This window comes from Macaca mulatta, chromosome 13 (assembly GCF_049350105.2).
Source record: "Macaca mulatta isolate MMU2019108-1 chromosome 13, T2T-MMU8v2.0, whole genome shotgun sequence".
In the NCBI taxonomy this organism is placed as follows: Eukaryota; Metazoa; Chordata; class Mammalia; order Primates; family Cercopithecidae; genus Macaca; species Macaca mulatta.
In genome coordinates, this window is record NC_133418.1 from 16,937,083 (window position 1) to 17,009,171 (window position 72,089).

The 72,089-nt window shown below is 49.4% G+C and overlaps 1 long non-coding RNA gene across 1 annotated transcript; it reads right to left on the reverse strand.

Moving 5' to 3' along the window:
- Window positions 1-8,028: 8,028 nt before the first annotated feature.
- LOC114676025 (uncharacterized) lies at window positions 8,029-43,919 on the reverse strand. Its single transcript, XR_013402619.1, has 4 exons — window positions 41,777-43,919; window positions 38,186-38,421; window positions 16,240-16,357; window positions 8,029-8,564 (listed from the first exon to the last, which is right to left on the reverse strand). It is a non-coding gene; the product is annotated as an uncharacterized LOC114676025 (long non-coding RNA).
- Window positions 43,920-72,089: the final 28,170 nt, after the last annotated feature.

Below are 72,089 nucleotides of genomic sequence, written 5' to 3' on the forward strand. Positions count from 1 at the left end.
ACAAAGATTCACCTCCTTCCGGCCAGAAGGGTGCATCTTTCCATCATGGGGTCTTCACGCTACCCGGCCCAGGATTTGCAGAGTGGGTGAGTCTAACGTTGATGATACTTTCTCAATATTCCCTTCACACCCTTCCAAAAACAAGAGTACTGCCAGCTTCTTACCGAGGTTGTAATGAGCAAAATATTTTTCTCTTATTTGTCACTTTTTAACGTAATACTAGTGAAGAATGTGACTCTACATGTACACTGTAAGCACCCACACCGTGAACATTCTGCTCTCCCGTGACTGTATTCACAGGTCACAAGGACAAAACTTCTCCATAGTAGCCAAAATTTATTTATTTATTTATTTATTTATTTATTTATTTATTTATTTCTGTTAACATGACTTCCACTCATCTGAAAGTCACAGAAGTGGCTTTTCCTTCATAAAAAGATCCAAAGGATCCACAAGCCAGGTTTAATAAACATGTTGGTCCAGGTAGGAAAATGACCCCTCAGTCTCCCTCCCCTCAAAGACCAGGGCAGCCAGGAAACTGCGCTCTCCAGTCAATGACAGCCGGCAGGATTCCCTAAGTAAGCAACCGGAAGATTCCCATCTCGCAGAGCGCGCCTTTCAAGACAAAGAACATACTACCCAACTGAGGACTGAGGCAGTAAAGAAACATGTTTTCGGCCGGGTGCGGCGGCTCACGCTTGTAATCCCAGCACTTTGGGAGGAGGAGGCAGGCGGATCACAAGGTCAGGCGATCGAGACCATCCCGGCTAACACGGTGAAACCCCCGTCTCTACCAAAAATGCAAAAAATTAGCCAGGCGTGGTAGCGGGCACCTGTAGTCCCAGCTACTCGGGAGGCTGAGGCAGAAGAGAGGAGTGAAGCTGAGAGGCAGAGTTTGCAGTGAGCCAAGATCACGCCACTGCACTCCAGCCTGGGCGACAGAGCGAGACTCCATCTCAAAAAAATAAAAAAATAAAAATAAATAAAATTTAAAATGTGTCCTCATGTTTTGGCCTTTGAGACAAAGCCTCTTATTTAATCGAGTTCTGACTGAATTTGACTCACAGTACTCTGGCAGATTCTTCATTCTCTGGTGAGATAGACGAATGTCGCAGGGTGAGGGCAATGCCAGCCCTTTCAGGGTCAACTTTTTGAGGAGTGATGTCTGGCAGAACACAATCCAACACCATAGTAGGATCCCCCACCCAACAACTTAGACTCTTTCTGGTACTTACTCTGTCTGCTTGTTTCCCTTTCTTGAATTCAGCTGGGGGAAAAAAAAAAAAACAAAAAAAATCAAAACCAGAAACGAACAGCCCATGTGTTTTTGTGTCTGAAAAGTTAATACATCCACATCCAACTTTCTAAATGAGACCACGGCAGGTATGATGGTCACCGAACAGTGGCCACTGTTGACAAAATACAAAGTCTTCTGCGAACATGAACGAGTTTCTAGCAATACAAAAGTCAAGGGAATTTACTCCACATATTAAAGCTGTCAAGGGTGCTCATCAAAAATGTACTTAGAGGTTTTCCTTTAAAGTTATTTTTGAAGATTTTTAAGTTGCAATACTTAAAAGCCTCTGGGAAAAGAAAGGATACAGGTATCTGGAAGATCTATACTAAATGATTTTCATGTCTTTTTTGATAAAGTTAAATAAGATCAGCCTTGAAGTAATGGGTTCCACTACTCTGAGGCTGTGGATGGAATCCACACCACGAGACAATTGAATAAACAGCAAGGCTGCACACACAGGACGCAGGCAGTGAGCCAGCCTGACTAGTCATGTTCTGGGTCAGTTCTACCCAGTTCTGCCCAGGCCCCACTGGAGATGAAAACCTGCCCTGTAGAAGCCTTCAATCCCCACCTTTCAAAATCTAATCCTCAACTGAGGCCCGAGTCCAAAAATCTACTGAAATCTTAGCCCGCGTTAGACCAGCTGTCCCCCAGCCTTTTTGGCACCAGGGATGGGTTTCATGGAAGACAATTTTTCTGGGGGCTGGTTTTGAATTGCAACTGTTCCACCTCAGGTCAGGTATTGGATCCTCATAAGGAGCACCTCCGAGATCCCTCACATACAGTTTACAATAGGGTCCCAGCGCCTAGGAGAACATGCGGCTTACAAGAGGGTCCCAGCGCCTAGGAGAACACGCGGCTTATGATAGGGCCCCAGCACCTAGGAAAACATGTGTCTTACGAACAGATATTATATCTAGGAGAACAGGTATGAAATGAATTGGTAAAGCCAAAATCCACCGGATCTACCACTTCAAAACAAACACCACTGTCCAATATTGATGTGAGCCAAAAACATGGAAGTCCTGAGGGCCCACACTGACCACAGCCAGACACCACTTCTACAAGAAGCAAGCACGCGCCTAGAGATCACCCGTGATGACCCAGGAGAGCAGTTTGAGCAGCGACAAGTGTGAAGGAGAGGCATATAGGCCAGGGTGCTGGTTGTGCCCGTCTTTGTGACCTCACTGAGATTGCTGACCTCTAGCCCTTGGTGTCTGTCCTATGGAGGAGGTAGCCCCCAAATCCCTGCTTCCCTTCAGCACTGACTGAGGTGGCCCTGAAGTCTCCCCAGGGCTGAGACTGCTTCTAAATCCTGTTAACTGCACATCCACATAAAAAACAAAAAACAAAATATCAAGTATGCAGACAGGAAAACAAAAATACGTGAATCCTCCCTTATTCAACAGGCATTTAAAAAGTATCAGGAAAATTGTGATAGGCTTTAAACCACCACCAGCTATCACGTCCTGTTGACATGTTTTAACTAATCAGGAACATCTTTACCAAGCACCTGTGTGTTCAGGAAATCAGTTGACAGGTCCCAAATAACCTCGGAGCCTGCGACCTGACCCCCACTCACGCACATCACCTCCCCAGAGGAACGAGCCCTGGACACCTTTCAAATGGTGAGGAACAGGAACAAGGGTAGCTTTCCCTCAACACCACAAAACAAGCTTGACCCCGAGGAGCCCGGAGAACAGCGACGTTTGTTTAGATGCTTTCCCACTGACCTTGTCAGAGGGAACGTTCCCACCCCACACCGCCCAGTGTTTTACTCTCCCTGGAATACCAGCAGCCATCAACTCTCAACAAGCTGGAAACAGAGGCCAAGCTGACAGGAGGCCTCTCTCCATTCCCTACTGAATTCGCTCAGGACACGGATGTTCCCAAACACACACGGCCCCGAGTATTCCACACCTGGAGAACATTCCAACAACAGACGCTGCAAAGACGTTCCCCTAAAGAGAAACTCAGTTTCTAACTTCCCTTAGGGAAAAATGTGAGATCCAGAACTTTCCAAAAAATCAAGTGTGGGATGAAGCCACTCACCTCTGGCACTTCCTAACCTTGCCTTCCCACAGGTGCTCAGGCATGGCCCCGTGACAGCCCTGTCCACCCAGGACGGCAGCAGGGCTCAGGCAGCCAGCACCTGGGCAGCTGGCGAAGCAACCCCAGGGTGAAAACGGCATCCCAGGCACCACTTCCCGGAGCCCCTCAGCAAGAAAAACAGAGGCGGGACAGAACTGGGGGCTGACTTGAGGCTGGGGAGCCACAGACCCACACAGCTCAATCATCAGACATGCTCTTCTGTGGACAGAGCCCAGGGTGAGGCCAGCACAGAGAGTCTCGTGCCGGCTCCATGAACCAGCGTCCTCCAGGGCTGCAAGTTTGTGATCACAGCTTCAGAATTTGGTTCCAGAATCTTCCGGAATCAAAGACACACCAAACTGTAAAGCTGCCAGGACAGCAGGGCCCAGGAGCAGGCTCAGGGGAGGACCACGTAGAAACCCCACACACAGCACACACATATGCATGCTTACTCCACACATGCCACCCCTTCACCCAATACTAGACGTGCAAACGCATGTATGCACTCCATACACACCCTCAAATACTCACCAAATATGATGCGTGTACACACTCCACACACACCCTCAAATACATACGACACACATGAACATGCTCACTCCACCCACACCTGCTAAATACACTCACCACACACGCACAAACGTGACACACCTGCACACTCATTCCACACATCACACCCCTCACCAAGTACACAGGTGCACACAACCCCAAGTCCAGAACCTGCAGACTCCACAAGCTTTGGTTTCCCCCACTGTTTCTCTCATCACATGAGATCCACACACAGGTGTCATTTACTGACATCTAACACCCGGGGAGGCCCTTAGACAGAACTGCGGTCACAAGTCGACTTCATTCAGGCATTCATCACCAGCCTCCTGAAGCCATCTCCTGTCCCTGTGGGGAGCGGGGGCCGAGACCAGAGACGACACTGGGCTTACAGATCCCCAGGCTGGAAACCCAGAGAAATCAAGAGGGCTCGGCCACGGCCCTGGAGGGAGATGGGCACTGAGTGCTCAGGTATGCGAAATATGAGTCCTCATTTCCATACAGTGTCACCTACGACAGCATCAGGTGAAAGCCAGTGGTTTGGCATTCCTGGGATAGACAGTCCTGGAATTACAAGGGAAGCTTTTTACTCCTCCCCTCTGAACACATGAGGTCCTTGGTCCCCTCATATCTAACACTGGGAATCCGAATCGGTGACTCCTTGTCCACCTGAGGACCACCCAAGAGGATCCACACACTTGCTACAACAGCAGCACTGCACCTGGTCTGCAGGGGAGCAAAGCAAATCACACCTTTATGACTAAAACTGGATTACCCCGACACTGGCAGCCTGCAGTGTGTATATCGTCAAGCTCCCACATCTGCGCCACCTGCAAGAGGAACACAAGCCCTTAGTCCCAGGTTCTCAGGACGACCTGTGAGGTGGATGCTGGTACCCTTCTCATCTCCCAGTGGAGAGGAGAGAAGGCCAGGGTCAGGGCTGGTGTATCAGGAGGGTCGGGGTTCAAACCCCATCTGCCTCACAAAGCAGCCCTTCCCGTTCAAGTGACTTCTATCATCAGCCTTAAAATGTACCACAGTTACCAGCAATTCTGAGTGCTGTTCCTTGGGACGTCAGAAGCAAACATTTTGTTAGAAAGATTTTGCCAAGTCTGCTTTCAAAATCCTGTGTTATGAAATGACTAATGAAAATTTGAGCTATGAAATAAAGCACATAGTTAAATGAATCCCAAAATGACTATCGCGAAGGAAGTTTTAATTTGAAGTGAAAAATATCCTCTAAATGACATCAGCCAGAATTATCATCAATCATTACTGATCCCATATGCTTCATGAATTATACAGCATCATCTCAGATATGAACTTAAAACCGTTAGCTGAATGCACATTTCACCGCAACCAAAGTTCTGCTATAATAAGTAGCACAGGCGTCTCTGGAGAGGATTTGAATTGAGACTACAAACAATGCGCATGATCGTGGTAAGAGGTTTCATGCTGGCTGTTCTCCAAGGTGCAACACAGAGAAACACCACTAACCTCAAAGAAACCTGCTGCTCTGTAATGAGATGAGAGATGAGAGATGATGTGGACGGACTACTGTAAATATTTGAAAAGGAGAAACAATGCAAGGAAAGAATCGTATCAGTTACCCTTCACATTCTTAGAAAAAAAGGTTTTTCTTTTGGGATGATTTAAAAAGAAAATGACATTTCTGGATTTTTTTTTTTTTTAACTTTTCTTTCTGAGACAGGGTCTTGGCTCTGTCGCCAAGAATGGAGTACAGCGGAGCAATCGCAGCTCACTGTAGCCTTAAGTGATCTTCCCACCTCAGCCTCCAGAGTAGCAGGGACCACAGGCACGCACCACCACACTCAGCTAATTTTTCTGTTATACAGATGGGGTCTTGCTATGTTGTCCAGGCTGATCTTCAACCCCTTCACCTCAAGTGATCCTCCTTCTTGACCTCCCAAAGATTTAGCCTAAGCGACCACTTCTTATCCGAAAACAGACATTAGAGCAAATGCATTTCTATAAGATTTTCTACCTCTTTTCACTGGGGAAAAAGGTAACTTGCCTCCAAGGGTTGGAGACAAAGACGTTACTGCAGACAAGAGTGCTGTGCATCCCAGGAACCACTACACCACGAGGCACGGCCGTGCACCCTGGATGCCGGAGTAGCACATGAGGCTAGCACAGGCCGACGCCGGCCCTCTCCAGAAGCAGGCCTATCCTTCCCTCCTCTCCTCAGCCCCCTCTCCCTTCAGGCCTCAGTGGCTGCTGACAGGGGAGAGGCCACAACTAGAGGAGGCTCTCAACTCCACCAGGGACAGGAGCCCCGGACGCTGGGGACTCAACTGCTGCCCTCCGTGCCCACCTCCTTCTGGTTCAGCCTTCTCAGGAGTCAGGCGTGGCCACTTTGACCCTCTTTCCCTTCTGTGGCTCCTACAAAAACCAGTCCAGCGAGCCCAGGCTGCCTCACACCCCAGGGACACCCGGCACAGGCCCCCTCCATGTCCTTATCCAAGCTCCTGGGGCCAGAAGGGTCTTGCAATATTTCGCTTTCCAGTTGAGCATCCCCAGCCTGAAATCCAAAGTGCTCTGAAGAGTATTTCCTTCGAGTGTCATGGGAAAGCTCGGAATGTTTCAGGTTTCAGAGCATTTTGGAGTAGGGACTCTCAGCCTTAATTTGAACCTCTTCAAGGAAGCCACAGACTGAAGCCCCCGATGTCCACCCTATACAATCCCAGCACACCCTCTGAAGTCCTCAGTAGCAGATTTTCTTTCTTCAAAAATAACCACAAGTCACAAACTCACACGCAATCACAGAAGGGGGTTGTGGACACCCGCACAGACGATGAAATTTAACTGTCACATTTTTACCTGGGTAATTTAAAGTCATTCCTCAAAACACACCTGTTTTACTAAGTTGCATTTTAAGGTGAACACACACAAATCATTCCAGGGAAACAAACGTCTCTTGGGGCTGCGTGTGGTTTCTTGACTCCCGTGAATAACTCAGCGTTCACCCTCACTTCTGGATAAGGGAGACGATGCAAAGAAATCTGTTAAAATAAAGACATGAAAACAAGTTTAAGAAGGGTTTGAAAGGGTCCTCCTGTCCCCCCGGAGGAGAGAGGAGGACGCCTGGAAAGCTCATGGGGGACAGGAGCACAGCCTCCTCGGTGTGCCATGGACGCCACCTCACCAAGCCTCGGAGAGGATGATGCCTGGAAGACTCACAGGGGTGGGAGCACCACCTCCCTCAGTGATTTCTACACTCAGCAGCTTCAGAAATTCCCGTAGCAGAACACATGAGAATTCAGACTGGAACACCCCAAAGAAAGGGGACGAGGGGTCAAAAAAAGCATTCGATCATTACCAAGGAGCGCGGGCATGAAGCCGCTTCAAAGACCGTGTGAGAAGTCACTCATAGGCGTTTCAGAAAATAAGGGTAGTGCGGGATTGCTCGATTAGCTCAAACAGGCTGCTGTCCCTCAGGACATGAAGTCCCTGAGATGAGCCTCTCACTGAGCGAAGTCACTCGCATCTCTGCCAGAGAAAGTACTACAAGCCGACACATAACGTCATGAAACCTGGGCTTCAGCCCGTCGACAACAGTGAGTCTGACACGGTATATCCCTCCAGATGGTTAAAGACCCCAGGGGTTCATCAGACAACCTCGAAGGGCTGTGTCTGTCCTTTTCCAAGTTCTGGATTTTTCCTAATGTACTATAAGTAGCATGTTCCAGTAGAGACGCAATTAACTGACTCTGGGTCCTCTTAATTTTGAAATTAGAAACACACTTGGCCAGGCACAGTGGCTCATGCCTGTGATCTCAGTACTTTGGGAGGCTGAGGCAGCTGGACTGCTTAAGTCCAGGAGTTCGAGTCCAGCCTGGGCAACATTGCAAAACTCCATCTCTACAAAAAATACAAAAATAAGTCAGGCATGGGGACACGTGGAACATGTGCCTGTGGGTCCTGGCTACCCAGGAGACTGAGGCAGGAGGATCGCTTGAGCCTGGGAGGTTGAGGCTGTAGTAAGCTGTGCTCACACCACTGCCTGGGCAACAAAAAGGGTTTTTTTGCCTGTCTCAAAAACATCAAAGAGATAAAGAATTATATACCTGACTAGGCCAAAATAAAAGAGGCCTTGTGGAACGACCTGAAACACAGCTGCAAATTCTGGCAGGGCCTCCCCTGGCTTGATTTGTGGTGAGTGTAGGACCACTCTGAAGGATAGCACCCCAGGCATCTTCCGATACTAGACCTTACAGTACAACTTCCCATCGCTGGACAGAACACTGGCCTTGGAGCCTGGGACACCCTGGGGCAGTGCCACCATCCTGAGGCCGCCACGGCACAAGGAGCCCCTACCATCATGAAGCCTGGGACGTCCATCAGAGCAGTGCCACCCACCTGAGGCCGCCATGCCAGAGGAGCCTGGACATCATGAAGCCTGGGACATCCTGGGGCAGTGCCACCAACCTGAGACTGCTGTGACACAAGAGAGCCCTGGTGCCACTGAGAGGCTACACAGCAGGTCCAGGCCCAGGCCAAGAGTGAAGAGGCTCCATATCCTTTCCATCCCTCTAGCTGAGTCCACAGACGTCTTGGAGCAGAAGTGCATCACCCTCAATGTCCACGGGTAAGTTTTTGGCCACAGAATCTGGAAGCATAAAAGATAGTTCTGGGCTGGTTGGTTGCCAGCTCGGACCTGTCCTCTTTCTACACAAAACCTGGCTCACACCAAGCAGCGTCTAAGTCCTGGAAGACCTGCTAAACACAAGTGCAGCTACAAAGCGGAGAAACTGGAGGGGGCCGGGCTGTGCTCCAGTGGCACCAGCGTTTCTCAGGAAGACGCCAGGGGTTACAGGGTCCAGGACAAAGGCTTCCTGGGATCCAGGACATGGAACAAGAACCCATTCCCTGGTCCTGTTGAATGTGAATCGTCTACGGGCCAATTCCCTCCCTCGGAGGACTGAGCACCGCCCCACAACACATACCAAGGTAATAACAAGCCCGTTACCAGCAAGAGGCTGGTGATGAAGACGTGAGGACCAGTTGAGCATGAGGGATCCTGACAGATCATCCCTGGCACCGAACAAGGGGCAGACAGCACCCCCTGTTCCTGACGCATCAGTCCTGGCACTGAGCGAGGGATGGAAGCACGGCCTGTGCCCCTGCAGATGCAGAGGGATGTGAGGGGGGCGCAGGCTGGGCTTGGAGGCTAACTCAACCACCTGCACTTGCACTTCCATTCCTCAAGGCGGGGAGGCGAGGCACAGGCAACATTAGGGCTCACCTTGCACCTGGGCTGCACTTTTTTCTGCTTATGACTTGTGCTCGCTTTACATGGACAGGCATAGCTATAATAACGGTTCCCTGATTATTTCGCTGCCTACATAAAGGGCTTTCAGAATTCACCTCCATCCTTAGGAAAGGAGGCCAACACCAGGCTGTCTCCCTTAAGATGCAATGTCTCATATGGGGAAAAAAAATCAAGAGAAATCAAATAAAGGCCATAAAATACATCAGTTTCAACATTAAAATTTAATAGTACGCTTTAAATTGAAGATGAGTTAAGTCACATTTCCAAACCTCTGAAAGCACGGTTACTGGGAGGGAGTGATTTGCAACACACAAAGGCAGCTCTGTAGAAGGGCCCAGGCTGGATGAGGGCTCAAATGTCAGTGCAAGGAGAAAGTCTGAACAAACTCTCTCCTGCCCTGCTGCTGTCCTCTTCCAAAACACACTGTTTATCTGTCAGTTTAGAACAAGGCCTAGGGAGGTGGGAGGCAGGCCTGGGAGGGTCACCTAGCAACGAAGCTCCTCACCCACACAACTGTACCAGGCTGAGCTGAGCAGCACACACAAACACGACTAATTCTCCCCAGAAGCAAGACGGAAGGCAGCACACTGCCACGCCAGGCGTCCTGCAGGTGAGAAGACTGAAGGGAGCCAGAGGTACCTTTAATCTTACTTGCGTGGTGGAAGGAGAGGAATAATGCCACTCACTTGAGTGTTGCACAATGCTTTCTAGCAGTGAGTGGCAGAAAACAAAAATTATAGATGCTTCCTCAGACAAATGTTTCTGAAGAACTGAACATAAATTATGTTCAGGAAATAGCATTATGAATGCCTCAAGTGCTTTTGTTTTTAATAATCCCAGAGTAATTCTATAAACCCGGGAATCAGTCTCACCCAACTCCAGGATCACGGCCCAGGTGACGTGGGCACACACATCCTGAATCTCTAATGCTCAACTAAAGTGGGGCGAGTGAAAATGATCCTGGGTATAATTTACACAGACACAGGAAGGTGGCTGAGCCCCAAACCCCTAAACCAGGAAGACCAGCGTCCTTCAGGGGCCTCACCTCTGTCCTTTCCCAGCCTCTGGGAACCACCACTCTGCTCTCTACTGACACAAACGCCCCTCCAAGGTACAACCATCTGACCTGGCTGGAATCCAAGTATCCAAGTGCAGGATTGTACGTCAGCCCCGTGAAGCCAGGATTACAGCCACTGAATGGCAGTTTTCCATCCCACGGCAACCGGCTTTGCTAGGGGCTTCCTCGGGGACCACTGACCTCACGCCACTACCCCTCAACTACTTCAACTAACGTGCATCATGGCAGAGGCCTCTCCAGGCAGACCAGCCCTGCCCGAGTCCTGCTTCATGGCAAACCCTCCAGGCAAACGTCCTTGGCCTCCTCCGGGAGGCTGTGTTCGGAAGGTGTCCTCATTTACTTCTGTGGCTCTCAGACATTTAACTGGAGCCCAACACACTTCTTCTGTTCACATAGTATTGAGTTAACAGATTTTTATGAGTCAATTTTCACTGGGAAAAACACCATTTCAGGAGCCCCAATGACCACAATGAAAATGTTTTTACCTCCCCTTACATGACATCGGCAACGCCAGGTCCAGGAAACGTTCTGGATCTCAGATAATGGCATATCCACTCATAGTAAGTCTTTGTCTTGTTTCACAAGGTATCAAATGCTGCCCAGAAGCAGGAAAAACCCCACAACGTGGCAAGGAAGGGCGACCAGCGTGAGTTCTAAGGCCAGACCACCCGGGTCTGCTGACAGCGTGGCGAGGGGCAGACAGTGCAGGGTCTAAGGCCAGACCACCCGGGTCCCGCTGACAGTGTGGCTTCAGGAGTTTCCTAAACCCTCTCCTCTCCAAGTTTCATGTCAGAAAAATGTGGTGATAACCGTGTCCACCTCGTGGGATGACGGGAACACACACAGTAACAGTGTCAGCAGGTGGCTTGCTGGGCACCTGGTGAGGCTACACTGCTGTAGGTTGCCCCACGTGAAATCCAATTCGTTTAAAAATATATATACATATATATACCCGAAACCTACAACCGTATAAAGCTCATTAATCCTAGTTATCCTCAAGGCATTGAGCTATCAATAATGAGCCATCCCCCTGCTGCTGACCTGCCTCAGCCCCACCCTCCGGAAACCCCGCATCCACACCAGCCACACAGGATGAGGCCAGGGAAGGAGCAGGACTGTGTCTTGGGAACTTAAACTCTGGAAGCTGAGTTAAATCAGTGTCGCTCAAATCTTGTCACCAACTATCTTGTTAAATTGGGAGATTCCATCTCTGGGGATCTTGAGGGAACCTGAGGCTCTGCATTGAGTGAGGTGAGCACTCATGCTGGAATGAGACGGCAGAGAAAGCAACAGAATCTGGGGTCGCAGCTGCCCGAGACTTGGGTCCCACGAGGAAAGTGGCATCAGGGCCCTCAGGACAGTGGCGGAGATCCCAGGAGGCAAGTCCCCGTGCAGAGACTCATGGACCTAAATTTGCTCCAGGGCCAGGAGGGGCTGTTGCGCTGACAGCCACGAGGCAGGCAGCCTTCGAGCTCCTCCAGCTGCCGTCCGGCAGGCAGGGAGGACAGTGCCCAGACCACCCCGGGGCTTCCCCAGCCTGCCAGGCTGGTACTCTTACTCCAGCCACTGACAAGAGTCCCCATGTTCCAAGCTAGGTTGGAACAGTGCCTCAGGCCTCGGGGCACATGCACCCCCCTGCAGGGCCACTCCTACCCAACACCTGGGGATGGCTATTCCCACACATCCCCAACTCACAGCAAAACTTCAAAATGAAAGTCGGAAGATACAGCCAGGAAACCAATGCTCAAGAAGTAACTCTAGGGTGACTCTTCCTACAGCTATTGCTACTGAACATCTTTAAAAACATTTCCAGGGTGACTTTCTAGAACTATTGTTGTTAAAAATCTTTCAAATTCTTCATTTCAAAATTAGCTTTTATTACACTGTCTTCCCTATTCTACCAAGACTCTAGAAAACAAAACCATTATAAATTCCAATTCTATCTTACAGGAAGTTAGAACACATGTTTCTTCAAAGGATTCTACATGTTTCCTTGGCGATATCCTTTTCATGCCCCATGCTACTGCCCACAATAGGAAATGCTTTTCCAACCCAACAAAACTCAACCCAACCCAATCCAACCCAACCCAAGGGCCCTGAGACAGGCCCCTAACGAATCGTCTACCAACTCCTGAGACAGGCTTGCCCTAATGAATCATCTGCAAACTCCATCTTCCATTAAAAACAGTACTGAAAATGAGCATATTACTGCTTTTTAAAAATTGCTGTAGAGCGGACAGTGTTCAGTTCTGTGAATTTCAGCACAAATATTCCCATAATCATCATCACACCAACAGAACAGTCCAACAGCCATCTGCCATCTCCATCACAGATGATGCAATCAGGTTTCCATTACCGGGTGTTTTTTTTTTTTTTTTTTTTTTTTTTTTTTTCTATTTTGAGATGGAGTTTCTGCTCTGTCGCCCAGGGTCGAGGGCAGTGGTGCGATCTCGGCTCACTGCAACCTCTGCCTCCCGGGTACAAGTGATTCTCCTGCCTCAGCCTCCCAAGTAGCTGGGATTACAGGTACCTGTCACCATGCCCGGCTAATTTTCATATTTTCAGTACAGACGGGGTTTCACCATGGTGACCAGGCTGGTCTCAAGCTCCTAACGTCAGGGGATCCACCTGCCTCCTCCTCTCAAAGTGCTGGAATTACAGGCGTAAGCCACCACGCCCAACCATTACTGGTGTAATTTCTAAGCCACTCTCTCACACCCACTCCCTTTTTTTTTTTTTTTTTTTTTTTTTTTTTTTAAGAACCAGCTTTATGGCTATATTTTTTCCAAGAGAATCAGTTACCCATTTGAAGTACAAATAAGACATCGTGTTTAAAAACCAAAAATGCCCATTTGCACAGAAGTCTCCAATTACCCAGTCGATTTGAGCCTTGAGAATAAGATCAAGCTGTTGGCTGAATACAACTTCCCTTTCCATCTGTCTGCCTGTGAGTTAGACACAAGGACAAAGCCACGAGCTAGGGACATAAAGGCAGGAACCAACAAGGCAGCCGAGACTCCAAATAAAACCTCGAAGGACCAACACAAATGCACCACACCCTGTACGCCCTCCTCTCCTTCCTTTTCCGAATTTCCAGAGGATGAAACAGGGACTTCCTCAGACGTCCCATGATGCAGGCGGCCAGAGGGGAAGGCGGCGGCAGCCTGAATGAGGTGATCGGGAAATCACATTCCACAAACAGAAATTTTCCATGTGCTTTACATCCTCTGTCTCTGAAGAACTATGCCAGGCTAACAGTGGCTAGAAAACCGCCTTCAAATGTCATTTCCCATTTCAAGCAAAGAAAACAGTGGTGGGGCATGAGGGAAAAACATAGCCATGTGTTCTCGAGTATTAAATAAGTTTTTTTTCTGTCATAAACATATAATTTTATATTCTCAGATTTCTGTATAATTGATATGCTTCCTAATTAGCAGACATAGTAATAAAAAGTGAATTCCAAGTGTAAGATCAGAGGACCCGTTCACATGGCTTCAGGTTCTGCTACTGTGTTTCAACTTAAGAAAATGGTTCTGTGCGTTTGTAACAAGGCCTGAGAGTCTGTGTGAGAGTCTGTGTGGCTGTAATCAGGGTTCGTGTTGGCTCCGTAGCAGAGGATGTTACACTGTTACATTATCTTCTACAAAATATCCTGAAAAAACGAAGGCTGAATAGACATACACACCCTCCCGAAATAATCCAAATGTCCACCGATATGAAAAACAGATGAATTACAGTTTCCATCATGGAATATTCCTCAGCAGTGAAAACAAACTATAGCCACAGGTGCCAACTAGGATAAAGAAAACATTTTAAACAAGTTTCAAGTGAACTGACTAGGCGGAATTCCTCGATTACAGGCGTCTGCTCCAAAATGGTCCTGTTCTGAATCCTGTGATGTAGAATGATAGTTAGCAACCCTGTTTCAGGGCATATCTAGAAAAAAGCAAAATAATGACTACACAATTTTTAATTCTTTGTAAATTATAACTATTACTATGAAAATTCTAAAAATGTGAAAATCTTCCCAACTGTTATTGGACAAGCTTCCAAATAAATACCCTGGCCTTGCTTGCCACACCCACAGATGTGCCAAAATAAATGAAAATATAGCCCAAGTTAGTAGAATCGAAACCTGAAGATGTACGAGCCGTCCCTGCCTCGCTATCTATACATCATGTAGAAATTTAAGAGCAGGTAGTGACACTGCAATGCAAGGCTCAAACCAACTGTGTATTTGGAAACTTCTATGCAAATTGGCATTTTCGGTTTTTAAACACGGTGTTATTTGTACTTCAAACAGGTAACTGTTTGGTTCCCTTGGAAAAAATATAGCCATAAACCTAGTCTAAAAAAAAAAAAAAATACTGGAGTGGGTATGAGAGAGAGTAGCTTAGAAATTTTAAAAGTATTGGCAGGGAGCAGTGGCTCATGCCTGTAATCCCAGCACTTTGAGAGGCAGGCCCCACGGGGCCTTTGAGGACACCGGTCTCCTCTGCTGCCTTCCTCCTGGACTGACCCCACGACATTCACTGGGTTTCCACCCCTGTCTCATTCAACATCCCAAGGGTGGTCTTCATCCTCATCTGGGGCTCAGCTCTGCCCCAATTTCCTAAATCTTTGCCTTCAGAGCCTGAAAATACCCACGCCCAGGGTCACCCTAAGTCCACATTTACCCCAGAGAGTCCCAATTTTATGTTTTACCAGCATCGCCTTAGTGATAATTTATCCTGTCAATTCCAACTGCCTTCACACCTCACCCCTGCTGTCTCCCAGCAGACCCCACTCAGATGCACATGCCCCAGACCCCACACCCAGGTCTGTGCATGCTGCCCTGCTCTGCCCTTGTGGGGACCACCTCTCTTTCTTGAGGAATCAGCTGGCGATCATCTCCTTGTGGAGGGCTGCCCTGACTTCCAACAATCTCCAGCAAAGGTAGAAGCCATCCTCGGTGCTTCCCCAAAACTCAGGCCAAGTATGAAGATGGCGCAGATGCTAGCTGTGCCTGGGATGCCATGGGCAGTGTCCCCAGATGCTCTACACATGGCCCGGGGCACCGCCTGAACACAACAAGTGCTGAAGAAATAAAACTGACGTGCGCTGACCTCTGATAGGGCCCCCTTCACCGTCCACATCTGTCTCCCCTCTGGACAGTAAAATCCACAAGACAGGGAGGGCTTGTCTCACTCATCTTCAAACTCCCAGGGTCACCCTGGTAGGTAAAGGGACTCAAATGTCTTCTGAAGGAAGCGACTGGTTAGCTGCCGAGTTAAAGGGCCTCTGAAATTCAGAGCTCTGCATAGGAGTCCAGCACACTTTATTATGAATGACCCCAACCACGGCAGAAGTGGCCGTGGAACCAGTGCTAACCAATTCAGGGTTTGTTCACTGTTTCTCAGTTCATTATCACAACTCATTCTCACAGAGCAGCCGCGCACAGATCCTCAGACGTCTACACAGAGTGGGCCGATGGCGCCGAGTCACGTCAACGTCCTGTTGCAGACTGGGAGACACCGGTCAGACACGGACCCAGGCAGAGCACAGATCTCGCGTTAAATTGGCTCCATGTAAACAGCACTCCCTGCCAGGCCCTTTCCTATCCGCACAGCTTCTACAAATTCAACTCTCGCACCTGACACCTAAGAATACTGCACACCCCCATGTGAACCCCCCATTTACCTCCCAAATGACCTGGCATGGCCGAGTACAAAAAATTTCAACATAAGGGAACTGGAGGGCATGTGCGGCTTTCTCGAGTCCCTCCTGCCTCCTAATGGGAGGGCCCAATGCTTCACACCCCGAGTGAAGGGCGGGTCCCTTCGGCCCCCCGGCTTTGACCTGGAGCTAATCAGCATTAACTAATTTCACTTTCCAGGACCAACTTCAAAGGCCTGCAAAGCCAGGGAAGCGAGAGGAGATGGAACACGCCCTCACCTCAGACCTGCTGCAAGCACGTACTTCTCAGATGCGTCCCAAGGTGCACAGCGTGTCCGTTGCCTGTTTCACATGCATCGACCTGCAGGTCTTCTATATGACATCAGCATCCTGGGCACTGGAAACAAGAGGAATAATGGCAAGTCCCCTCTGCAGCAAAGGTGAGGAAAAGGGACCCAACGCAATGGAACTGTCCTTTTTCTGACAGTCTCAAAACAGAAGGAAAATACTGTACAGACAACTTCCCCTCACGCAGGTTTATTTACCTGTGACTCAGAGGCCATGACAGACAACTTCAGGTTCTCACCGATTCCTATTTTCCCCATCCAGGAAGCCTTTGTTTTTAACATCGTACGAACTTGCCATTTTGTAGACCAAAAACAGCAAATATTGGCAGTTTCCTACAGTTCAACAGAATAAAATATGATCATGGCCTTTAGTGAAACCATGAAGAAAAGGTGGATATCTCAATATGTGTTTCCAGACTGGCTTTGTTCCTGAAGCACTAACTCTGTTCACTCAGGATTTTAGACACTGAAGAATAAACATCAATATCCCACCAAGAAAACCAAAAGGATGAAATAATTTTGCATCCACCTTGGAGCCTTTTTAGGACAAGGCAGGACACAAACTTTTAAAAAGCTGCAGTTGTCCCTCTGTATACACAGGGACATGGATTCCAGAACATTCCCCGAGTTTACCCAAATCTATGTATCCACAGGACCCGCGGCCACCCTATGGAACCGCATGTAGGAAACGTCGGCCCTCCACAAAGCCAGGTTTTTTCAGTAAGTGTTGGTTGGAGAATAATTACCATAAGTGATCCTTCGAAGCTCAAAACCTATGTTGTTCAGGGTCAGCTGCATTTACTACTTGTGTCATATCTGAGGCCTGAAAGCCATCATTCTCGATACCTTAACGTGATGGTTAACAAACTAACTGTTCTGATTAGAAAGAGGAAAAAGCTTATTTTTAAGCTGACAATGAGAGTGGATGTGCTACGGTGAACGGAGAACAGACCTAAGCAAGCACCAAGGCTGGGGTGACTGCCTGTGCTCAGACCCACCAGGGCGTGTTCCTCCATCTCCCTCTGCTGAAAGGGGTAACGGCTTCTCCCCCACCAGTAAAGGGCCTTTTTTAAATATTCACACGAGAAGTGCTATGAAAAGCTGAAAGGTCACAGATAACATTTTTAAAAATAAACATTAACGTAAGCATTTAACAAGCCCATTATGATTAAAAAAAAAAGGTATTAAGTTCTTGGGTGTGGTGGCTCATGGCCGTAATCCCAGCAGTTTGGGTGGCCGAGGTGGGTGCATCACCTGAGGTCAAGAGTTTAAGACCAACCTGGCCAACATGGTGAAACCCCATCTCTAACGAAAATATGAAAATTAGCCAGGCATGGTGGCAGACGCCTATAGCCCCAGTTACTTGGGAGGCTGAGGGAGGAGAATCACTTCAACCCGGGAGGGAGAGTTTGCAATCAGCCAAGATCATGTCATTGCACTTCAGCCTGGGCATTGAGTGTGAAACTCCATCCCAAAAAGAAAAAAAAAAAGTATAAAGTTTTCCTTCTAATGAACCTATCATTCAGCCACCGAGGTATACTATAGCTACTTATTCAACCATGAGATACACCACAGGAGATATAGGCGAACAGGACACAGTTCTTCTCTGAAAGAAGGCTGCACCCTCAACAGAAGGGAGGCACACCCTCCGAATGGAATCGGCATAGGGAACAGATGCTGCTGCAGGTGGAACTGGCTGCACAGAGCACCCGCTCAAGTGTCTGAGAAACAAGGAGCCGTTGATGCCATCACCTTCCATACCTGAGCTGGGGTAGTGGGGAGCCTGTCATCACCACCACCACCACCCGGACAAAGAGCCCCAGAACCACACAACGAGCTTACAAACTCACCGAGGCGATGACCGAGCAATGTGCGTGGAGTGATGCGAACACGCAGACGTCAGGGCCACGCGCAGCGTTGGTTTTGTGCATCAACCTGAGCGAGCCCGGGGTGCCCAGATGGCTGGTTCTGCATTATTTCTGTGTGAGATGCATGTTTGCCTCTGGACTGAGTGGACACCCATCCTCGCCGGTGTGGGGGACACCACCCCATCCACCCAGGGCCCGAGTAAAACAGCAAGGCGGGGAAAACTGGGTTCACTCCACCTATCTGGCTGATGGGCCAGTGACATTTGTCTTCTGCAGCCCATGCTCCTGGGTCTCAGCTCCTCAGACCCGGGTGGGATCTGCACCCTCCGCTTCTCAAGTCTTCAAGCCACACCCTCCCAGGACTCTAGCTTGCAGGCTGTGGGTCCTGGGGCTTCTTGGACTCCGTACCCCTGCAGCAGCCCTCCCGCTGGAGACACACGCACACCCGGCTGGCTGGCTCTCTGGAGAGCCCTGACCAGAAGCCGCCCCTAAAAGTGGTCTTCAGAGTTTCTTTCTAGCCCTAAGATCCTAGCGCCCCTCCTACAATTCTAGGCGGAAAGGTGAACGGAGACCAATGGACAGAGTTGTGTGCGAGGACACGCCAGGCAGCAGCACTGGGCAGGAGGGCACTAACGCTCACTAAACAAAAAATCAATGTTGCTTGCCACAAAAATGAGAATCGTCAAGATTTCTTCAAACAGAAATGAGTTTGTTTCATGATTTGCTCTTAATACATAAGAAAGCATAAAAGTAGGCCTATTAACAATTACGTAAATCTTTAGAGGCCCTTGAACTACTTCTGTCCCTTTGTGTTTTTATACAAAATAAGCCTGAGGTTAAAGAGAATATCATCACTGGCCACAGCTGGGGCCACGCGAGGACACAGCTTATACCCCCTGAGGTCCCTGGGTGCCCCGAGTCCTTCCCTTGCTATTTATGGAAATATGGGAGAAACCAGCAGGTCTGAGCATGGACCTGGCTGTGCTCCCAGGGGCCGAGGAAAGCACCCATCTGTCCAGTCTTCCCTCCACCCCGCGGTTCCCTCCTACCCAGCCACTTGGGCTGACGTGGCTCATGCACTCAGCAGCGCCATCATTAAACGTTTAGCTTCGCATCACGAGGGCCTCCTCTGACCACTCCTGAACCTACAGTCAGCACTAGTCTACAGGACACGCGTGGACAAGGTTGATGGATCATGGCCTCCAACGAAGAAGATGCCAGGCAAGGAGTCAGAGAGCCGGGGATGGAGCAATACTCACCCACGGAGGCGAAGGCCAAAGCGGCCACCACCGAGGACCTCCCTTCCTACCCTGAGGGCAGCTCACCCAGGGAAACGAAGGCCGACACCGCCCACCACTGAGGGCCTCAAGGGCTCTCCCCACCCTGAAGGCGGCTGCGGTCACATTTCTCATCGCACCAAGAGACCCGTGTATTGAGCACAAACCTTTTCAACCTTCAAATCAATAAGGAATCACAACACGGACATTCCCTCAATCCAAATGGCCGGCCCACAAAACAGACATGCAATCATACACATTTCCTGTGGGAAAATCAGTCAGTCCCTGGGGCCTTGCGCCAGGGGTGGGGGAGCAACATGAGGAGATGCCGCAGCCCCAGCCTGGCTCTTCCCTCTACAGCTCCTTTTCCCTTCTCTTCCCACCGCCCCTTCCCACCCTCTCCTAGCCTCAGAGGCTCCTTCCTCAAATTCTTTCCCCTTGATGAAGTCATTCATGCCCAAAATACAAGGCAAAGTCATGGGGGCTCAAGAGAAAATCCATACCGTGGCTCGCGTTTTAGATTCTCATAAGTTTGAGAATAACCAAGCAAGAATCTTTGGCATCTGAATGTGGTCTGAATGCATCTGAGCTCAATGTCCGGCACTGGCCCGGAGTGGATCATGGGTGTCTCGGACATCTTCGTAACTCTACACCAATTATTTTGAAACACCCTAGCAGAATAGAACCATGTGAATAGCTACTTCTCAGTTAAAATTAGGAAAAGACTCCAAAAGTTGCCCTCAAGGAACATCCTTCCCACAAGGAGTTTCTGCATCGGGCCCTTCAGGTACAGACAAGGCCCCCGGGCCCAACTTCCTCATCCCTGCATTATAAAGCAACAAAGACGGTGGGGAATAAAGCAAGTGAAGGAGTCAGTCCCGCACAAAACGGGCTCCAGAAGCCACAGCCACTCTCCCAGTGTGGGAGCCAAGTTCAGAGACCTGGAAACACCAGCATTCCCAGGGAGGAGGGCAGAACAAGTCATTTCCCCCTAGTTTAGGGAGACACCACCCCACGTCCTCCGGCCTTAATAGAAGAGAGACTTCACATAAATGATTTCAATGACTCCACCACACACAGAAAGTGGGCTAAGGGCTAACACACCCATTCAAATGCCTGGCAAAAACACATTAAATGAACACACAGATAAACAAGGTTCTCCTGTTATCCACGAAATATTCAGAAACAAATCCAGTAAGCAATCTCTTTGCAATCAAAAGACCAATTCAGAGGTGCAGATTAAAAAGAAACATACAACTGAACCATTAATACACACCAAGAACCACGTTCCAAGGAAGTGTTATCACATCACCACCTCCAAGCTGCAGGAAGAAGCACTGGCCATGGACCAGCTGTTCACTCGTGGGTCAGTGAACGAATGGCAGTGCTGTCCAGGACAACGATGAGATATTAACCTGAAAAGGGCAAAATGGCAGAGGCTGGAGGGACCTTCCAGGTAACCCGGCCCCTCAGTGGACAGAGGACCCCCGTAGGGCCACAGAGCCCAGAGCCCCAGTGTGTTCGGGGCAAGCACTCAACTGCAACCCTGATGATGCCCGAACGCCTTCTGCCCTTCTGCATCTCTGCCCCACTAACAGGGAATCCATAAATGCTAAGGAAATGTAATGCATTTCACAATACCTGTAGATTTTTAGCAAATTAAAGATAAACAGTGACAAACTTTGAGAATTAACCAAAATATAGTTCCAGTGAATGCCCAAACTCAAAGCTAGTCTCCAAGAGGTGATAAGCTGTGTGTGGTGGTTAACGCCTGTAGATCCCAGCAGTTGGGGAGGCTGAGGCAGGAGAATCACTTGAGCCTAGAAGGTTGAGGGTGCAGTGAGCTGTCATTGTACTACTGCACCCAACCTGAGAAACAGAGTGAGACTGTCAAAAACAAACAAACAAAAACAAATTAAAGGAGTTCAGATGAATTCACCCATACCCTTTAAATTTTCATTTGGGTACATGGGGTGATCGAGTTCCTTTTTCCCTTGCAATAAATGAATAATCTAATAATTAAATATAATCTAACAATTACATGGGAAAATTTAATTATTTTCCCATTTCATTATTTCCTATCTCAGGGAAAAAGTTAAAATTATTCCCTGTTTCAGGGAAAAAGCTAAAAATCATTTTAAACCTTCCTTCCACAAAACAGTATACTCAGTCATCTCTATCTGCTTGATCATGTGGAATTCAGCTTCACATGTCTACAATACAGTTTTTGTTAAACAGCGTTTATGTAGACAGGCAAGAGAAAGAAACATTTTGTCTATGTAGAAGCAGCAGAAGACACGTTTTAACAGAAAAGGGAGAAGATACCACCGTGTGAATCTGGAACTTCTGTCATCTTGTCCTCACACACAGAAAACACCCAAGCACGTGCCTAATGTCCAACAGGAGCACAGAAAGGACAGGGGTCCCTCCAGTTGTTTAATGACCAGCCCCCACATGTCACCGCCACATAACAAAATCCACACGGCAACTTCAGCACGTTTCATTCACGATTCCATGGAAATCAGGCTGAAGAACATACAGATGTTTTGCCCACATTTAAAAATCCAAGTGTGGGACTCATAGAAATAAAACACATTATGGGTTCACTTAACTTTTCCAAATTTTTACATGGAGAAACCTATAAAGTACTTGTCAGTTACATCCTTAAGTTTTTCAATAATTTTTATATGCAAAGGTCAGGCAAGACTTGTAAAGAGGTACACACATACGGCCCGGTGCGGTGGCTCACAACTATAATCCCAGCACTTTGGGAGGCCGAGGTGGGCAGATCACGAGGTCAGGAAACCGAGACCATCCTGGCTTACACGGTGAAACCCCGTCTCTACTAAAAATACAATTAGCCAGGCGTGGTGGCGGGTGCCTGTAGTCCCAGCTACTCGGGAGGCTGAGGCTGGAGAATGGCATGAACCCGGGAGGCAGAGCTTGCAGTGAGCTGAGATCGTACCACCGCACTCCAGCCTGGGTGACAGAGGGAAACTGTCTCAAAAAAAAAAAAAAAAAGGAGGTACACACACACATCCACATTCTTCTCTCAGGGAGACGGGCCCTTTTTTAAGATTCCACATGTAAATGTGGTTGTCACCCTGCCTTTGAGAGGATGGGCTGTGTTTTAAGGGTGAACACACTTTCCTCCATGCACCAAGGATGCACCATGGGGGACATTGCTGCCACCGCCTGCCCAGTCTCTGCTCAGGGTGGGGCAAAGGGAGCTCATTTGTCTCCCGTGTACACCATCAAAAAAAAAAAAAATGATTTTGCTGCTTCATACTAGTAAAGTGGGCAGATTCTACATGCCAACTCTTATTCAAAGGTCGCCTAACACTGACTCAGGAACTCTGGCCCTGATGTGCTTGGAGTTTTAATGCTAACAGTGTTAAAGACCACTCCCCCAGGAGCTCTGAACAAGTACTCCAGGTATACACTGAACAAGACCACACACTCTCTGACCGAAATCTAACTTCACAGACCCAAACTACAGAACCACAGAAGACACTGCTTCTGTCCAACTTTGTGTTCTGCCGTCGTTTGTGTCCATTATTTCCTACAAACCATCTCATTAGAATTTAGGGCACACAAAAGGCCGATACAACAGGGTTACTTTTCAAAGGTTTGGAGGTGAAGAACAGATACAATGCATTAACTTCCTATTGCTGCTGCAACAAATTACCACAAATGCAAACCTCCTCTCAGCCCTGGAAGTCAGGAGTCCCAGGGCTGAAGTCAAGGGGTCAGTAGGTTGTGTTCCTGCCTGGAGTCTCCCAACTCATAGAGGCCACCATGCAGCTTGGCTCACAGCCCAACACCCCTTCTCCCACTGCCCCGGCCTCAGCCCTGCACCCCTCAGGCCCCTGTCCCACCCTTGGCCCCATGCCTCTCTGGCCCCCACCCCACACCCGCCCTCAGCCCCACAGCCCTCTGGCCTCTATCTCATCCTCAGGTCTCCTCCTCTGAGATGGACGACTGGACCCTAGACGGAGGGATGAACATTCTGAACAGAATCAACGTAACTCAACATTTGAGTCGGAGAGGCCAAGCAGTAAGACTTTCAAAAAAGCAACCACAAAGTATGTACCGTGCCTGTAGTTCACAGCTGAGCGTGGCGTCATGAGTACGAGCGTGCGGCCACACACACCAGGCCCAAGTTTAAGATCAAATATAAGGAGCTTTCCACTGTGGTATTTAACTAGATCATATTACAAAATAGCCTCCTGATTGCAGTTTTTATCCAAAAAGTTCTCTGTAATTAAAGAAATTAATTTTTCCCTAAAAGACATTTCTCTATCTATCGTCCCATAAAAACTAAATGGGCATATTAAAGAAAAAAGAGAAATGTTTGATTTAGGGGTTTGCCTATGACTTGGATAAGCATGATTTTCTTCTGGCCAAGCAGGGAGCAGCTGGACCAGACTGGAGGGAAGGAAAAAAGGAATTTCCACTCTGACCTCAGTTGGGCACCAGAGTCTTTCCTATCAGAATGTGGGTGTGGTGCTTCCCACACACCAGCCTCTGACAAAACTCAGCCCAAGGGTGTGGGAAAAGGCCGTCTACTTCTGAAAAATCTATAAAGTCCAGACACATCAAAAGCCTCCGAAGACTGTAAAGCACCAAGGAGACCACTACACCCTTGGAGTTTACAGAAAATGGTCAATATCACACGTGTCTGAGGTCCAGGGTCAGCTCCCAGCTGCCGCGACGCCATAAACGCAGCCCTGGCTTCCCCTCTGACGCAGAGAGCTGGCCACTCCGCCGGCAGCACTCAGAGCTTAGAACATTCTAGATGAAAGCAACGTGTTCCTTTTAAATTGGGGAAGTGGGGCAGCACAACTGAAGCTCTACGACTATGTCTACTACTGGGTTTCGGGGTAGCATTAGGAAATCGTGGGAATCCAAATCTCAATTTCATACAGATTCACTGCAGGTTCCAGAATTTCCTGAAACATTCTTCCAATTTATCACTCAGGATTCCCTTGCCAAAGCTAATAAAGTCTAAATTCCTTACGGAAAAGCCACCATAAGCACCACCACAAATAAGATCAACTGACGCCCGCCCTTTGCACCAAACATATAAACTGTTACTCACACAAGACTGTGCTGGAGGCAGCTCTCAGCTGAAGCCGAATCTGTGAGACTTCATTATCCCATTTTGGATCGAGTATGAAGACTGTCAGCAAACCAGGGCCCCAGTGTGTAGCAGAGAACAGATCCTCTGACGCCTGCCTGAACATTTCCTTCCCACCTGTCTTGGATACTGAACACCCTCAGAGCTATTGAGTCACCCACATTTGCAGGTCATTTATCCAGCTACCAGGATAACATAATTATGCAATAAAAATGCCTTCTCAGGGCTTTGTCATACTCAACAAGGCAGCTCAGAAGGCTAGGTAAGCCCAACAAAGGGGGAAGCGTCCCTCAAATAGACAAAGACCAAGGAAAAACGTGCAGAGACCCTTTCAAGAGAGAGCAGAAACATAGCCCGCTGTAGCCTTTCAGGCCCTGCTGGCCGCAGCCCTGCGTTAGGTGGCACCATTTCCACAGATGCATCCTGCTGGGCCCATTTGAAAAGTCCCGCTGGTGAGAAACTCACCCCCACTTCCAGCTCCTGCAAGACCTGCTACAGCCCCACTCCACCCTGGGGGCCGACTGTGCAAGTTTTCCTGGCGAGACCCCTCAGAGCCTGCACAGCGTCTGAGACTGGGAAGCGCCAAGGATCCAGAAACGCACAAACCCGTTCTCCTCGTGCTGCTTTCTGGGTTCCAAGTTGTCTTCAGAATGAGTCCTGCATAAACCCCAGGCTGGGGAGCCAGCCACGGCCCAGCAGCACCCAGTTCATGTGCTCCACCCACCCCACAGAGGACCACGGAGGCCCCAGCACGCTCTGTCCGGGGCAAGACACCAGATACAGCCACAGTTCAGGGTTCTGCCACCCGCCCGGTTGCCCTAATTACCTACTGGGATCTGAATTCTCATTGGTTGGAAAGGTGATCCCACAGATCCGCTGCTCTAATTACCTGCTGTAATCTAAAATTGCATTGGTTGGAAAGGGGATCTCACTGCTCAAGCGCTCCCTGCTGCCTCCTTGCAAACAACATAAAAAATCCAAAACCCCTCTTAAAGAACGTTTACTATAACCTCAAAACAAGACCAATCCTGAGACCAGGGAAGATACACACACACATCTGACAGCTGGTGGGCGTCAGTGACTGACGCCACGGTTTCCATGTGGCGTGTGAAGTGGGCGGCCTGTCAAGGTGACTCAGGCTGGGGTCTGAATAGTGGTCTTCCAAGCAACTAGGCAACCAGGACGCACACCCCAAAACCCAAGTCCCCGCAGTCATGTACCTGGAAGAAATGCTGCGTGGCCATCGACACCAGTTGTGAACCAAGACCGATCTGTGTCCTGTGGTTCTCACAATGTCCGTACACGTCTGGGCCCAGCACAGGCACGCACGGCACCCTGCTCGCCTCCAGTGGGGCTCTCTCCTGCCAAGGGGGATGGCCCTGAAGTCCGTTGAGATTTCCAAAGCTCTACAAAGTCACCCTTCCTCCTGCTTGTTCAGAAGGCCTAAAGCCCTGAAGACACCAATGAGCGCCCTAGCCTCTTAAGGCAGCTCAAACACCTAAACACAGGAACGCTGGACCTCTCTGCCCTCGGGAGCAGCCAATAACCCACTGGGCTAAGCAGAAGACACAGATGTTACATCCAGAAGGCAGTGGCACTCACGTTTGCATTCCAGGAGCCACCCTTTTGAGTCCCTTCAAGGCTTCCAAGTCCCACTTGATTGTTTTCATCATATCTCTATAACATCAGAGACATTATATCTCATGGTATCTATGAGATCCTCTCTACTTTTATGAGCATATATGCTCCCTGACTTACCATGGGATGAAACTGTTCCAATAAACCCAGTGTAAGCTGAAAATATCCTAAATAGAAAGTGCATTTGACATAATACTTTCAACTTACAATGGGTTCATCCAGAGGCAGCCCATCTCGGGCCGAACAATGCACTGAGTGTGACTAGTTCAAGCAATACTGGAGCAAGCTTTAAATATTAGCCACATTCTGTCAGGGCTGACTAATATGAAATCAGCATCAGTCTCATGTCTTGCAGCATCCACAGCTCATCTTCTTAAAACCACTTAAGATTTCATAATTAACTCAATTAAACAATGTAAGTCATCTCCTTGATCTTTGACATGAAGGGGTCATTTTCCCCCAAAATAGTACCTCTTTCCTTGACATGATTTAATCTGTGGTTAGAGTATTTAACAGGATTTCTTTCCTTCTTAGAAAATAAAATATACACCTTTCCAATATGAAAAACACTAACCGATAATGCTATAGCTTAACCAGGTCAAAAGCGTTTTTTTGTTTTTTCTTTTAAAGTTAAAAAAAGAACCTAACTGCATCTTTGGACCTTATATGAAGTAGTGTCCAGGGTCACTGGGACCCCCACTTGGCCAGTGCAGCTGGGTACCAATTAAACCCAGAAACCCAAGTGTTCACTCAAAGCCCTTTCCCAGCTGTTCATCCTAGTGGAAGCCATGGGCACAAAGGAATGCGGCATTCTACGGAGGGCTTTGGGGAATGGCTGCTTGAGAACATCAAAGTGGCTCACGTCCCCCGAGTATAAAGCCAGTGACTGCTCTCAGCTTCAATGCAGCGCCATCCACAGCAGACAACGTCCGGAATCACCTGAGTGCCCGTCAACAGGGGATGAAGGGAACGTGGCCTGAACATACAAAGGAGCAATACTCCACCACACAGCTGAGATCCTTGTCATCCAAGACAGGATGGATGGAGCTGGAGGACATTACGTTAAGCAAACGAGCCAAGCAAAGAAACGGAGTATGTTCTCACTCATAAGCAGGAGCTGAGAGCAAATCTCATGGAGGCCAAGAGTACATGGTCAACAGGGCCCAGCAGAGCCCACTCATAAGCAGGATGGGCAGAGGCTAGTAACGGACACAAACACACAGCCTAATGGGAGCACAAGTCCTACTATTGATAAATCAGCAGGGGGATGGCAGTGGGTCATCTACTGTGGATTTCAAAGCAGCTAGGAGAGAATAACTTGAACATTACCAGCATAAGGAAAAGAAAATACTTAAAGTGAAAGACATCCCAAGTACCCAGATTTCATCAATATAGGGATGAATCAAGATATCACATGCACTCTGAAAATATGTACATATATTATATATCAACAAAAACAAAAACCAATGACAGAACCATTTGCAAAGCACGTGCAGGAGAAGAATGGGAAGCCTGACATGGTGTGACTGTGTCCCCCCCACCCAAATCTCATGCTGAACTCTAACCCTTTGTTGGAAGTGAGTCCTGGTGGGAGGTGACTGACTCATGGGGGTGGTTTCTAACGGTTTAGCACAATCCCCGAAGTGCTGTCCTCATGATAGTTCTGAGATCTGGTTGTTTGGAGGTGCATGGCACCTTCCCCTTCACTCTCTCCCCTTTCAGCCATGTGAAGACATGCCTGCCTCCCCTTCACCTTCCACTCTAAGTTTCCCCAGATGTAGAAGCCTGTACAGCCCACAGAACTGTATGCTGATTAAACCTTTTTTTCCTTATGACCCAGCCTCAGGTAGTTCTTTATAGCAGTGGAAGAATAGTACAGTCCTCAGGACCAGCAATGTTTTCCTTCCACCCAGTGGCCAACAAGGTCCCACACCCTAGCTGGTTTTCCAAAGTCTTTGCCAGAATGCTGAGGCTGTTTTGGGGATACTAACTTTCCCCATCTCTGGCAAACCAGATGGGGAATCCTATTTGCCTCTTACCACTTTTCTCAGAGAAACCCCACCTCTGAAACGGCCTCCTTCAGCAGCAGCAAAGCTGAGTATTCCTTGCAATTCCCTTCTTCTGAACAAGTAAACATCTTAGGCTTGTCTTTCCATCTTCCCAGCTCATTGAAAAAAATATCTTATGCTTTCTATTTTCCTAACACACACATGGAAGAGAAGTGCCGTGAGGGCAGGGGATCTTGCTTTCCCGGATCTGAGCCTGGCCCTCAAACACTAGCCGAATTCATACTGACACGATATCCAGAAGCAGAAATGCAAATATCCACATGACTTCGAATACCCTAAGGATCTAACAGGCCGAGTGGCCCACGTAACTATGGTTTGTGCTGGGCCATTCAACTGGTGTCCAAATCCCTGTCCAAGTGAGCTCTTTAATTTCGGGACTTTTCAGAGAGTTGTTTATGTTGTTGTTGTTATTCTATTTTGTTTTTATTAAAGGGATCTATTACAGTTACAATCAAGAATATCACAGGCCGAGGGTGGTGGCTCATGCCTGTAATCCCAGCACTTTGGGAGGGCAAGGTGAGCGAATCACCTGAGGTCAGGAGTTCAAGACCAGCCTGGCCAACATGTTGAAACCCCATCTCTACTAATACAAAAATGAACCAGCCATGGTGGCAGGCACTTATAATCCCAGCTACTCAGGAGGCTGACAGGAGAATGGCGTGAACCAGGAGGTGAGGCTGCAGTGAGCCAAGATCGTGCCACTGCATTCCAGCCTGGGCAACACAAGACTGTCTCCAAAAAATAAAAATACACCAATACGCCCAGATAGTTTTTCACCAATGTCAGATACATCAGTTTAAAGAAAAATAATATGAAAGCATGTTTTTAAATTTCAGTGTTGAATTTAACCATATCTTTTAAGAAGATACGAAGATAGAAGTTCCCCAAGGATCGGGGGAGAAAAAAGCAGTTAAGAAAATGTTAAAACTTCAGGAGAAAAACAAGGATGGGGTAAGACCTCAAGGCAAAACTTTTTCTTTGCACTTTGATTTCAAAAGAACAGAGATGCCCAAAATATGAACTCTCCCATCTGCATTTTATATTCCTCTATGTCCTTTGAAAGGCTGGAGATGGGATCCCAGGTTCCAAAGTGCCTGGTCACGGCTCACATCAGGCGGCATCTTTCACAGCCGTTTACTCCCCTGACTGTGCCCAGAGAGCTCTGTGGCCCAATTTACACAAAAAGGTCCTAATTTACACACGTTCATCACTTTGAGCAGAGTCTCAACGAATGAGACAAATATTGACACTCCACAGAAGCAAGTATTCTCTTCCGAAAAGTTAAGTGTGAGGTTCCCATGAGCCAGGCAGCTTGGTTACAGAAAGCACTGGCTGACTTGCTGGTTTAATGTTAAATGCATTTAAAATGTTAAGTGATCTGGCCCCCCTCCCAGTGGGTGTGTACGTTGAATTGGCTGCAGTACTGATGCACAGACCACGTGGTTTTACTTCAAGCAGAGCACCCCACACCCAGGAAGAGGCCAAAGGACGGCATCGAGGTCTAGGACAGTTCTAAGGAGAGCTGCAGCCTGAATGCCTCGTCTGCAAATAGTCTCTCATTTCAGAGGAAATCACTGAACAGAGTTCGTAACACGTGAAATTTAAAAATTCATATTTCTAATTTCATCCCATTAGAACTCTTGAAGAACCGATGTACACCTGCTCCAAGTCAATGAGAGGACACTCGGATAGTCCCTCACAGGTCCTCGGCCTCCGCCTCCCACCTAGAGAACGTCAGCTCAAGCTGATCACAGCGCAGTGCAATTTTCTATAATATACAGGCCTGCATCTGAGCTGAGATGTGAATGTCTGGAATGTGCCTGCCAGGCCCAGGAGGAACTGCAGCAGCTGTAGGGACAGAAGCTGCTAAGGAATCCGACTTGGAGGGAACTTGAGGCAACTAAAACTAGTTCCACTGGTTTTTCTTGGCAAGGCTTGACCAGGCAAACTGTTATCACTGTTGCTAATTCATGGTAATTGGGATGGGGACTTAACAGTAAGTAATTAGAGCAATTACAGAATTTGATACTCAATTACAATGGCACAGATTCCTGAGAATGGAAGAACTGTTGCCCAGGAATAGAGTTCAACAGGTCCTCCACATGCCCCAGGAAACATGGCATTTCCATGCACCCCTGCTTTGGTCCCTGGTCACCTGATCTCGGCCATCTGATGGCATCACTCCCCACAGCTGGAAACACCTGACCTCTTGTCACCCTCCCATCTGCCCTGCCTTCCTCCAGCCCGGGATATTCAGGGATGCCCACATACAGGACCAGGAAACCAGGGTTATCCTAAACCAGTGCCTGCATTCAAAGTCCTCCATGGCAGGACAATCACCAACGGCCAATACTCCCAGAACCTTCCACTTCAAAATGGGAGCACATCTGGATTCAAGCTGACAACGCTGCATTCTCTTTGCCATGTACACATGGAGGCATGTCAGGTTCCACCTAAAGGTATCAGGTTTCACACTGGTCAGGAGCCCAAGCCTAGTCACTCTGCATGATCTCAATTCACCATCCACAGAGAAGCCGGCAGTTTTTCTCTGGTGCACGGTGTGGATGGTGGATGCATTTCCTCTGAAAACTTGGAGAGGGGATCCTGGCCAAGGAGGCCAGTCACCCCAGCCCCTGCAAGACCCAGACGTGCCCCTCTGCTGTCTGCACACAGTATCCAAGTCTAGCAGTGTTGACTCTGTGGTGGGATAGTTCTGGGTCTGCAGGGGACGTGGGGCACAGGAACCGTGCAGCCTGGCTGTAGCCAGAGGCCTAAAGGATCCCCACGAGGCTCTCCAGCCAAGGTGTCATCACCACAGGCAGAGCCATTCAAGAGAACTGCCAGCCGAACTGGAAACATCCCAATCTGCTGAGCCAACACAGGAAGACAACAGCCACCTACAGCTGCTGAGCCCCGAAACGTGACCACTGGGCCTGAAGGGCTGAATCTGGGATTTAATCTGTGAAGTTCTTTTCAAATGTGTTTGGCTATGTAATCAAATCTTTATTCTAATTAAATTTAAAGGAGCCTCTGGCTATGGGCTACCTTGTCCGGCATCACAGCTCCAGGGAGTAAGAATGGGAAGGAGAGGCCCAGAGCCTCTCTGCATTGTCCACGCTAATTTAACACGTCATCATAAGGAAAGGCACTCCAGGAGAGGTGTGCATGGGAAGAACTGGGTTGGCCCTGACACAAACATGACCCCCATGACATCACAGCTGCCTCAGCCAACAGGCAAAAGACAATGATGCCCACCTGGACAGGTCACCGGATGTGATGATGCACCCCAAGTCCTAGTCCCACAGCAGCCAGAGACCACCCGCTGCTCGTCCCAGGTGAAACAGGCAGAGCTGTCCGAGCCCTCAAAAGCAGGAAGAATTAAAGAGGCAATTCTTGCTATTCCCACAACACGCGACACTCCTCGGAGACAGATACAGGCTTCGCTGTGAAAGTGCAGAGGACGGTGCAGTCCCTAGGCGGGCTGCTTCTTCCAACGATCAGGGAAGAAACCAGATCCATTTCCTTGTAGGAGAAACATTTGTACCGTCATTAGACAGAAGGTGGCTGATGTTATCAAATCATCAAGTACCGCACGGCTGTGTCTCCAAGGAGGGCCTGGAAACTTGCAGCCACCTGCATAGAGGTCACAGTGCTTACAATGGAGATACGTGTGACTGAGGTCTGGCTTCCTCAGGCAAGCTAAATTTGAACTTTCATCACTGAGGAATTGGTCATTTACAGTCACTCACCCTCAATGCAGAAGAGGGCTCAAAACACTGCACCAGACTTCAACACTCAGGGTTAGGGTCAGGGTCAAATTCACAAGTTTTACAAAATGTATTTACTTGGGATGCCAGAAAAGATGTAACTTCACACCGCCCAAGCTCCAGGGTTTGCTTAGCCCCTTCACCACTGGATCTCACCAACAGATGACCCATCCACGCCTCATCCATGGCAGCACAGAAAACCACTCGGAAGACAGCCACTCCCACCAAGCTTCCTGACTTTGGTATTTAAAATATGCATCATTTAAAATCTGCATCTCATACGTGAGATTACACTTCTCCGAACAGACATTGTGATTGTCATTTCACCCAAAAGGGCTTTAGGAAATGACACGCGGCCCAGACGCCAGAGGTCGCCGGCCGCCTTACTCTAGCCTAATTCCTTTGTGCCTGTATGGAGCCTTCACAGATACAGCCCGGTCACATTAATGACCATAAGAGAAGCTCAGGGCATAGATGAACTCAGTGCTGAATTTTTCCATTTATCATCCTTTTGTTTTATCCAGAAGACAGCTGAGAAAGGCTGGGGCAGATCATCTCGAGTGTAATGACTCCAGCCACTTCTCTTCACCCCAGGTCACCCCTCAGTCACACGCTTTTGAGAAACCAAAGTAATTCTGTTCTCTTCACTCTGGGTTCCAAGTACTAAATTCCTCCGTTTTATCAATTAGATTATCAAGCAGCCGTTTGTAATCTGGACTGCAATCTGATACAAAATTTAAAGCTAATTTAGGTTGCGGTAATAGCTCCTATTTACGTTATAGACAAGGCATGAATGAAAACTTTAATCTGTTCATAGGACCAATTTGGTAAACAAACCAATTATTCAAGCAATGATTGTTTTCAGTTAGATGCAAATTTCTTTGCTCATAAAAGATTTTCCAGTAGGAATTTTTAAATCCATGGTCTGTATTTCCTGAGCCTGTCTCTGCACCTTCCCCGAGTGCACAGCAGAACTTCTCAGGGCATCCCATCAGCAGGCCCACGGAAGAGAATAAGCCCACAGCCCTCAGCCCTCAGCCCAGGAATCAAGTCTGAGCCCCAGCAGCCCCTCGTCCAGCCGGGGCTTCCTCACCAGCACAGCACCCAGAGGTTTTCCAGGTTTAATGCCATGTGTGCATGTGTGCGTGGAAAGTAGAGTGCTGGAAAGACCACAGTGGACATTCTACAAATGCAACTTTCCTCCTGGAACAGCCCAGCAACCCTCTGTACCTTCCCCAAAGTACCCATGCCAGGTAGGCATAGAGAGTCTAATGGGGTGCCTAGGAATCAGCATTTAACACGATTCTGATGAATAAAAAAGTTTGAGAGGCCGGTCAGCGAGAGGCTGCCGTGGCCTCCACTCATTTGCAGGCTCTGAAGAGACACAGATTCAGGTAACAGGCCAGACAGGACGGGACAAGGATGGGGAAGTGGAGGGCAAATTCCATGGACCACCAACCACCCCTCCATCCCCACTGAGACTCCGTGATTTAAGGAGAGGCAAAGCCAGGGAGAAAAGATGCCCGCACCACACAAGGGACTGAGATTTCACCTGAAGTGCACAGCATATGGCTGAGGGCCAAGGTTGGGCAAGCCGAGAGCACAAGCCCAGAGGTGCCACCCACACCCCACACAGACCTCCCAAGCACTGCCTGTGTCTCCTGCCTGGTTTATTTCTTTCCCCCATTCTACTGTGTTGGTTTCTTAACCGCCCCCCACCACCACACACCCCTCTCTACAAGCTAGGTGAACTGAAAAGAGCAGGGGGGGGTTAAGATCTGGGCTCTCGGGCCAACGTCCTGCCTGAGACATTAGTTCCAACCCACCCAGCTGTGATGTAAGCCCCTGAGATTTCTCAAATGTGAGAAAGGAAGGTGACTGAACCCACTTCCCAGGACGGCTGTGGAGACTGAGAGCACATATAGCCACACCTCGGCATCCAGCACACGTGGGACCCCAGCCGTGTTGCCCCTGACGGGAATCCCTCTATGCCCCCTCTGCTACCAGAGCCAACTCCCAGCAGTAGCTGTGGAGGGTGCATCCTCTATTCCCACTCCACTCACCTCCCATCGCTCCCCGGAGTGACCTGCCACTCAGCGGCCAACAGCAAATCTGGCCCCATTGGATAACTGACCACACCCCCCAGCCCCACTCTGGGGCGTCTTCCACTTGCAGTTCCGAAGCAGAGCGAGAAACCGCCCTCAAGGGCGCTCACCTGTTCCTTATTGCACGTAATTACCTGCCACGCAGGGCCACCAGCAAACCCAGCTCCACCATCCAGCTTCTGGTGGGTAACTGTCTCCCTCTCCCGCTTCCTCCTGGGGTGTCTGGGAGGCTCAGAAACTGCCCTCCAAGGGCACTCATCTGTTCCTTATTGCACTAATACCTCCTTTACAGAAATCCACTTTGACTTCCAGCACTGCAGGTGTGACAGTTTAGGAATCTTATTTGTAAGCTCCAAGAGCTTGAGGTCACGTACACCTCACCAGCATCCCAGAGACCCAGCACTGTCCCACTGTATTTACGATTCCAAAATACTCCTTCAAAATGCTACTGGCATTTGATTTGCGCATAAAATGCTAAAAATCTTCAAGTGAAACCAATATCTTCAACAGTTGGATTCAATCATAACATGCGAGTTATACATCTGCCAAGTTGTAAAGCCTCATGCATTTATAACATCTTATGTATGGTCAAATGGTTCATTAACAAAAATTACGAGAATCTCTAAGAAACGGGTTTTCTGGCATTAGATGACCAAAGGAAAACTGGGTTCTGGCGGGCTTGCGGGCCTGTAGAGGCAGACATATCTGCTGACACAACCAAGCTCCTTCCCACTGACGTGGCCTCATCCCAGGCCCCTCTCCCGGACGCCTGCAGGCCCCTGGAGGAGCAAGCTGACCTGCCCACATTTCTCAAATGCACAGCTGTTGTTCACACTGCAGATGGAGCTCAAGGCACGAGCAGGCCACCACACAAAATACCACACAGCGTCCACGCCAGGGGATGGTTTTCACTCCATCCCAATGCCCCATGTATGAGTTAACAGCCATGCTACTAAACGGATTTTTAGACTCTCAAGACATACTTTGTTTGCTTTTATGCAACAAAGTTAAAAGACTCACTCAGATATAGGCTCTGAAACTGGCATAATCATTTGGGAACAGAGCCTCTGCTAGATCAGGATAAGCACTTGGGACAACACCCCGTGACCTCAGTCCACACAAACCCATCCAGACCAGAGGCCTCCTGCACAGCTCTAATTTCTGTGGATTTCTGTAAATGAGGTATTAGTGCAATAAGGAACAGATGAGTGCTCTTGGAGGGCAGTTTCTGAGCCTCCTAGCCACATGGCCACATTCAGGCTGAAGCCGCGCCACCTCCAGAAACACTGTCCGTCACCGAGGTGTGCCTGGCTTCTCCCTTTTTCCAGAACTTAACAAAACCTGAAAGGACAGATCTGTGTAGAAAAACACAAACTACTTGCGATTCCTCTGCCCAGTTCAGGCTGTAGGAAGCTCGTTTCAGCCCTCACCGTGTTCTGACCTTGGTTCCCATAAGAAATAAAGTCAGAATTCTAGTCCCTGTCTCCTGGGCAGTGTGGCAGGCATACATACCTTCAGTTACATGAGGAAAGGCGTGGTGAGCCCCCTTCCTTCAGTAAAACTGCACAGTTCCCAGAACCCTGATGCCATCCCCCTCACGCCACTGTGAACACCTGGACAGAGCACATTTCAATGCGTGCACCTTCGTGGGCTGGTTTTCTATTTCTCCACTAAATCACCCCAAATTTAGCGCCCTAAACACTGACTTATTTTCTCCCACTTCTGAAAGCTGGAGTCCAAAACAGGTCCCACCAGCTAACGTCGAGGTGTCGGCAGGGCTGGCTCTGGGGAAGCGACTGTCTCCTTGCCTCCCGCAGCCTCTAGAGGCTTCCGCATCCCCTGGTCCATATGGCACCTACTGTCTTCAGGACCCACAGCGGCCCTGATGGCCCCTCAACAGGGAGACGCAGAACATCAGGAGCCCGGGCTCCAGTGCTAAGGCCAAACCTCACCACCCTCCCAGCTCCTCACACACTCCCATGCGAGCTAATATAGATTCCACCTTAACTAGTATCACCTGTGTAAGGGGTAAGTGCCCAGCTGTGAACTGGTTAACCTCGCTCACACAGACCCCGGGAATAAACTCACAGGCCATGGACCACTCCACAAGTAATGAGTGACCACCTGCTCGGGGACTTCCATGGCCCAGCAGAGCCCTCCTTTGCCTCCCCGTGGACTCAGGGTCTGCAGCGCCAGAGGGCCCTGGATAAAAAAAACAGCTCCCATGTCGGGAGGCACCCAACAGTGGTTGGGTTCCCGGTACTTTAAGTAGCCCAGGTGGACAGGCCGCGCCCCGTGCAACTCCATCACAAGAATAACAGCTGCACGTGGCTAGTGCACGGGTGGCCACCCCTCGGCCCAGCTGGCCACGCTAAGCACATCACCGCCGTGACGTCCAATCAGACTCAGCTGCTGGCACAGTCCAGGTATCGGCCCCCAAGAACATTCTGGATCACAATTCACAGTACTGATTGCGATCTGGGCCACACGTGGCTGCATGTATTTACAGGAGGACGCCACAGCCGATCTGGCTGGACTGAGAACATTTCCCACTGTACATTCTTACAACACCATTTTATTTGCACTTTATTAAACTTTTATGGCTTTTTTCTGCCTATCTACTTTATGGGAGTGTTTCTTGTTCTTATGACTGCAGTGATACTTTAAGCTACAACTATTAATGTGTAAAATTACTTTGGAAGTCGCCTTATCATTAAACATTTCACAAGCAAGCAGTCAAAGACACCTAACCCGGAGGCCTCTTTTCTTCTCTGAGCCAAACCTACATTGGACTCAAAGAAAATGGCACACGGAGAGGGGCTGGATCTCTAGCGCCCATCCCTAGGGGGCCTCCTGGGGAGCAGATATGGAGGGAGAAGCCCTGGGCTACGGCACCGTCTTACTAAAGAAAAGTCCATTTGGGTAAATGTAAGTGCCAGACTTAAGAGATTAAGCAAACCATGAAAAGAAACCACTAACCACAGCTTCTCCAAAACAGAACTAAACTCCCTTTAGTTTGAATTGGAAAAGCAGAAGTGATGATCAGGATACAAAAAAAATGACAAAGCATCTGAAACAGGAGAATAATCAAGGGCCACTGTCTCTTCCTGTGTGAGTGGGAGCCTCGCATCTAAGCTGGATTTAGAAGGTTGCTACTTTGGACTGAAAGTTATCCCCAACCCCAGTTTGTAAGCAAGTGGAGCAGAACTCTTCAATTATTTCAAGGTTTAGCGGTAAAGCTCTGCAACTGTCACAACCATTTTAATTGGTGTGAATTTTAAAGTGACTCAATCTGTTAGCTGGAGTATCTACCGGCTTAACCACGGGGTCATGTTGGAAAATTATTCCAATTGCTTTTGTTTTCTCTACTGAAGATGCATTTGAATGTTCTTGTAGTTTGCAGTTGGCTGGTTCTGATGTTTGGTCTGAGGAGGCCCAAGTAACCGGAGAGGAAGAATCTGAAACCTCAAGCCACTCGAGTGCTGTCTGGGGAGATGAAGACCCCAACCCGAGAGCCACTGACGGAGTCAGCACGGGCGCAGGGCCGCCAGAAGCATCGGGCCACGTATTTGTTGCTTACAAAACAACATAAGCACACACCCCCAGGTGTGTACACATGCCCTGTACACGCTAATGTCTGTCTATGCTAACACCAGCACACACCCCCAGGTGTGTACACTTCCTCTGTACACGCTCACGTCTGTCCATGCCAACAGCACACACCCCCGAGGTGTGCACACACACTCTGTACACATCTGTCCCTGCCAATGCCAGCACACATGCCCAGGTGTGCACACACGCTCTGTACACACTCACATCCCTCCCTGCCAATATGAGCACACACCCCCAGGGGTGCACACACACTCTGCACATACTCACGTCTGTCCCTGCAGCCTGAGTCAGTCACAGAGAGGCAGAGGAGGAGTAGGAAGGACGTAATGGGCACTGAGGTTCTGGGCCGGTTCCCCTCTCTACCTCGGGAGAGACCCCTCATGTGATCCTGCTGTCACTCACCGTTCCGCCTCCATCCTCCATCCTCCCACCGGGATCAGGAGGACGCCCACTGCACAGAGCTGTGATGAGCATGAACAGAAGATTGCAAGAGCTCACGCCAAGGTGCTGAGCACGGGGCCTACGGAGTGCTTCTTTCTGCTGTGGCTGACATCAACAAACAAGAGGCTGACACGGCTTCCGCAGAGAATGTCACTCGCTGAGAAACTGAAACGTGTGACCTAGGATCCTGTGAAGGTCTAAGAACAAACCAACAAACCAAACGGTTTTGTTTGTTTTTCGAACACCATAGCCTGTTTTTTCTTTTTTCTCATGCTGTACCTTGGGTATCATTTAGTTTAATTCCAAAGTAAGTCCAATAAATACAGAAAATCACAGGACTGAGCATGGAGCATTGTTTCACTTCATGTCCTCCAGCCTTTAGGACACATTAAGGAAAGACATGATTCCAGGTCTCCCATTAGAAAGGCTGCCCTGAGGCACCTGCTGGGGCAGCCAAATTGCAGCTGTTGATGCTGCCCCCAAGCTGTTTGGATGAAGCACAAGATTCCGGAGGTCTCTTCTCTCCTGCCCTTCACCCCAGGAGAGAAGGTGGGGGGAGAAAGGTGAGAGAAAACAGGAAGAAGGAGGAGGGAACGAGGGAGAGAGGAGGGGGGAGAGAGGGAGAGAGGAGGGCGAGGGAGGGAGAGAGGAGGCAGGAGGGAGGGAGAGGAGAGGACAGAGGGCGAGGAGAGGGGGGAAGGAGGCAGAGGAGAGGGGGAGGGAGGGAGAGAGGAGGAGGGAGGGAAGAAGCGAGGAGGGGGGAGGAAGGGAGAGAGGATGAGGGAGGGAAGGAGAGAGGAGGGTGGAGGGAGGGAGGAGGGGCATGTTCCATCCACCAAGGCAGCTGCACTGCAGAGAGAATGGAGGGTGTGTTGCCTCTCAGGACAGCAAGTTCATGCTGTTTATAATTGTTAGCATAAACAATGACCCGCTGAGGACAGGGCTGCAATTGTAGTTGACAACGTTTTATTTCCATAGTTGATATTGGGGACCTGGACCTAAAGCACCGTGCCTTGCCCTTTCGCCAGATGGGCCAATGCCTCTCCATACTTGCCTCTATTTTAACTAAATACCTGATATTGACTAGGAATTATGACGTGTAGGATACCCCTTATCACAGTAACGTCAAACTCATGTTCTAAATGCAATTTGCTCAGGGACTGGCTTCTAAGTCTGGGTAGGAATGTTAAGCTCAGGCCAGTTCAATTCAATGAGCATTTATCAAGAAACTCCTAGACCAAGAGCTGTGTTAGACACTGGGTATGGGGTGATGGGGATACGAAGATGTGGAAATAGAACTCGAGAAGCTCAAATGTTCTCATTTCATTCCCTAATGCAATTACCTAGCTTCAACCTGAAGGCTGTAATGTCTAAATTCACTTTTTCTTTATTCCAGTTCTACATAACAAAGCATAAATAATCACAGAGGAATGATTCTGTGTTGGACTATTCAGTGGACAGAGAAGAGCATTCTGACCGGTGTGAGACACTGTCTCCGTTCCCAGGGAGCCCGTGAGGTGGCTGCACGGAGCACACGCGTGAAGATTCAGGAGCACGAGTGTCAGGTGATGGGAGGGGCATGGAGGCAGCACCAGACAGATGTCTGCCGAGGGGCCACTGCAGCCGGGCTGGCAGGGAAGGTCACGGGAGTGGGTGCAGGCATCTACCTCCAGCCGCACTTCGTTTTCATGAGGACACGTGCAGGGAAGGGGATGACACCGAAATGCTGTGGCGCTGAGGGGAGGAGGGAAGGGATGCAGGGCTGAGGGCTGGCCACCACCCCTTGCGTCCCTGCCCCTATGAACGCTGCCAAAATCAGCCCTAACGGGGAGAAGTGAGGGGGGTGAAAGAGGTGGACAGACTTGGCTTCCATGGAATTCACAGATTCCAGTCATTAAAAATCCCTTCTGAGTTTTCATCTGGAAAACTTTGCAAATGTATTTAGGGACAAGAGGCAGAAGATGAAGCCAACACAGTTGGGCTCAAACCACCGCCCTTCTCCTTGTCTCTGCATCCAGGACCCGCCCTGAGCCCCTGAGTGCGAGGACCCTGAGCTGCCCAGCCCAAGGGCACGGCCCCTGCCCAGAGAAGGGAGCCGCACAGCGGGGCCCCCAGCACGTGGATGGCAGAATCTGTGCTATCTCAGCCCCAGGACCCCAAGCAGAGAAGGCCTGGGACTCCCAGCTGAAGCTTTGCTGTCTCCTCTGTCACCAAAGTCGAGAAGGACTGAGTGGGACCAAGGCCGGACCTGCCGGCTCCTCAGTGGCTGCCGATGTGTCCCTCAGGCTGCAGGTGAGACCGTCTTGTGATTCTCCAGACAGTGGCGAAAATCACAGCCAGGAGTGCTCCACTTGCCCCAAAACTCAAGCATAGACTGAGGAAGGCACCGCCCGTTCAGATCCCCGTCCAGGCTTGTGTGCCACACTCGAGAGGCACACGGCACCAGAACATGGCACTTTAAGTGGCTTTGTGGGGTGTAGAAACACAAAGTGTGGTCTCGAGTCTCTCAGAAGTCACTCCCACCAGCCTGCGGGACCCGGATGGCCCCTTTGGAGGTGGCTGGAGTCTCTCCAGGGCGGGCTCCAAACTCCCAAGGATGAGGTGAGCATTGGTCTTGCTCTGACCTGAGGAAGGCCCCTGACAAGTATCCTGAACATGCAGGCACACAGCTGGCTGACTCATGAAGGGACCTGCTGAGCCACGAGCCAGGGACTCGACTGACACACGAACCCTGCCCAGGCGCCCACCTGGGGCGCCCACGAGAAAACTACGGAAGCTGTGAAGACGGAGGTGTGCACGGGTCTGGGAGAATCCTGGGAGAAGCCGCACTGGGGACCGGGAGGGACGGAAGGCTGGGCCCCACAAGCAAACGGCGGAGGCACTCGGTGCCCTGTAGACCCCTCTGCCCCACAACTGCAGGCCTGGCTGGCAGCACGACCTTGTCTGCAGGGGCCCAGGAGCATGTGTGTTTGGCAGGCGCTTCCCTCCTGGAGCCACACTACAGGTACCGTCATTTTAGAGGCAGGTACCTGATATCAACGATGACAATCAACCATGCCACCCTGAATTACAGCCGTGTCCTCAGCGGGTCACTATTTACGCTGACAATTACAAAGAGTTTGAACTCGCTGTCCCAAGAGGCAACAAACCCTTCATTATCAGGGCCGCAAGCTTCTGTGCAGCCCTCCTCCCCCGCCGCTTCCCGTCGGGGCAACGTGAAGTCCCATGACGGTGACTCAGAGCCAGCCCAGTAGCTTCAGTGCAGGAAAAATCACAAAAATTCAAACACATCCTAAACATGGGCAGTTGGTAGGAGCCGATTCCTCAATTCAACCTGTTCGGAGGCTTTCTGGGCTAGCACAGCTCTGATCACAGGCTTGCGCTTTCTGCTCCCCATGAAGGGCGGCAAGAAGGCCGGGCTCTGCTATTCTGCAGGCTCCGCTACGTGGAACCTGCCCTGTGGCCTCGGTGGCCTGTGCCAGACAGTGTGACCGTCGCCCGCAGTGAACACTCCCCACAGCGGAGCAGGCTTGGGGAAGAACAAAAACTTACCTGTAAGCCTAGAGAAGACACTAAGCCACGCACGGCCTCACGCGCACTGCATGTCAATCGCCGCCGAAGCAGGAACGAGCTCTTAATAGTTCCAGTAAATGCAAAGGCCGCCCTGGAAAACTGTGTGAACCTTTCTGACCACTCACAGGTGGGGAGCCACTGCCTGAGACACAAAGGTGAAGAATTAACCTGAAACTGCATATTATAAAACATATTTTTAAATGATGGCGCTTAATTTAAAAGACTCCCAAAGAGTACTGCATTAGAAAGTGACAGAGTGAAACCGTGAGGCTGACCACAGGAGTCCCTGGAAATGTCACCAAATGTTGTGTCAAAACTGGGAAACAGAAGAACTGCACCTGATGAAACATTCGATTAATCACTCGAGTCCTCCCCACATACGAAGCTATGTAAAAAGTGTTCCCAGAAGGTAAAGTGAGCAGGAGGGCTGTGAACACACAAAGAGAGAGCCACTTCATCCACGGACCACAACAAAAGAAACGCTAACAAGTGCCGACGACACGCTGGAGTCCAGGGCTCTGGGCGCAGCTGTGACAGGGACACTCAGGGTCCCACTGTCCAGATGAGAAACCAGGGTGGAAACACCAGGGAGCCTGTCTCAGGGGGCAGAGCCAGTGAACGGTGGTTCGTACTGGGCCAATCCCAGCTGCCAGGCTCTGGGGCTTCTGGGCACAGAATCCTGTTGACTTCACTCTGGGGTGCGAGAGGCGGCAGCATCCCCCAAAGGCACCTGGAGAAGTGGTGTTACCCTACAACCCCTGTCCCCGGCGTTACCCTCCATGCCCCTGTCCCTGGCGTTACCCTCCATGCCCCTGTCCCTGGCGTTACCCTCCATGCCCCTGTCCCCAGTGTTGCTCACCATCCTCATCACCTCCAGGCCCCTCTCCCTGTCCTCCCTCATTTTCCTGTTCAGCCAGAACACATCACATGTCTCTTCCCTTTTCAAGAGGCTCAGCTGCACCCAGAGGCATTCCAGCCTATTCGGAATGGGGCACACACCCTGGGGAATTGCCAGCACAGGGCCGGAAGGGCCTGAGACCCTCTCACTGTCGCCCAGGAAGGATGGAACAGCCCACAGTCACGCTGATTGTCAGGCAGGATGAAAACTTCTGTGTTTGAAATGTTCTTTTCACTGGAACTGCTCGGACCATTCGAGAACGAATCAGTTTAATACCAGCAAGGGCCACTCCTACTTATTCTCTGGCTACAGTTTTCCACCCACCAGCAACCACACTCCTAGGAATTATCCCTAACGCAGAATCAGCGCCTTGTGCCTTTAGGAAAACCTCTTTCCCTCCAGCTTTGTCCTCCTTCCACAAAAGGTGCCTCTGACTGCCTCACTCGCCGTACCAGGATTTCACTCGGCTACAGAGGAAAATCTACGTGGGGCTCAGAGGTGGGTGGTCCCCGCATGGGCAGCAGCTCTGTGACATCCTCCGAGGAGCCTGGCCCAGGCCTGCCTCACACGCCAGGACTCTGCCTTCGGGCCTTCGGGCCCCCGAAGCTGCTTTCCCTCCAGGCGTCCTGCTCCAGGCAAGAAGGCCGGACAAGGGCTCAGGGCTGCTGAGGGTCAGGAAAGCCTCCTGACACCTCCCTCTCCAGGACCCCCCATCGGCATCCCAGCATCTGGACCTGTGTCACCAGCCGCTCCGCCGTGCAAGAGAATTGGATTTTCAACTGGGTGTGCTGCTTCCCTAAACAACGTAGGGTGTTGTTACTGAGGAAAAAGGAAAAAAATGGCATCTTCTTGGCAACTCCGCAACATCCAGCCACCGGTTCTCATCACCCCAGAGATGTCCACCCAGGGCAGATAGTGTCTTCAACCAAGCGCCACTGACCCAGAAGTGCAGTAATTAGTACACTATCACCAGAGTCACCCACTCCTTCACCTTTACACCCAAGAAAAACATGTTTGCCAGGCAAACTAGATGTCCAGGAGGTATAAGGAAATCCCAAGCCTGCTTTAAGCCTCAGACTTTTGAGACCGTTGAGGGCCATGCACACAAGAGCAAGGCTGCACCCGAAAGCTCTGCTCCTGCTGGACGTCATGAACAGACCACACGGCTTAGCCACATGGACCCTTCCAGGACGTCACGAGAGGGACCTCCGTGGTACACGCAATGATGTGCACTTCGTTGAGCCTCGAACAGACCACGCCCTTGTTACAGGGTCGGTGATCCACCTCCTGCCGTCAGTCACCCACCTCGCCGAGGGTCTGCGTCTGCATCTGTAATAACTTTGCTGTTTTACCTGGGTACCAAAATGCAGCATCGTGATGTTTAAAGGACTTTAAATATCAACACCCCGGGTGCAGTTCTTGTCACTTTAATGCAGTCACTCGATGCAGGCCTCACTCACGACTCTGAGGTAGCTCATACCTTCCCTACCTAACCAAGGAAGAAATGAAGGCATGGAAGGTGCAGCTCCTAAGGAGCAGATTAGGATTCAAACCAGTGATCTTCGTCACATGCTGACCTACCTCTCAGGCTGAGATAACGTTGAAAATTAACCAGGTAGAACAGCGTTCCATAAATCAGCTGGAAATGGTGCTCGTGGATGGGCCTGTGGTTACTCCCTGAAGAACAAGACCATTAGCCCAAAAATCCACCTGTGTCACACTCAAATGTTTACATATCCAATTATTTTTAAAATAACCCAATCAAGCATGTTCACAGCCATTTAGAGCCATATAGATTGTCTGCTTCGCTGACAATCAACCCAAGACCTCTGTCGGCAAAGGGCACGGTGCCAGGTCCAGAGAAGGTGGGACAGAGACACAAACAGGAACCTCTCCTTCCCTGGGAGCCTCGCTCTGATGGGCCCGCGAGGACATGGTACAGACCGTGGGGTGCAGGCAGACGGCAGGCCAGGAGAAGGGGCTGCGTTGCCGGGAGGCAGTGCTTTGAGCTCTAATGGATGGAACACAGCTAACCAGTGAAGGTGGAGAGAGGGCACCCGTCTGAGAGGATGCAGAGGCAGCAAAGCACAACCGGCCTCAGGGAACCAGAAGCCACAGGGACATCAGGTTGGGTGCTGCTGTCTGCTGGTCACCGGCTGGGGGACTGTACTGGGCCTGGAGGGACATCCCTGACACTCCCCACCAGATGCCAGGGGCACCCCCAGCCCCAGGTGAGAATCACGGATCCCATAGCGAATGAGGCCAGCCTGTGGGAAGTGGGGCTGGGACAGCTCTGCACAGCTTAATAGGAAGTTGGGTTCTATTTTGTGGGGTTTTGGTCACGCCAATGGCTAGTCAGGGCTGTCCGTCAGGAAGTGATTTGAGGGCAGACTGGAGAAGGGGCTACCAAGGCCAGCGGGGCATTCGCTGCCTGGGTCCAAGGAAAAGGAAATAAAGGCTGGTGATGTGACAGTGGGGGGCAGCACAGAGGGAAGGAACTGGTGGAGACACAGGGCTGGCCCCGCACAGGGCTTTGAGCAGCTACCCGGGGGTCGTCCTATTAATTCTCCTCATGGCCCCAAGAGGCGGCTGTGAGGATCCGTCTCCTGAGGACAGAACTGCTCCAGAGCCACACAGCGAGGATCCACAGAACCAAGATCCGGGCCAGCTCCAAAGCGGGCGAACTTAAAACCTCACGCATGGTCCTGAGGCAGGGATCGGAGCCCCCTGGACACACAGACACAGGAGCTGCAGGAAAGGGAAGCAGACACCCCGGACTAGTGGCAGGACCCAAGGTTTCTGCCCTCCAGGGCACACTGGGACCAGCCACTGCACAGGTGGACACACGGTGCTTTAACCTGTGCTGGGGGAAGGAGCCCTCACTCTCAGGGTGGAGACCGCAGCTCAATCGGGCCAGCCTCCCTGCTGGGCACAGCCTGAGCCACACAGGATGCTGAGGTGCCCCAACGTTGGGGTGCTCAGAGCCACTCAGCTGAGATCGTGGTGCTTTCTGTAACCACCCTCGTTTCTTTATGGTATAGATCTGGACTCCATCCTTTGCAATGTGTGGGGTTCTAGGAAGAGGCTGGCCAGCCGGGGAAGTATCCTGGGCTCTGTCCCAGTGATGACGAACTTGGCTCCTCACAGGGCGGCCTATTCACCACAGTGACCCCTGGGGACCACGCCTGCACCCACCTTGCTGAAGATAATTCACTTCTCATCCGTGAAAGAATAAAGCTGGACCAACTCAATTTCACACTCACTTCCAACTTTAACAACTTGTGTTAGGAAATCAAAGACAAGGACTCTGACCATGTCACAAACCCAGGAAGAAAAACCCGAGACTAACGGAACGATGCCACCTTCGCGGTTCCGAGCTTAACTAGTTGTTTTTCTTTTCTGGTCTGTTTCTCTCTTTTGGTTTAAATAATTAAAGATCCTCGTTGACAAGTAAAAAAAATTCTCTATGAAGCTAAAAAAAAGGGGTTCTAAGTAAACATTTAAACATTCTTCCCTATACTTTTAAAAACAGTTGCAATTATAGCTCTACTTACTGTTAAGTACTTTAACTAAATGAAAGATTAATTATACAGACTGGTAATTATAAAAAATAAGGCTACATATTCATGGCATCATGAATAATTAATAAGAACTCTTTGATTTCATTCAGACCAGGGATTCTGTGCTAATAGGCTCTCAGCTGTCTTGAAATAATGGTGAAATTTTAAAATTACTTTTGTACTTAAACGTGTCCCCAAAGTGAAGCACAGCGGCTAACATCTATCATGGTGCCCAGCAGTGCGACCCGCCACACTATGGCAGACACCCTGATTCACCAGGGCTGCATCCCGGAGCTGTGCTAGTGCAGAGAATGTTCAGGAAACAGACCAGGTGGCAGGAGGGGGTCTTGTCCTCAAGGAACCTCATGAGTCTTGCTAGGGGGACAAACAGCGAGAGAATGAAACCTGTAGCCATGGAATCTGGACAGCGATACCCAGGCCTCGCCATGCATACCCCCTAGCTAGCATATCCGTGAGACCCGTCTGGCACAGGCAGCAGCAGGGTCCGGCCCTTGGAGCACAGGGATGGCAAAGCAGGGCCATGAAAGCGGGTGGCATGCCGACAGCGGCTTCTCTGCAAGAGCTCCTGGCTCTCACGGAGCTGAGGGCTCCTCAATGGGAAATTCTGGCCGAGCTCCAGGGGAAAGCCGGTGGGAGACCCGTCTCCTCTGTCCCCATCTCCTCTGCCCCAACCCTGGAAGAGGGTCAGATATCAATGCTAACTCTTGTGCTGACTCAATTAATTCAAACAATTCAGAAAACAAACTTGCTTTAAGTATTAATTTACTAAAAAGAACTAACATGAGTTCAAATAATTCACATAATTAAAATGATTTTAATTGTTAATTTAATTAAAACATCTCCGTTTTCACAGCGTCACGTACCTTGGTACTTCCTCCTTATTGCGTTTCCCATCTTCCAGGGCAGGTATCCTTCCACCCAGGGCAGCAGCGACTCTGGTGTCTCGGGTGTTCCCAGGCTTCCGTCAGCCCCTGGGGGGCTTACAGTTCTGCAGCGGTCCCCATCCTCATTAATCTGCATAAGAACATCCATCTGCAGAGATGCCCTGTGGCCCCCTGGCCACATCTGACGTGCAGCTAAACGCTGGGCGTGTCGCCTGGTGACAGCAGGTGACAAAACTGTGGGCAAGGTAGCACCTCTGGGCGCCGACACTCTTAATGAGTTTTTTACAAGACCATTCTTTAATGGGTGAACCCCGACAGGAAACACTAAAGATTGTTTTTAACTATTTTTTTATCAAGACATATCTTTATCTAACGTTCACTCAATGCTAAATGTCACTTCTCCAGCCTACCCATTTAAGAACACCTAAAAGTTAAGACTGGAATGACGCTTTCAAACACATACTCTACTCATGCATTCCCGGGAGCAGAGAGCAGCTTAATGTTTTCACGATATGCAGGCATGAAGTTTGGCGAAGGCATTTTAATATTTTTACCTGAATATTTTAATAAAATCAAAAGATCATTTTCACTCTAATACTCTACTTAGAATGTAATTTTCCATTAAATAAACAGTCAATGTTCAGTAACCCACATGCTGATAAACTTTTGAAAAGTTTAGAAAGTATTAAGTATAATCAAAGATTACTTTTAATTTTCGAGCTGGCAAGAGCCTGTGTCAGGGAACAGAGTTCAGATTGAAGATTATTTTCTTAAAGAAGATTATTTTCTTAAAGAAGATTATTAAAGAAGATTATTTTCTTAAAGAAAAGCGAAACTCATAAAAGAGACCAGGTGATTCTATAAAGCAACACAGAATCCGTTTTCAGAAAAGGCAAACGTGGACCACAGAACATCAGTGTTGCCCGTGATGAGAGAAACAGTTAAAAAGAAGAATTCACGGTGGCCCAGCATAGATCAGGTGTGGGAGGACAGAGAGGTGAAGAAATCATCCTCCTTCTAACTTCCCAGAAAGGCACAAATGGCCAGCACTGTAACTGAAGACCACGCAGGCACCAGTGTGAACTCAAACTCCATGGCCAGCACCGTAACTGGAGACCACATGGGCAATGCTGTGAACTCAGACCCCACAGCCCACACCATAACTGGAGACGACACGGGCACCAGTGTGAACTCAGACCCAACAGCACCTGCCTGGGCTGCTCCAGCCACTAGCAGAACCTGTTGTGCAGCTGAACTGGAAGCTGATTCTGGAAAGAACTGAGGAGCATGAGGACGACATCCTTCTACCTCAACAGGGATCAATTTTTTAACGATTTCTTTCTGTCAGAAAACTGTTAATAAAATACTTTGTTCTAAAATGACCAGGATTTCAGCAGCCTCTACATTCCTTCATGTCAATCAAAGCTTAGGCACGTGGGTTACTTCACTGTTCATGACACCTTTTTCAAATAAACCCCGGGGCCGCCTGTGTACCCAAGAGCCTGGGCCCTGAGCATTCAGAGAAAACGTCCAGGGCGAGAGTGTTCACGTCCCAGCGGTGCAGTAGAGCGCATGGGGGGAGTTTAAGCCACAAGTGGCCACACCTCCCCGCCTCTGGCCAGTGCCCACTGCTCACACACACACTCCTTCCTCAGCCCATCCTGAGCCACGGGGCCCTCGCGTAACCAAAGTCACTGCAGCACCTCCAGGAACAAACTGGTTACAGGTGGACTGCTCTCTACGCAAGGTACGCTAGATTAAGAAAACTGACTAAAAACAGTAGGAAGAAAAACTCACTCCGCCCATTGAGGCAAGAGAAATGCACACAGCCTCTGAAATCACTGCAGAGGAGTTTTCCTGGGTTAGGTACGCGGTGGGGTGACCCTACCCCATAGCGGGGCAATGGCACATGGTGGGAACCAAGGAACATCTCCGAATAAATGTAGGAAAATGCACTCAACTCCCAAACAGAGAGAGAAACTGCTTTTTTCCTTAAAAGCTTCTGTCTTTTATTCTCAGAAAGACTCTCTTTGGTGTCTTGACTGCTGACGGGACAAGCCCATCTTCCCCAGAAAGCCGTCCTGGACAGTCTCCAGATCCTACAGCCCTCAGGTCCACCTTGCCTACTGATGATCCCACATTACAAAACCTAATCATCAGAAAAAGCTTCCCAGTCCGCAGCTCACAAGTGACATTTTATTCAGGGAAATGCTATTAAAAACCTGGGGCTCTGTGTAAACGCTGTCCCCTAGGTACTGAGGCTCCACACAGATGGCACACAGGGAGACAGGCCTCACCCCTTCCTGGTGCCCCATGTCTCTCTTGACATTTTATTAGCTGAGTTTTGTGGCGGTTTGTTACTTTTAACCTGCCTGTCCAAGGCAGCTGCACTAAACTACTTGTCCAGGGCAGATCCACTCATAATGACCATCAGCTCAGAGTTGGAAGTAGCACTGGAGAATGAGGTGGTTTCAGGGCACTATGCTTCCCTGCCCTCTTTTCCAGGGGTGCCAAGTAAGTTTCTGCCGTGGCTGAGGATGTCAGCACTACACTAACATTAGTTCAATGGCAGGCCACCAATTAATACTTAAAGAACAATCTCCTTAAAAGCGAAACCCCATCTCTACCAAAAATACAAAAAATTAGCTGGGCATGGTGGTGAGTGCCTATAATCTCAGCTACTGGGAGACTGAGGCAGGAGAACTGTTTGAACCCAGGAGGCAGAGATTGCAGTGAGCTGAGATTGCACCATTGCACTCCAGCCTGGGCAACAAGAGTGAGACTCCATCAAAAAAAGAAAAGAAAAGAAAAGAAAGGAAGGAAGGAAGGAAGGAAGGAAGGAAGGAAGGAAGGAAGGAAGGAAGGAAGGAAGGGAGAAGAGAAAAGAAAAGAAAAGAAAAAAAGAAAAGAAAGAAAGAAAGAGATTCTCACGACACTGTCAACATCTTCAGTTCTTCCCGAGAGTAGCATAAAATTATCACACACAACGTAAACTCAATCAGATCAACGTTCTTTCCTCACCGATCCATACCTAAATCCTTATTTCAAACTGGCCCCAATTTTTCAGAATTTAAGAAGACTGAGAGGAATAACCACGAACAAGCAAGGTTTACGCAGACGTCAGTCTTCCCAACTCTCGCTCAGGAGCTCACCCCAAACTCCTCCTGTGGAATCAGCCTGGATAACAGTCCCTGGTGGCCTCACAAGAACAGACGCTCCCACGAACCCACGACAGACCCCACCATTCAGCCCCAGGCAGAGGAGGGAGGCAGACGGTCACGAAAGCCGGAAAAGCAGGGAACTGTGACTTGTCTGACTTAATGTAGGCGATTGGGCTAAAAAACAAGGCACGTCCACCAGTGAATGGGGTGAGCCCCCAGCTGTCTGCGCAGAGGCTGTAAATATGAAGGAACTCACTTCCCTGCACACTGAAGTCCATCAACGTCTCCACATCGACCGCACCTGGGCTCTGCTCACCCCTCACAGACTAGGATGAGAGTGGCCGCGTCTGGATAGAAGGTCAAGGACGGATGGACAGACATCCTGGACAGACACTGTACAGAGACCAGGGGCTGGGCAGGGGGAAGCGGCACAGCCTTGGGGCCAGCAGGGGCGAGGCCGGGAAGCCTCGGTGAAGGCCTGCATCTCCTCCTCCAAAAGAAGCAGGAGCGGCCACGCAGTGTGGGCTGCAGCTGTCGTGAAGTGGCCAGTGGGACATAGCAGGAGGTCGTGGCCAGCCTTACCCCCAGCCCAGGAGGAGGGGCCCAGCTGCGGGCACTGCCCCGGGAGCTGGCATCCTGAGCCCCCAGAGAAGGCGGGAAATTGCCCCTGGGCACTGGGTGCTCAGGCTGGAGGTGGTGAGACCTCGAGGCCCTGCAGTCGGGGAGGCGAGGGCAGAGGTGGCCAAACTGAAGCTCAGTGAAGGGCTTTGTCAGGAAAGGCCCCCAGAGGCTGCCTTACCAGCCCAGGGGAGGTTACTTCCGGCCCAGAGGCTCAACAGGGCCCTCGGTGGTGACGCTTAACCTTGTCCTCTGACAGAGGACCATCGAGACAGGGTCACTCAAACCTCTGCCAAGCTCTGCACCCAAATGAAGCTGTTACCACAGACACTGAGGCAGGCAGTGCTCATCTCAACTCTGTACAAGTGGTTTCTTTAGCCCGTTCTCCAAATTCTTAATGACAAACCACACTAAACGTGTGTTTTCAGTATCACCTATGTTCATAGCTATGTATAAAATAACGATCACCAGGAAAACTAGGTGGTGAACCCAGGAGGAGGAAATCCCCACGACGAGTCGAGAGAACACCAGCGGACCATTGGCTCTTCCCGGCTGAACCCAAGAGCACTTGGCTGGGCTCACTTCCGTTCTAATTCCCAGATTTCTTTTTACTTCCCCACATTTTCATTATGAAAATGTTCTAACATATTTAAAAAGTGGAAGAACAGTACAACGAGTGGTCAAGTTTTCTCCACTTGGAGCTCCAACAACTGCTAACATTTCCTTAGATTTTCTTTCTCACTCTCTCTGTAGATCAGACACAGAGACAGATTTGTTTCTCCTCTGGAGCCACTTGAAGGTGAGAGGCTCCTGCTGCCTCACCGAGTCCTCAGGCACACATTCCCTAGGAATAAGGGCCCCTCTGCAGCCGCAGTGCCATCATCAGCAGACAAGAATGATTTCAGAGCATCGCTGTCCAGGTTATGTTCAGGTAGCACAATCGTACCGAAAACATCTTTTCTATCCGGGCCACACACTGCACCGAGTGAGTCTCCTTCCCCGTCTTCGTCAGGGACAGCCTCGAACCCCTTTTATCTGTGATCTTCACTTTTCGAGAGTCCGGGGCCATTGTCCTGCAGAATATCCCCTACCCCAGAGGCATCTGTTTCTAGGGCCATCATTAAATTCCCTACTATACACCTCCATTTCCTGTAAACAGGAAGTTTCAGTCTTGAGGCGCGATCACCTTCTGTCAAACGCTTCTTCTCGGCAGCTTCCGGGTGAGGCTGCTGGTTCACGAGGGGCGGGAGCTCCTACTCCTGGTCACTGACGGCGCGGCCGCGACCAGCACCACACCCCGAATCAGAAACATCTGGAGGGGCCGTGGGCAGCCGAGACACCCGGAGGGGTGAACGGCACAGGCGTGGGGCAAGAACAAGGTCAAATCATAACGGAACGTCTGATTCCAGACAGTCCCACCTGGGTAAGATGGTGACATCTCCCTAGCAAGTATTTGAAGCCAGAAAGTACGACAGAAAACTCACGACCTGCCTTCGTTCACCCAGGCTGCTCTAACAACACACCACAGGGTGGGAGGGGGCTGGTGAACGACACAAGTTCATTTCTAACAGCTCTCAGTCTCAGTCTCAGGCTGGGAAGTCCATAGCCAAGGCCTGACAGGTTTGCCTGGTGAGGGCTTCCTGGTTCATAGACGGCGCCTTCTCACTGGGTCCGCACACCGTGGAAGGAGCAAGGGAGCTCTCTGTAGTCCCTTTTTGAGGGCACAAATCCCATTTATGAGACCCTCACGACCTCCTCACCGCCCAAAGCTCCCCCTCCTAGCACTATCTCCTCGCGGGTGAGGATTCCAACTTGTGAATCTTGGAGAGATACAAACATTACAAAAGCCCATCATTTAATTTTTTTAAAGGCATTTTTGCTTCTACAAAGTCTCAAGATAAAATCAAAAGAAAGAGGTCTGAGTCAATCCACACAGTTCTCCCAAAAAGGGAAGTGATCAATTGCCACCACTTTTTATCGGAGACCCGCTGGGTGCCCTGGTCTGCATGACTGATTCTAAATCGCCATCCTCTCCTCTGCCACTCAGAGGTCAGTGTCAGTCCAGAGCTTAACACCAAGGCAGAGCTGACTGAAAGACACCAGCTAATCCAGTAAGACAAGCCAAGACTCCTGCCCAAGGCCTAATCCTTTCCCCAGGGAAACATGGAAGGGCCAGACACCTGGCAGCCCTTCCTTCCTGCTCTAAAGCCCCAGAGACACAGCCCCGCCAGGTGTGTGCCTTGGGCAATGCACGGTAATGTCAGCTGGGCACCGAGTCTGAGAACATGTTCTCAAGTAAAAATGAAAACAAGACTGCTGAGAAAAGTTCATGCTTAATCACCTCTGTGCTAAATTCTAAATGCAATGTTATTTCAGAGCTAGGTGGAAGTAATTCCTTAAAAATATATATGAACAGTGACTAGCAACCAGGTTGATAAGTACTCAATATGTGTTTGATGAATAAATGAATTTTTAAAATTTATGAAAAGAACACGCTCTATTTAGGAGAATTCTATTTAATTGGACATCCTAACTATACAGTGGCTCCTTCGTGCTGACAGCAGAGTTTGCTTCAGTTAACTCAAAAAATGGTAAGTCACTCTAACAGGAAACCAAAAGGCTTTACAGAGAGTCAAATTATGGTGCCAATTCAACTGTGCATGGCAATTTCACCTTAATATTTAAATTCTCGAAGCACCATACTCAGAAAACAAGACATACCATATCTAAATGCATCGCCTGAAGCACCATCATCTAGAATTTGACAAAGTTTGACTGTGAGTTTCAAGAAAAGGGCTGACGAGGCCAAGAAGTTCCTTCCCCTCTCCCCTTACCTCCCATTTTGGTGACCAACTTCATGCAGAGAAATTCCTGTTTCAGGTTTGCAGACATTGGAACAATCCTGGTATCTATTCCCCCAAGACACCAACAGGCTGAAGTCTGCAGGGTGCACATATTGAAAATCACAGGAGCACTGGAGTGGCGGAAAGAGGTGCCCGTGAAGACGTCATCCTTTCCAAGACAGGCTCTGATTCCGCCTCCAGGCCCTTTTGCAAAAAGCCATTGCTACAAATTCACAGCCACCAGGAGGAAACACACAAAAGACCCCACTGCCCTTCTGGCTTCCCAGAAGGCCTCAGAAGGACGAGACACGGAGCCTGTGTGCAATCCTGGACCCTCCTCCCTGCATTCAGTTTGACGCGTGTCATTTGTTTGACTGACGGAGGTCCCACAATGGGCACAAGGAGACCCGTCAGGTCAAGAGGGTGCTGCCCGGCTCATGGTCCACACATGGGGATCTGTCAGGTCAGGATGCGCGGCTCATGGTCCACACATGGGGATGCGTCAGGTCGGGAGGGTGCTGCCCGGCTCACGGTCCACACACGGGCACCTGTCATGTCAGGAGGGTGCTGCGCAGCTCTCAGTATCAGCCGCATATGCACATTCTTCACTGAAGCCACTGCATGAAACCACTGCATGAAGCCACGCTGGAAGCACTTTCTGGCAGGTTTAGGAGGCTCGTGTCCAAGGTCATTAAACACATGGCAAGCTCGCCTTGGAGGCATTTTACTCTGCTTATGACAATGAAGCATTCTCATTGCACTGAATAGAGCACGCTTTCTTGTTCAGTGCCTCTTTGAGATAGGCATTTTGTGCCTGTCTTACAGATTACATCAAGGCCCTAATACATTTAGACCCTTGTCTCAGGTACACACAAAGCAGCGGCCTCTCTAGAATGTGTTTTGGACCACGGGAGGAAACCAAATTGCAGCATTATCCATTGACGTTGCTTGAAGTGTATTTCCAAATGTATCTCCCGACCCTGGCCTGTGTTCACGGCTTCCGCTGACCACACGGCATCTGCTGGGCACTCTGTGCACTTTCTCCCACACTCGCCACGCCTGTGGTCCTGTGCCTGTCCTTCCACACATCCCCAGGCGGCTAAATCTCCCACACTCTCCACGCCTGTGGGCCTGTGCCTGTCCCTCCAAGGGGTCCGCACCTACCACGCGGCTAACGCACACCTCCCACTGGCGGCAAGTGCCTGAACATCCCCATGGCTGGAGGGGCTCCGGGTAGGTTCTACAGTACCCACAGACAGGCATGGCCACCCCGCCCACGGCCACCAGAGGCTTTGCTTTGTCTCTAGAGGTGCCTTCGATGAGGCGACATTGCAGATGACCCAGTGTTAGGTAATTAAGACTCAGGAAATCACGGCGGTCCTACTTTTAGAACTCACCTCTCTGCCCAGCACTACATCGCGAAGGGTGGGTCGCCAGAGCTGCGGAAGAGATGCCCAAGGCTCCCTCTTGCCCTGACAGGCTGGGACACTGCTCCCCTCTGTTGGTTTCTCACCGCACCTCAATAAACTGAGCTCACTGCAAGAGGCGGGCATAGGCTGAGTAGAAACACACAGCAGACCCCGGGTGGGCAGGACGGAAGACGAGGGTGCTCGCGAAGACGAGGGTGTGCCCCAGGAAGAAGGTGCACGCGGGGTAGAGGGTGCACAGGCTCTGAGAACCTGGTGGCAGCAAGGCCGGTCAAGGCTGAACTCCAACAGAGGCAGCAGCAACGGTGTTGGGAAGTCACAAAGAAAGCACCACCCAGAGGGGCTGCAAGAACCAGCAGCGACCCCAACCCAACGTGCTCATCGGACTGGGCACACACACACACTGTGGACACGTGTGAATATGTTCCAATTAATGTGATGTTACGTAATAATCAACAATGTTAATCCCACGACTTCATTACATGGCATCTGGCACATTGAGACTTTTTATTCTATCTCTCTTCCTATAGAAAGAAGTGAAAATAGGTCCAAGACCAATCACAACAAATTATTGCTAATTGCAAAAAAAAAAAAAAAAAATTCTACCCTCACCTTGGAGGATCTCAAGGCAACACCTCGTTCTTTGAGGTCATGGTTTGGACGCTCTCCGGACCCCTAGGTGGATCTGAAACTGCAAGGAATCCCCAAATGGGCAGTTTTGGGGCCAGCCATACATCCAGGCAGGTCTTGGCAGGCTGCTCCCTGACCTCGGCTGGTTCACTAACCTTTTCTTGCACTCAGAACCCGCCAGGAACGAGGGCACCGGCCCGCACGTCTCTGCTCCCAAGGCTACATCCCCTATGTTCTGCTGCACTCTGGGTTCCATGCCTTAGATCCCAGGCACCTTAAAGTTGACGTTTCCCCACCAGCCCTCATGAAGATGATACTCAGATAACGTCCTTCCTCTCTCACCTGGTCAGTACCCAGGGAGAAAGGAACCCGGGTCTCAGTTTGATTTTCTGCCAGTCCATCGAAAAAACAGCTGGCCAGCAGCACTGGTGCACAGCACTGTCAGGTTACCCGTGAGGAAAACAAAACAAAACGAGATATACTCAAGTCAGCTACGACAAGTGCTTCCACATCCCTGCTCCAACAAGGCAAGACAGGAGGCCGGGAGTGTGGCTCACACCTCTTGTCCTTCCTTGTTGGGTCAGGGGTACAAAAGCATTTTGGGAGACTGAGGCAGGACAAATGCTTGAATTTGAGACCAGCCTGGGCAACATAGCAAGACCCCGTCTCTACAAAAAAAAAAAAAAATTAGCCAGGTGTGGTATCGTGCCTGTAGTCCCAGATACTCAGGGGGCTGAGGTGAGAGGATCACCTGAGTCCAGGAGGCAGAGGTTGCAGGGAGCCAAGACTGCACCACTGCACACCAACCTGGGCATCAGGGTGAGACCCTGTATCAAAAAAAAAAAAAAAAAAGATAAGAAATACAGGAGACCACTAATAATTCCAAATAGTGCCTGCTAATTTGAAATCTTTTTCAGATATGGTGAAGGAAATCATTTTTCTTCCTACACCCATTCTAAGGAAACGTTTCTATTTTTCTGCTATACAATTTGGTAACCTGCCTTTTCAGATCCTGACCTCTTTAAGCAGGACTTCCTGGAGTGCCAGCAAAGCAGCGCTCTGAAACCTCAGCATCCTCAGGTCCACCTGGAGGGCAGGTGAAGGATTCTGGGCCTCCACCTCCAAAAGTCACACTGGGGTGGGGCAGATCTGGGGTGAGGCAGGGTTTGTACTTCTAATGCATTCCAGTCTAGGGCCACACCACCCTAAACACGCCCATCTCATCTAATGCATACCAGAGGGAGAAGCCACGTGGGGCAGGTCACAGAGCAAGCGTCCAGGCACCAGGTCACCAGTTGTCTATTTAAATGCAAACCCGTCAAACAGCTTAAGTCAAACAGGTTCACCCTCCTAACACATTGGTCAACACAGCTAGTGATAAATATCACTGCTGTTAGACCTTCTGCTCACTGATGACCACAGCAATGGCCTGAAGCATCAAAGCTGAAGGGTGTGTGCCACAGTCAGGGCTCTGCACACCCCCATCCCAGGCCATCTCACACGGGTGCCTTCACCGGCACCGGGGTCTCACAGACCAGCTCCACGCTCACACTTACTGGGACGCAACCACCCTTTCAGCCCTTCATGCGTCTGTACCCTATAGCAGTGTTCAACGGAGGCTAATTTAAGAAGGAAATGTAATACAGACATCTGTGAACTCTTCCTCCATATCCACTGAGTGGCCGTCCAGAAGCAAAAATATTAAAAAGAAAAAGAAGATTTAAGAGTCAAACACAGGGCCGGGTGCAGTGGCCCATGCCTGTAATCTCAGCACTTTGGGAGGCCAAGGCGGGCGGATCACATGGGGCCAACAGTTTAAGACCAGCCGACCAGCATGGCAAAATCCTGTCTCTACTAAAAATACAAAAATCAGCCAGGCATGGTGGCACATGCCTGTAATCCCAGCTACTAGGGGGGCTGAGGCAAGAGAATTGCTCGAACTGAAAGGCAGAGGTTGCAGTGAGTGGAGGTTGCAGTAAGCCAAGATCATGACACTGCACTTCAATCTGGACGACAGAGCAAGACTCCGTCTCAAAAAACAAAAACAGGCCAGGCACGGTGGCTCACGCCTGCAATCCCAGCACTTCAGGAGGCCAAGGTGGGTAGATCACAGTGTCAGGAGATCGAGACCATCCTGGTTAATACTGTGAAACCCCATCTCTACTAAAAATACAAAAAATTTAGCAGGGCGTGGTGCGGACACCTGTAGTCCCAGCTACTCGGGAGGCTGAGGCAGGAGAATGGCGTGAACCCGGGAGGCGGAGCTTTCAGTGAGCCTGGATCGCACCACTGCACTCCAGCCTGTGTGACAGAGAGAGACTCCATCTCAAAAAAAAATAGCAACAACAACAACAACAAAAACACAGAAACTCGTGGAACAAGCGCTTGCCCCACTCCATGTCAGCTGTGCTGTGCCACCCAGGAGCATGCCAAGCTCAAACAGTCGTCCACCTGCCTTGCGTAAACGATGTCACTACTCGAATCACAGAGACTGAGATTCCCTAGCACTCGCCATGTGCATGTCACTCACAAGCAGGCCTGAGGACCCCCGCAATTCACAGGGAATCCCTCTGGCCATCCGATGACCATCCATTCATAAATAAAAAGCATTAATTCCTGCTGGGTTGCAGAGGTGTACACATCAATACTTGTTACCTTTCACAAATGTTCCACTCGAGGATGGAGCGACGCTACGGAATTGGGAAGAACTTCACAGACATACGAGGGTTGCATTTAAGGAAAAAGTGTAAAGAAAAGGTGAAAAAATGGAATATGCTAAGCTCTGTCTTTTCATCACCCTCTAAATCTTATGATTCCAGTTCTGTTCATTCTGCAGTGAAAAATAACAAGTGATTCACATTCAGACACAAGGTGGCTTAGGAAACTGTGGCTGTTTTACAAAGATGAAACAACTTAGAAGATCAGGATTCCATGAACCTACTTACTTAAAGAGAGAAGAGACTGGGAGTTACATATCAGCTTACCAAGGCTGCCCCGAAGTCCAGGAGCCCCTTAGGAGAACAGAGAATGTGCAGCCTCCACAGACCAACGCAGGTGGCTGGGCCCAAGAGTGGGGACAGGGAGGCTGCAGGAGGCTTGCAGAGGGAGCTGTCCCGCCAGCCTCTCGCAGAAATTCCTAATTAAACCCTGACCGCAACTCTGTTTAGGGAATTGTCTCCTGGTCACTAAGAAGAGTGAAGCTGGTGAAAGCCTACAGCCAACCCTGTGGATAACAGTTGAGATGTATTTTAGAGAAGGAAATCATCCTATCACAATCCCAGACCTGCCAACAGCTGCAAGCACGTCCTGGGAGTGCCGCTTCTTGCTCTGTCAGCACCAGAGCCCACCGTAGAGCCACACAGGATCTGCCCGATGTTCCCACTTCAGGGAGTCTGGGCAGGTGCAGCTGGAACACCCAGGGGGCAACCCCCACCCCCACTTCTCAAAAGCACATGCAGAGGCAGACAGAATGAAACACGGCCCCCAAACCTCAGACGTACGGTTCAGCAACACGGCCCACCATAGAGCCACATGGGCTCTGCCTGACGCCCCCAATCCACAGAGTCTGGGCAGGTCCAGCCGAAACAGCACCTGGGGGGCAACCTCCAACCCCACTTCTCAGAAGTAGATGCAGAGGCAAACAGAATAAAACATGGCCCCCGAGCCTCAGACATAAAGTTTGGCACGGGCATCTGTGAAACAAGAACAAAAGTCGCATGGGAAAGTGAGCACAAAAATGAAAAAAATAACGGAATTACAGTGAAGATGGATGAGATGGGGAGGATTGCGAGGAAGTTGAGAAAGGGACTGAGGACCTGAAGGGGCACATAAGGGCTGGGCATTCCCGACAAGGTAACAAAAACACCTCTGGATGAGGTGGGACATCATCTTCATTATGTAAATAAAGGGGAAAAGCCTGAAAACATCAGTTTCCTACCATGAAGCAAAAATCAAACTGGCTTCAGACTTCTCCTCTACAACACTGGGTTCCAAAAGAGGAGGATGTGGCATCCGTGGGGTCTTGAGGGAGAGCTGGCACAAACGTCCCAGAGCTGCCGTCTCCAGAAGCAGCTGAAACAGCCTCAGATCCAGCAAACTCTTATCTTGAAAAATCTATCAGAGTACACTCCCTTATCAAAGGGGCGCATGGCTGCAGGGCCTGTGGTGTAAGGCGATTTAGAAATCTTACTCTGTGCAGACCCTAAACTTGGGAGGCTGCTGGTCACACCCTGGGAGGACCTCAGCCAGCGGGAGGCCCTTTGCCTCCTCTCTGCTCCATCTCTAATGCCAAGAAACATTTTATGCATAAAATTACGTTATTTCCAATTTGTTAAATTGTATATATTAAGTCCATAAAGAGACCAAGAAAATGTATAAAAACATTGATGACTTCATGGTGGTATTATAATTAATTTTTAAACAAAACATGTTGTCTAAATTTTCCAGACTGAAAAAAATACTCTTTTTAGCAAGAAAGGTGCTTTTAAAGTCACCATAAACAATTACATATCCATCCTATGAACGTGATCTTAAAATCAAAAGTGAAGAGCAAAAACAGCAGAAGGAAGTGCATGAATATGTTGATAACGTTTATCTCTGAATGGGGGGGGGCTGTTTTGCCTTCCATTTCCCTATGTTTCAAGTGTCACCTCTGTAATGTAATAATAGAGCAAACACAACAGTTGAGGAAACACTACTGCCCACTAGGACATAAACCAAGTCGCCTCCAAAATGCTGTGACCCCAACCTCTGATTTTATCTTTTAAATCAGTTAGGTTTTCTCCCCTAAAAAGAAGCATATTGTATCATTACTCTTTAAAGTTAGGTGACTTAACAGGCATACAGACTTAAACACCTTCTGGAAAGTCGATGTGTCAAGTTTAACTAAGATTTGTTTTGTTCTGAAAAGAGCAGGGGCACGTTCCCACGTGAGGGGACTCCAGGTAACACTGGCTGTGTCCGATGGGCCCTCACCTGGAGAAACAAGCGCTCGACGCCTCCACCCTCCACCTGGACTCAGCAGGAAAGGGGTGCAGAGCTGAAGACAGACTCGTCTATAAAAACCTCAAGGGTTGTTTCCAGGAGCTACTCACTGCCCGGTGCCGCCGCACCCTGCCCCCCTGTGCAGGTACCGGAGCTGCTGTCCAGCCTTCCCCAGGCTCTCCACTTCTCCTTCCACCCCACGCCAACCTGCACCACCCAACTCCCCACCGTCACTTACTGACCACCCGCCTCAACTCCCGCATAGCCTGGAAACTACAAAGCTGCCTGGCAGCAAGAGGGGACAGGCAGCGACCACACCAGCCAGGTGGCACCTGCTCCCACCAGACTACAGGGTCACAGCGCCTGCCTCATGGAGCCGTTGTTATGCACAAGTACAGTGGGAAATCAATGCAGCTTTAGCTTTACTTTGGTACTAAATTAACTTTATAACACTTGGTTATAACATACATTAATTTTTACAGCAATTACTAAAATAACAACTCATAATGCATTCATTTACCATATTCAGAAAAGCAACTGAAAAACCAAACACACAGCAGAATTTTATAGGACTGTAGTAGTTTTTGTTAGGCTGTCAAATAATTTTAAGCTCAAAATTAAAGTAATTAAATCTGTGACTCTCAACTGGGGGAGGTGGGCACACACAGAGAGGGGAAGGTAAAATCCTTTTTTTCTTCCAAACCTCACACAGACCCACTCAGCTGGTCATTTCCATTGCTGGAATTATGTCCTGCTTCTTAGGTTAAAAATAACTGCCTTCATGCCTATTAAAAATAATGTTTCTTCCTTTCCTGAGTGATTATGAAATGAGCCATGGTGGCAAGGTAGGCACGAACAGAGGGAAACTGAGTCCATGTCCACATTTGATGGTGTGCGAAAACAGAAGGAAATTGGGTCCACATCCACATTTGATGGTGGGTGAGAACAGAAGGTAACTAGGTCCACATCTATATTTGATGGTGGACAAGAACAGAGGGAAACTGAATCCGTGTCCACATTTGATGGTGGGCAAGAACAGAGGGAAAGTGTGTCCAAGTCCACATTTGATGGTTAGCCAGAACAGGGGGAAGCTGGGTCCACATCCACATTTGATGGTGGGAGAGAACGGGCGAAGCTGGGTCCAGGTCCACATTTGATGATGGGCGAGAACACGGGGAAACTGGGTCAACGTCCACATTTGATGATGGGCGAGACCGGGGGAAACTGAGTCCACATCCACATTTGATGGTGGGAGAGAACAGGGGAAAACTCGGTCCACGTCCACATTTGATGGTGGCTTTTAATGCACTGCAGCCTGTGTCCCCTTGACCTTCACGAATTTTCAGGTAGTAAGAAAGCAATTTTTCGTATTGGAAAGGAGAAAACTAAGTGGCTGCAAAATAATATAATTTCCTTAAAGCAAAACAACAGAGAACCAACTTTGACTTTTTCCACATTACCCAGTAATTCTAAGACTCAGGGTTTTGTCATGTTACAGCAAATGCCGTTCATTAGGGGGAAATGGGAAGTCAGAACAGTGTGTGCTATTCAAATTCTCAATGAATAATTAACTCAAATGGGTTCAGAGTGCTATACAATGAAATTAATTTGTTTTTAGTTTAACCCCAAATCCCCAATCCTTTGCCAAATGATCCTCTATGTATCCTACATAAAGGACAGGGTCTTTCTGGCAGAAAACCATTAAAAGTTTTATTTGCAGTAAGAGAAGCATGCCTTCTTATTATCAAACATGTGCATGGCCCCCTTGCGGGGGGGTCACCCATCACCCGCATCCCCGTGTGTCACGGTGTTGCCACACACCATTAACGCATCAAAACAGAAAAGGAAATGTAAGCAGTGTTTGCTGTCCAAAGTTCAAGTCAACAACTCCTTATTATGAAGGCACTTCTGAGCCTTTCCTCCTGCATCTGGGAGCTGCCAGCAACCCAGTTCCAGGAGAGAAAATAGCTCGACACCTCCTGCAGCCCATGGAGTCCTCTTGTTGGGACAAGGTCCCCCCCAGCAGAGAGGAACCCCCAGCAGGGTCAACACTGGAGGTCCTGGGGGTGGGTGGTACTGGGGAGGCCATGCGGGGAGGGCTGTTTCCTGTTCCCTTCCCCTCAGGAGACAGCTGGCCCAAGGTGACACAGCACCGGATGGGATTTCAGGGTCAGGGACCACGGAGCCCGGGGCTGTGGACCACACCAGCCCAAAGCCACTGCATGCCCCAGACCGGGGCTGTGGACCACACCAGCCCACGGCCACTGCATGCCCCAGACCAACACGAGAAGAGTGCAGACCAACAACATCTTCATCTACAGTAGGTGCCACGGTTATCGTTCCTAAGAGAGTCCATGGCCACTTCTACCAGGTGCCCTCCACTCTTCCCCTGCCCCAGCTGGTCCCCCTGTGACAGCCGTGTCTCTGAGAATGGGGTGTAGAGCCAGGGGGAAAACACAAAATAAACCACCTGCTACTAGAAACAGCCTCGCTGTCCTCAGGGAGCCGGTCCCGGGGCCAGTCTCGCTGTCCTCAAGGAGTCGATCCCGGGGCCAGCCTCGCTGGACTCAGAAAGTCGGTTCCAGGACCCCATGGACACCAAATCCAGGCACATTCAAGCCGCACAGGTGGACCTGCCGAACCTGCGTGTACAAAGAGTCGGCCCTCCGACACGCGTTTCACATGGCAGGAACACTGTATTTTCTGCGTGTACAAAGAATCAGCCCTCCGACATGCGTTTCACGTAGCAGAACACTGTATTTTCTCCCTGAGTTTGGTTGAAAAAATCCACCTATAAGTTGACCCGCAAAGCTCAAGCTTGTGTTGGACAAGAGTCAACTGTATGCAATTGACACTGATTCCTACCAACAATATCCAAATCTTACCATGACCAGCACGATAAACAGAATGAGCAAAATTTAAAAACTAAAGCAGAGTTTTTTCCTGCGAGTTGGCGCACTGCGTATCCCCTGTGGGAAAGACCACACTGGCTGCTGACCAAACTCCACCGGCCTCTTCCTCCGTCCTGAGGGCATCTTCCTCCATCCTGACAGCAGCCTGGGCTCACCTCAGTCCCAGGGCGGGGAAGGGGGACGCACTGTGCACCCTCCCAGCTCTCCTCCGCCCCTTCTCTCAGGCTGGCCCAAGAGCAGCCTGGACAGTCACGTGCTGGGGACACCGCGCTGCCCCTCCTCCGCCCACAGCCTCAGGCCACCTGTCTCATCTGTGACTGAGAAATAGAGCTGCAGCTGGAGGCGGGAGGCGGGACACGCTGGGATCTACCCATGGCTGGGATCTACCCATGGCCAGGCCGAGCTGCTCGGATCACTCAAACTTCACTTTCGTCACTCGCTCTACCAAATAGACTAGAATAAAATACGCCGCGTCCTCCTTTCCACACACTCCCAAGCCTCCCATCCCACTTCCCGGCGCTGGCCCCATAAGAACACTTTGTGCGTCTTTCCAGGTATTTTCTATCCTCCTCAAGCACAGAACCACATTCAGAGTGAATTTTTCTTTTTTTTTTTTTTAAACAGAAATGGCACCAGGGCAGATGATGATTTTTTTGTATCATTTCTTTACTTTCTTGGGTATTTTCCGCACCAGGACAGATGGGCTCTGCTCTCCTTCCTCCCCGCCCAAAGCTGCCTCACAGCAGCCACACACAGAGCCGTAAACCCTCGCAAGACTGTGGGTGTCTCGGGGTGCCCCACGTCCCCAAAGACCAAGGGTCACAGATCCACATTGTCCAACAACACTTCAGACATGGCCTCGAGCCTGGGAACCCTGCTGGCCAGCCCAGGCCAGCCCCAGAATAGAGGTGTGAGGTGTAACATCTGCACTTCTTAAAAAAAAAAAGGCAGATATTCAGTGCCACATTTCAAATGGTCATGGCGGCCAGGCACAGTGGCTCATGCCTGTAATGCCAGCACTTTGAGAGGCCAAGGTTGGCAGATCACTTGAGGTCAGGAGTTCAAGACCAGCCTGGCCAACACGGTGAGACCCCTGTCTCTACTAAAAATACAAAAATTAGCTGGGCATGGTGGCAGGCACCTGTAATCCCAGCTACTCGGGAGGCTGAGACACAAGATTCTCTTGAACCCTGGAAGCAGAGGTTACAAAGCTGAGATTATGCCACTGCAATCCAGCCTGGGTGACAGAGCAAGACTCTGTCTCAAAAATAAAAATAATAAATAATAACAAAAGAAAAAAAATATATATGCATTCCTAGTCCCTTGGAGCTGCAACAACAAAGCTGGTGATATATTTTGGGTGTTCCTAATCAATGTTTTCCTTGAGCTACACTGCAAGTCTCAACCTTGACCCTGCTACAGTCATCATCTATTACAAATTAAAACAAGAGCCATAAGTCTGTCTCCTACTAAAATATTCTAATTGAGACATGTTAACAGAATACATTTTTTTTGGGTGAGAAAGTATCCACCAGGGTGGGGAACAGACGGCCCACCAATTGTGCTGTGGCCCTGACCACCAAGGACTCACGAATCATCCACAGCAAGGCTGGCGACTTGAAAAGAACACTAAATTGCTCTTTGACATTAATTCTTAAACCTTGAGAAACCAAAGTTCTCTTTGTAACAGACTTGAAAAAGGATGAAGTCAGAAGTAGCTCAGCAGAGATGCACCAACTCTTACCTGGGAGAGACACCCCTTGCTAATCACGTCTGGATTAACCGATGTGCTAAAAGCATCTCTTCCAACAGAGACACAGACTGCAAACAGGAATGCTGTGAACACCTTCCCCAGATAACCCAGTCCTGACCCATCCACCCCTCAAGAGGTCCCCAGACAAGTCCAATAAGGAAATGACCCCACAGCAGATTCAGGTGCAGGCAGTGAGGATAGTGGCATCAGGGAATTCCACCGTAAACGTTGGCAGCACGCAGGGAGGTGTACCCAGCTGGACAGGGGAAGTCAAAAGTGCAGGATGATCTGGCCATTCCAAATATGCAGGGCATTCCAATTTTGTTAAAATGAAACCCAGCCTTTGAAAAGGCCTGGACTTCCCACAATGTATGGTATTCATAGTGTGGAGGGCACTGTAGAGAAGTTATCAGAGGGTTCATGATGGCAAGATCCACGGAGGCTCTGCCATGTGCCAGGTATGAGACAACTATTTACATAAAACACCTCATTTCACCCTACACAGAGTCCACAGACTGCTCCACAGTCTCCCAGGTAAGAGTTGGTGCATCTCTGCTGAGCTACTTCTGACTTCATCCTTTCTCAACTGCTTCATGTTTCACCTTACACAGAGTCCACAGACTGCTCCACATTTCACCCTACAGAGTCCACAGACTGCTCCACATTTCACCCTACAGAGTCCACAGACTGCTCCACATTTCACCCTACAGAGTCCACAGACTGCTTCACATTTCACCCTACAGAGTCCACAGACTGCCCCACATTTCACCCTACACAGAGTCCACAGTCTGCCCCACATTTCACCCTACAGAGTCCACAGACTGCTCCACATTTCACCCTACAGAGTCCACAGACTGCTTCACATTTCACCCTACAGAGTCCACAGACTGCCCCACATTTCACCCTACACAGAGTCCACAGACTGCCCCACATTTCACCCTACAGAGTCCACAGACTTCTCCACATTTCACCCTACAGAGTCCACAGACTGCCCCACATTTCACCCTACACAGAGTACAGAGACTGCTTCACAGAATACTACCAAAGGGGAGCATCAAATGATCCCCAAGAAGTAATGAGCGCCTTAAAAGTAAGAAAGCCAACCTCCTCCCCCTCTCTTAATTCCCTCTCCTCATTTCCGCAGAACCAAAGAAATATGAAGGGCCAGTGGCGCCCCACTGAAGAACGCTCTCCTGGTGGTTACACTCTGTACGTAGGGAGCACAACACTGCTCCGTGCTGCCTGAGGCTACTATTCTATACTACACTAGTACGATCTGTTTGTTCTATTCTATACTATTCCATTCTCTACGATAGAATACTACAGCTTCATTCTATACTGTAAAATACTGTACTATCTGTTCTATTCTATTCTATTTTCTTCTATACGGAAAGCAGTTAGCCAGCTTCCTTTAGGCAGATAGTAAGGGAAGGGTCCCAGAGAGCCTCCAGCCCATGTTTTGTGCAGATAGGGGGACTTGCACGGGGGTCTCGTCTAAACATGCTCACAGCAGACTAAGGGTCCCCATGCACACGGGGGAATGGGGTGGAACCACCAGAAATTTGCTCCTTAGACAGGGAGCCCAGCCCCATCAGCTTCTATATAAAAGCCCTTGTAGTCAACTGGGAAGGGGGCAACCAGCAACCTGCTCTCAGGACCCCTCTTTTCGCCGAGAGCTTAACTTTTAGCTTAGTAAGTTCCGCTGCACTCACTCTTCGATGCCCCCGTGCCTGTTTCTTCCTGGTCATGAGACAAGAACCTGGACCCAGCTGAGCTAAAGAGCAAAACTCCTGCGTCAGTGCTACAGAACACTATCCTCTCTGTTCTGTGCCATGCGACTCTACTATTCCACACCATACTACTTAATATTAATACTAGGCTGTGTGTTCTAATCTAGACTGCATTATGCTATGCAATACTACGTCATTAGTTCAACTGTATACTCTACAATACTATCCCACTTGTTCTATTCTAGACCATGTCATACTATTTGTCCTATTGTATACTATACTACATAATGTTACAATGTTTCTTCTATTCTATGCTACCCTATATAACATTATACTATTTGTTCTATTCTGCGCTACTCTATATAATTCTAATCTGTTTGTTCCATTCTATACAATACCTTGCATCATTTTACCATGTTCCACGATACAAGAGTAGAGTCAGTTATACTTTCATAATCTTTTTTCCAAGCTCTTACCCAGTAAGAAATGTGATGTTTTACTATGCCTCACATAAATGCACATTTCATGATAATCAATGCCTTTTCCTACGGTTATAGAATTCTGTCTCTATGATTCTATTGATACGGCTTCTTTGGGCTTTTCTGTAAGTCCTTTGCAGTGTCTGGTTTCCTAGTGAAAAGATGACTAAGGTCCCGATAAGATCCTACAAAACCAGCATCCACACAGGCTCACTTGTGTGCACACTGCTGGACTCCGTGTTGAAGGAGGGACAGGAAGACAGACGGCTGTCGGTGGATGGAAGGCAACAAGCACAGAGTAGATTCCAGAACTGAGACAGGAACCAAGGCTCTGGCACAGCTGAGGGTCGATCCCAATTCTAGCCTCTCACAGAAAGGCAGAGGAGACTTAGCACAAAGAGCATGGAACTTTGCTTTAATAAAGCAAATGCTTACCATCCACTATGAGGAGCTCAAGGAGAAATGGCAGTAGGCTCTACTAATAACTACTGCTTTAAAAAATGGAAGGGAGAGGGTACATTTTCACATGGGCCAGGTGGAAAGTTGGCTGGACCTGCCGCTGGACCTGACACTGGACCTGCCGCTGGACCTGCCCCTGGACCTGCCACTCAGTCTGCTACTGGACTGCTAACAAATGCTGCAGATTTTTATGGAGAGAAAAGTACAATGCGTCTGAGAGCAGCGCTCCCAGCTCTGGATGAAGCCGGCAGAACAAGGAAGCAGCAGAGAGGCTGGTATCATTCAGTGGGCAGAGTCAATGACCCTCCTGTAAGTCCAGCAAAGCTCAACCTGCATGTCTGCAACTAGAAATACCAATCGTAAGCCAGACCTCCTGGCAAATACCAATGACCCGCTGTAATTCTGTGTGGTGTATTATGCCCCATGTACAGGAAATCATTCACAAACCCTTTAACCAGGAAGTACTAAGATGACTTTTAATGCAATATAACACCTTTGCACCCATTTAACATATATTTAACCCCAGGGGTATAAATATATATTTTATAGAACATCAGGCATGTTTACCTAATGGCTCGAATTTCACAATGTCTCTCTCCCTGAGAGGACAGCGGAGGATCCCATGCACTGTCTCCAGGAACATGCCCCTCCCAGAGAGGATTCACAAATCAAATGTGCACATGCATGCATGCACAGACACATATCACACACACACATACACGTGAACACGCACACCTACATGTAATACATACATTCACACATGCACGCACATTCACATAATCACATAATACCAACACAAAACACATGCATACACATACACACAACACTCAAACACACACGCACAAACATACACACAACACTCAAACAAACACGCACAAGCATACGCACAACACTCAAACACACATGCATATACATACACATTCTGACACACATACATATGTAAATGCGTAGACATAACATGCACAAATATACATGTATAACTATACACACACGAGCATCCATGCATGCCTACTTGCACATGTGTGCAGTCGTGCCTAAACATGTAACACATGCACACACATACATGCAACACAAATACACATGCACACATATACACATGCATGCACATATACATCACACACAAAGGCACACATACATGCACAACACATATACATGCAATACAAACTTTCATACACATCAATGCAAACACACATACATATATACACCCCTCAAAGACCCCATTATTCAATTCTAAACAAAGTGGTTTATCCCCCAAATGTACCTTCTCGTAATTAATAAGCTCTACTGCACATTTCTTGTTTCAAATAATGAGGTCTCACACACAGCACACACACATTTATACTCCAATACGTGTGAACATATACATAGAAATAGGCACACGGGCACGAAGGCCCTCTTCTGTAAAGGTATTCTCAAACTTGAACTGAACCAATTCTGCTAATTATAGTCAGAGTCAGCAAAGATATATATTTGACCTCGGAATGATTATACTCGTTCTTTTCGTTACCCCTGGCAACAGCAAGAATGTAAAACAGAGTTGTGTGATACCATGTCACTTATTCAATCCCACTTCCTGGGATCTGACCCACTTGTAATAGGGTTTCTGTCTGAGTGATTTCCTTCTGACTAAAATCATGAGATAATTCCTTCTCTTCCTGCTTTCTCTTTCCCAGGCCTTTTCGCTGCCCTTTCCTCAATCTCAGAAACTAAATCATACTTGTCAAAATGGAAGGCAAAGAAACAGTCTTAGGAGTGAATCCCACAATGGAATGGACTCAAGAGAGGAAAAAATATTCTTTTTGAAAATGTACAAAAGGAAAAGTCAAGAGGCCTGCGTTCCCTCTCACGACAGAAACAGACGTCAGCATAGCAGGTCACTCAGCACAGTTCAGCTCTGTGTATGAAACAGAGATTCTAGTCCTTGTCCCTGTTTCATGATGTTGTAGTGAAGGAAACAAAACAGACAAAGGGCACAGGCTGCAGAAAAGGATTTTAAAAGGATGACTTTTAAAATGTGCACCTGCATTTCAAGGGCACAATGAGGATATTTTCAAGTATATTAAAGCTGATTTATAAGAGATGGGTATAAAGACTCTACAAGGTCATTAGACTTTAGACTTACAAAGAAAACAAATCACATTCTCCTAGCATCACGAGTCAGGTGTTCCACAAATACTAAGAAGAGCCACCGCAATGGGATCCACTATGAGGGGTCAAAACATAACCCATGAAGCATGGCCGAGAGCTCCTATAACCTGATTTCTAGGAATCTAATTTTAAACATCCTCACAGCTAGCACATCACAAAAATACAGAGCTCCAAATGCCGTAACACAAGTGCTAAGAACACCTAAGCCAAAAATATACGAGGCATTTCAGGCAAGAATCCAGAATCAGAAGAACACAAGTTTTCTAAGTTCTTCAAAAGCTGGTGCTGGTTGAGGCTCTTCTGCAGACTTCAACAAAAGACACGCTAGAATTAGCCATTGACGGTAACCCTGAGTCAACACGCACCGTGTTCGGAAAAGCACAAGGCCTGCTCCGGCCTTGAGACCCCTGGGAACTTTCTCTGGACCGCACCGAGTGGATGACTTTGAGAACTCAAAATAACCAACAACCAGTCCATGAACAGAGAAAGAAGACTGCAGCCTCCCTGGGGACCTGGCTCCATGCCTGCCCGCTTTCTTCCGGATACCTTTGCCCTTCCCGGCTCCCTGCTTCACCTGGCGACGCTCTGGGTTCAGGCCCCTCTCCAGCTGTGTCTTGGTCCACGGCTGGCTGCCCGTGTGAAGCACCAGGCCTTGAAGGACCATCTCCACCTGCTCCCTGCACTTCCCACCCACTTCCGCGAGACTCCCAGGCTCTGGCTGCTCTCAGGGATCAGGGCCGCCAGGCTCCCCTCACAGGCTCCAACTGGAGTCCTGCCCCCTGGTTTTCAACAACACTTGGGACTTTCTCCTGGAAACTCTCGGCTCTGGACTTTAGTGAACTGCGCCATCCAGCTCTTCTCTGGACTCTAAGCAGGGCTTTTTCTGGGTCTTCCAACCCTGCCTCCATTTCCAAATGTGGGCTTTCCTTTGGCCTCCTCTCTCCAGACATGCACGCCTCACACTCTGGCTACTTGACCTGCCCTTCTACCTAAGAGGCTCCCAAATGCACCTTGCTCCAGATTTTCCCCAAGCCTCCTCCTGTATTTCCAGACTCGCAGCTTGCAGTGGTGTCTGTAAGTATCTCCGAGTCAGATCCACACTTGCTTCTGATTTCCAGCAAAGCGCAACGCCGACCTCAGGGTGCAGACTCGCAGCTTCTTCCGCCTTCCTGCACTCCCTCTTCCCCTCCTGACCCAGGCACCGAATCGCTCAGCTCACTGGCTGCCTTCTGTCCTCCTCTCGCCACGGCGAGTGCCCTGCATGAGCCTGCTCTGTCCCTCCGGCTCCACGGCGTGCCGCACATCAGAGGCGATTCTCTCCGAAACCCTCAGTGGCTCCCTCGTATCCGACAGGTAAGGACTTCCACATTCTGGCCCCAATCTAACTTTCTGGCCTCAGATATGCACATGCATATTTTATCTATGCAAGGAGAGTACAGGCCTCACACCTGCTCTCATTCCTGGGCTCCTAGCTCCTCCTGAAGGTGCTGTATGAGCTACCTATGCACTTTCCAAACACTAATTGAATATGCGCTTGGAGAATATTTACTTGATAATTTTGTGGCATTGCTGGATAACGTGGACAAAGTGAGAACTACGCAGGTGTGTGGATGCTGCCTTGCCCAGACCTCACTTACCCAGACACTCCCAGATGCTCAAGGTGACCAACCCTATTGGCGCACAGGCAGGCGCAGGCTGCACTCCCACAGCTGGGCCCCGCGAGCTGAACTATAATCATGAAGCAGCTGTTTGCTCCTAAATCTGTGTATGCCGGTGCACTTGTCAC